General features: G+C 39.9%; 1 protein-coding gene and 1 long non-coding RNA gene across 9 annotated transcripts; both read right to left on the reverse strand.

The window, feature by feature from the left end:
- Nucleotides 1-11,210: 11,210 nt before the first annotated feature.
- CLEC14A (C-type lectin domain containing 14A) lies at nucleotides 11,211-46,529 on the reverse strand. Of its 6 annotated transcripts, XM_070504281.1 has the most exons (6): nucleotides 39,572-40,069; nucleotides 34,815-35,012; nucleotides 21,342-21,485; nucleotides 15,403-15,486; nucleotides 14,869-15,017; nucleotides 11,211-14,020 (listed from the first exon to the last, which is right to left on the reverse strand). In XM_070504281.1, the coding sequence occupies exon 6, from the start codon at nucleotides 13,127-13,129 to the stop codon at nucleotides 11,645-11,647; it is 1,485 nt and encodes a 494-aa protein (XP_070360382.1). In that variant the 5' UTR covers nucleotides 13,130-14,020; nucleotides 14,869-15,017; nucleotides 15,403-15,486; nucleotides 21,342-21,485; nucleotides 34,815-35,012; nucleotides 39,572-40,069; the 3' UTR covers nucleotides 11,211-11,644. The 6 variants fall into 6 exon arrangements, 5 of the variants coding, with proteins under 5 accessions (XP_070360382.1, XP_070360381.1, XP_070360380.1 ...); XM_070504280.1 differs by lacking the exon at nucleotides 34,815-35,012 and having other exon boundaries at nucleotides 39,572-40,002; XM_070504279.1 differs by lacking the exon at nucleotides 14,869-15,017 and having other exon boundaries at nucleotides 34,815-35,042; nucleotides 39,572-39,931.
- A 1,534-nt stretch (nucleotides 46,530-48,063) lies between these two features.
- LOC106833129 (uncharacterized) lies at nucleotides 48,064-55,428 on the reverse strand. 3 transcript variants are annotated; one of them, XR_001398561.3, is made up of 5 exons: nucleotides 55,292-55,428; nucleotides 54,657-54,784; nucleotides 53,468-53,519; nucleotides 49,497-49,690; nucleotides 48,064-48,475 (listed from the first exon to the last, which is right to left on the reverse strand). It is a non-coding gene; the product is annotated as an uncharacterized lncRNA (long non-coding RNA). The 3 variants fall into 3 exon arrangements; XR_011501572.1 differs by having other exon boundaries at nucleotides 48,179-48,475; nucleotides 53,468-53,648; XR_011501571.1 differs by having other exon boundaries at nucleotides 48,184-48,475; nucleotides 53,468-53,618.
- Between the last annotated feature and the right edge of the window lie 16,661 nt (nucleotides 55,429-72,089).

The raw sequence follows: 72,089 nt of genomic DNA on the forward strand, positions 1-72,089 counted from the left end.
GTGAGGATAAATAAAACAAGATAGTACACGTAAAAATATTTTGTCTATAAAAAGCTGTTATGTGGATATTATAGGCCCATAAAAAAGTGCTTCGTGGATATTACAACATAGAATAATATGGCATTATTTTGTTTTGTTCTTTTTAATTTATACTCGACGTTCTTACAAAAAGAATGTAAAGCAGTTTTTTTATGGTTTATCATTTTTAAGAGCTTTCTATATATGTTGACAGAGGGAGTAGTGGGAAGCAAAATGCTTTAAACCAAGCTCAGTGCATAGGTAATAATGGCATCTGCCAAACAGACACTCTTAACACTGTCGATGGACCCACAGTCACAGCCCCGCACAGTCAGAGCAGCTGGAGCTGGTCTAGGCAATAAACCACAATTACTGCCCTCTGTGATACTGTAGTGCCAGAAGAACTCACCTATTGAGGTGGGTCACTTAAAGGACATATTCCCACTGAAGGCTTTGTGAAAGACGCTCTCTGGCCTCTTTAAGCATCCATCCATCCAGCACCCGCTGGATGAAACTTTATGCCCCCAGTGCTGCCACTTGAAAGAGGAACAAATCTGGGAATTGGAAAGGGGTCACTTTTTCAAATAGTGAGTCTTACTATTGACTCCCGTCACATCCTCATATCACGTGATAAGTTAGCATGCTTGGCAAGAAGAATGAAAGCATGGTTAGCTTAGGGGCGGCGTTTGCCATCCTTGGGCACAATGAAATGCTTTTTTTTTTTTCCAGAGTTATGGACCATTAAATTTGTTTTCTGGTTCTCAGGACTCTTGAATTATGTTCACTAGTTCTCATAATGACATTAATAAGACTTCCTAAAATCCTGAATGGGTGTGGTCTGAGTGGTTTATGAATGTCATGATAAGGGCATTTCATAGCTTTTCTCCTCAGTCTGCCATAGTGCACCTGATGAGCGCTTACTCTGCTCCAGGTTACTGTAATAAGTCTCTACACTCATTTTCTCATAACGACTTTATCTGGCAGTTAACATTCTCGCTTTTACAGACAAAGCTAAAAGCGCGTAAATTTTTTTCTAAGAAAATAGCTAATAAAAAGTGTGCACAAGTAGAAATTTCTTTATTTCTCAGTAACAGAACTCAGTTCTTGAGCCTCATTCCTGCTGATGACAGAAAACTTAATCTTGCCACATCAAGGTAAGTTCAGTTCTTTCTGATTTTTCTTAGTGCTTCCTGGTTAACTGGCTACTCTAGGAATCCCTCCGTCTTACTTCTTCTCTTCTCCATAGGAATGATCTAAGTTCGAGGAAGTTTACTTATTGACCTGGCATTAGGGGATAGAAGCCTAGTTCCATTGTCCATGGCCACTAGATCTGTCCACCTGGTTTACAGTGGGACATACACTCTCCAGTGCTTTTGGCTGTCCAAATCTGCGGCTGTAAGGGACAAGTTCCCCTTTGAATTTTGTGTGTTGGGTTCATCCAGGTTATTTAATGTCATGATAACTCCAACCTAAGGTGTCACAAGATCCACAGGCCCACTCTCAGGCAAAAGAAATCTTAGCTTCTCTCTGACACCATTGTGCAAGGCCTCCCTCAGGTCCATCCACCTATATACCTCCCTTAGATGTTGCAGCTCTGCAATATCAGCGCCGTGTTTGACTGTGGTTTCTCAGAGAGGTTTTCAGTTTCCTGGCCCATGCCCTGAGAATAAGGCATCGATTCCCTTTATCCTCATTATCCTCTAATCTGTCCAGTTTCTGTCACATACCCCTCCCCTCCCCGCCAGGGCTCATGTTCAGTGTGAAGGTGAGCAAGTCCTAGTGCCCACTAGGGACACTCAGCTACGTTTACCTCTATTGCACTTCTGCATATTTTTTCTCTCTCTTGCTGGTAGAATTCTATCTTATTTTAGGAATTATTATACTTTCTAAATCTATCCACTGAAAAGGCCTAGAAACAATGACCAATTCTAAAGCAGTGGATAGAGCCCAGATTGTAGTCTTGAAATATCACCTTCTATTAAAAGAAACCAGGACTTGGAGAAATGGCTAATTCCAGCTCTGGGGCAGGAAAGATCCATAATGAACCTGGAAAATCTTGTAATACCAGATGGCAAGGAAATTATTAAAGGATACTAGGATCACGTCAAAAGGACTCAGGAGCCAAACTAGAAAGCTCCCATTGGCCAAAGAGAGGATAATTTGAGCTTCAATAAAGATATAAATGGCAATTAATTGAAATCCATCTAATATGTTTAATTCTATGAATTTATATTAATAGTAAAAAATATGATGATCATCTTTTGAAGAATATAAGGAAAAATTCTTATTTATAAGACTAGGTAAATATAAGGAAATAAGTATTTATCCTGCCTTTCCTATATGAAATGTATAATTCAATAACCAACTGATAAATGAGGAGAAGTGTTTCCTTATAAAATTTTCTAGGTAATTAATGAAAAAAAAATTTGAATAGCACCACTTTGTAACCCCAGTGAGTTAATCTATCTAAGCTTTGAGCATCAGTCACTGCTAACATTTAAAAAAAAAAGGAGAAAAAACAGACATTATGTGCTGTTCTTGCAAAACATACCGCTACATATCGTCTTGTCAAAGAGACAGTTAATAAGTCTGTTCAAGCCACTGAATCTAAGTACCAACTTTCAGGAAACAGGGGACAGAGAAAAATGCTAAGCTGTACCATGAGTTTGAAATCTGCAAAACTGAGGCTGTGGGAAGCTTGACAGGGCAAGCAAACACTCCAAATTCATCAACATACAACTTGTAAGACAAAGGATGGGATGGAAGGGGAGCATATCTATTGATTACAAGAGACTTGAAAATATTAAGTTAAAAAACACATGGTATGCACATCCAGTATGATCCACCCTGATGGAATACCACGCTGTGCAAAGGGAGGTAGGAAGATCACATGAACTAATCATATGGAGTGATTTTCAAGAGATATTTATAAGTGAAATAAGCAAAGTACAACAGAATATCCATAGGATGCCACCTTTCATGAAGAGAGAAGGCAAAATAGGAAAACACTCATGCAGCTCTCATAATTTTAGAATAATAGCATACAAACATAAATAAAAGCCATAAGGATGAGGGGGACCAAAAATGGGCTGCAAACAAGTTAACTGTGCTCCAAATGAGTAACATGAAAACAGCGAAGGGGTGGAGGGGAAGAATTACCTAAGGAACTTTGGATACAGTATGATCATTATACTCTAAGGCGAAAGTCTAGAAAGAATTGTACACAGCATTGTACTTTAAACAGTAGATTTTTTTTCACGAGGATATGGACTAGGAACTCTGAAACTACTTTCCATGAACTCTAAGATTGAATGAATAAGTATAACACACGCACACACACATAAATATACACACATGCCATGTTTTTTATTGTTGGAAAAAGGGGTTAGCAATAAGGAAAGGGGGGAAGAATGGAATTAATTCTGGGTATAAACTGAAGTTGTAAATATCAATATGAACTCATGGACTATATAGAAATGGATATAGATGTGTATATGTATTCACTGATATAAAATTTCCTAGCCCTGTCTGTTGAAAAGCCCTAAAAGCAAGGTCATTAAGCACATCTAGCACTCAGATATTGATTTTTAGATACTACTCTCTAATTAAAGCAATCTGGGCTCCTTGGAGAAATGGCTGATGCTAGATACAGCCGGGTCAGCGAATGTACAAGATGAGCCCATACCAAAAAGGAAGGGAGTGCTCAAAAAGTGATGTGGCTATTTCAGAAGGAGATAGGAGATAACCAGAAAGGACCGCCATTGGCCAAGTCTGGGACAATTTGGATAGTAAAATCAATGAGCAAATGAACAAATAGGTGAATGGTTAAATGAATAAATGAAGTTGAAGGAAAGCTCTTCCTTACATAGAAATCCAAATAATAAATGTTGCAGAAATGGTGAAAATAGAAAACCATCTTTAGTGGGAAAATCAAGGAAATTTGAATAAGATATGTATATTTGATAATAGGATTATACCAATGGTAATTTCCTGATTTTGATAATAGTACTGTAGTTATGTAAGATCTTTTTATATTTGTAAAATCTTGGTAAAGGGTATTCAGGAATTGTTCTATTTTTGTAACATTTTTGTCAGTTTGAAATGATTTCAAAATGGAAAAATTATAATTAAAAACATTAAAATAAAAAAAGGGGCCAGCCCGGTGGCATAGTGGTTAAGTTCGCACACTCAGCTTTGACAGCTCAGAGTTCATGGTTCAGATCCCAGGTGTGGACCTAGTACCTCTCATCAAGCCATGCTGTGGTGGCATCCCACATAAAGTAGAGGAAGATTGGTACAGATGTTAGCTCAGTGACAATCTTCCTCAAGCAAAAAGAGGAAAATTGGCAGCAGATGTTAGCTTAGGGCCAATCTTCCTCACACAGAAAAATTAAGAAATAAATAAATAAAAAGAAAGTATAAATTGTGTAATATTAAAATACAGTGTCGAGGGATGAACACTTGGGTAATACAACCATAAAAAAGCCAGAAAATGATTTCTACAAATATCCAGATGAGGCTACTTTGGGATTGAAGAAGTAGTTGTAATTGGGATGGGACACAAGGAAAGGCTCCTGGAGGGTCTTCTGAAGTTCTATTTCTTGTCCCTGGGGGGGTGATGCTTACAAGGATGTCCCCCTTATAATAATTCACTATGTGCTTGTTCTACGTGACTTTCTGTATCTGCAGTTTATTTTATGAAAATAAACAGGGGGCCAGTCCTGTGGCCGAGTGGTTAAGTTCACACATTCTGCTTCGGCGGCCCAGGGTTTCGCTGGTTTGGATCCTGGGCACAGACCTAGCACTGCTCATCAGGCCATGCTGAGGTGGCATCCCACATAGTACAACCAGCAAGAACTACAACTAGAATCTACAACTATGTACTGGGGGGCTTTGAGGAGAGGAAGAAGAAAAAAAAAAAAGAAAATTGGCAACAGATGTTAGCTTAGGTGCCAATCTTTAAAAAAAGCAAAAAAACAAACACACAAAAAAAAGACCGGAAAAAATATGCCTGGCTTTCAAGATTTTCTCTCTGATATGAATATCAAGAACCTATTTTGGAATTGAAAGACAACAATTTGACTCTTCACTCTTAGACTAAACAGCCTCTTTTGAGCATATAAATATCATTGGCTCAGTCAAGGGGGGAGGGGTCCTCCAGGGAAATAGGTAGAAAAGAGAAAATTTCTGTTAACTGCTTAGAATTTCTCCCACCCCAGAGCGCTTAACCACTACAATATGCTTTTCAATGAGGCACACGCCCTGTCACCTCTCCCACCACCATTTACATAGCTTTATATTTGTTCTTCCTCATCCTATTTTTAATGAGCTTAAGCAAAAAGTGTTTTAGAAGTGGAAGAACAAGACTATAGGGAAATAGTCAAGAGGACATGGCTACAACAAGGACAATTAATTCAGCACACCTCCCACACTTGCTGAAATAAAACTGTATTTCCACAGCTTGATTAAGCATCCGCTACACTCCAGACACTGCCAGATACTGGGAACAGAGAGAAGAGAACATTAAACTTTTGTCTTGAGTGTGTTGCATAGAATGGTTTGTAAACTTTGTTTATCATCAGAATCACCTGGGAGAGGTTAAAACCTATCTATAGAGAGAGATTCCACAGCCCAGCCTCCAAAGACTGATTTAGCAGGTCTAGAGTTAGGTTTTTAAATATATATTATATTATGTTATATTATATAATATAAATATAATCACTGCAGATGATTTCAATGATAAAGTAGATTCAGGAACCACCGGTGGAGTAAGTTGCCACTAAAGCAAGCCCATGGAAGCAAATTAATTGGTGTGATTTGAGGAGACAATGAGACTGTCACCACTGCTCCCGCTCCTCCTGTTGTCCTATTCCCTGTCTCCACTCCTCAGCCCGGAGGAAGCCTTGAAAAGCAGCAGAATTGCAAGCAGAGGAGCTATGAAAGCCATCCGCCGGGCAGTCACTGGAAGGGGCAGAACAGATTTGGAACTTTCAAAGAGCCAACGAGAATTATCACTGTGTACCTATCTGTAATTGTGTCCTCCAAAACATGTGTTTAAGTCCTAATTCCCAGTACCTGTGAATGTGACCTTATCTGGAAATAGGATCGTTGTGGTTGTAATTAAGTTAAAATGAGGTCACACTGAATTAGGGTGGGACTTAAAGCCAGTGACTGGTGTCCTTATAAGAAGAAAAAAATTTGAACACAGACACAAATAAGAGACACACAGAGGTAAGAAGGCCCCATGACAACAGAGGCAGAGATTGGAGTGACACAGCTGCAAGCCAAGAAATGCCAAGGATTGTATTAACCACCAGATGCCAGGAAGAGGGAATGAATGATTCTTTCCTAGAGGGATAAAGGCCCTGACAACACCTTGATTTCAGACTTCTAACCTCCAGAACTGCCAGAGAATGAATTTCAGTTGTTTTAAACTACCCAGTCTGTAGTAATTTGTTATAGCAGCCATAACAAACTAATACAGGTGGCAATGACACTGTGGCAAACCAGACTGTACAAAATTACAAAGGGAGATTTGGGGAAAGAGATGTCCATATGGGGCTTTGCAAAGCTCCAACATATTCCTGGGAATCTGGGAAGGCAGATGCACGTGTAAGGCTGTGCACTTGCCCAGGAAAGATCTAAAAAGGTCCTAATTTCTCCAACTCCGGGAGATGCTGAGGTGCTGTGAAAGCAAGAAGTGAAGCCTAAGGTAGAACTGTAAACTGCCTGAGCAGTGAAGGCCTGCTTCAACACACACAGAGTCCCTCCACAAAGGGTGGGAGATCTATTGCTCCAATCAATTATATAAACCTCTGTGTAATCAGCAGCTGACCACTAAGCCACCTGAGCAGAGTTGGAGTTTGTTCAGTGGTCACACATGACAGGGAAGACAGACTTGTCAGATATATCAAGCAAAAAGCAACCATAAGACAGCTGAAGTTGTGGTACTAATATCATGCAAAGTAGACTTCAAAACAAAATGATTACTAGAGATAAGGAGGGACATTTTATAGTGATGAAAGAGCCCATACATCAGGAGATATAATAATTGTAAATGTAGGGGTGGAAGACATTTCCTCTTCCCAAATGGGGGTTCGTCTGGCCGGAGAACGAATTAAATTCACATGAGACAGAATAGCAAGAGAAAATTAAACAAAGCTTTATGAGGAACCATGGCCCGGGGCCTTTCTTCCCGAAGGAAGAAAGGGCACCGAAGAAGTGGGGTGCACAGAGTGGTTATATACCCCCAAACGGGGTGTTTCACATGTGATTGACATGTCCCTCCCACAATAGTCACAAGATTGCCCTGTCGGCACAGCGCTTGATGGACACAGCAGGTAGTGGTCTGCTATCTCGGTGGGCGTAGCAGGAGGCAAGTCGATTGTCTGGAGCTGGGCGAGCGCAGCAATCAGTTCCTAGCCTAAGGAAAGATGCTTAATCCTTAAAGAAATGCCAACGTTGGGAGGGGGAGGGAAGTTAGTTACAGGAGGTTACCGAGAAACACAATAAAATGCATATTTTAAGTCCTTGCCTTTGGTATTGATTAAGAGTTTCTAGAGAGAAAAGGTAATCTCCTTTCTTCTTCCTGGTACAGAGAGGGAGGCACCTTTTACAGATAGAGATTTACCTTACAAATGTAAATGTGTCCTAACGAAGGGCAAGTTCCGTTCCTCAGAGCCTCCTTCCCTGTCCCAGTTTGTCAAAAGCAATCAGCCTCAAATAATCCTGATGCCAAAGAGACATATCTTGGGGTGGCCAATTTCAGGTCCCTACAAAACATATATGCACCTATCAACAGAACTCCAAAATACATTTTTAAAAACCTGGCAGAACTGAAGGTAGAAACAGATCATTCAACAATAAAAGTTAGAGACTTCAGCAGCCCTCTTCAATAATGTCTAGAACAACTAAGGAAAAGACTGAACTGAAATAAAAGACTTGAAAATCTCTATAAACAAACTAGCCTTAACAGACTTCTATTGCACACTCTACCTAATAACAGCAGAATACACAATCTTCCTAAGCACCTGTGAAACAACTCCAGGATAGAAGATATGCTAGGCTGCAGGAGAGACCATAAAACAAGACTCCATAAGTTTAAAAGAGTTGAAACCATACAAAGTATGTTCTCTAACCACAATTGAATCGAATTAAAAATTAAAAACAGAAGGAATTTAGGGAAGTTTGCAAATATGTGGAAATTAAGCAACACCCTCCTAAATTACCAATGTATTAAAAAAAATCACAAGGGAAATTAGAAAATACTGAGATGAATGAAAATGAAAATACAACACGCCCCAACTTATTGGATGCCACTAAAGCAGTCTTGGAGGGAAATTTATAGCTGTAAATGCCTATATTAAAAAAGCAAGATCACAAATCAATAATCTAACTTTCCACCCCAAACAATTAGAAAACCAGAGTACACCCAAAATAAGGATAAGGATGGAAACGATAAAGATTAGATGAGAAATAAATGACGCAGAGAATAGAAATGCAAAAGGGAAAAATTGATGAATCCAAAAGTTAGTTCTTTGAAAAGATCAACAAAATTGGCAGAACCTTTGGTTAGAGTGGCTCCATCCCCAAAAGAGGAAATACTTAAATGACTGAAATTAGAAATGAAAGAGAAGACATCACTACCAACCTTTTGGAAATGAAGAAGAATTATATGGGGATACTATGAATAATTGTACGCCAAAAAATTAGATAACCTAGAAGTAATCACTAAAGTATTTAGGGGTGGTGGGGCATTAGGCTGGCTATTTGCTCTTAAGCAATTCAGGAAAACAAAGTTATTTTTACTGTACTTGCAACTTCTGCATACATGAAATCGTTTCAGGAAAAGAAAAGAAAAAGAATGACACCATGTCAGGCTACTATTCACAGCAAGGCTTAATATTGTAAGAAAGAAGGAATCTCAAAGTTCGAACGATAATGGTTTACTTCTAACCAAGGGCAAAATTCATTAAAGTACCGGTTTCAACATGTGTGCGCACACATGCACAAATGTCTGAATTTGTGATTTCAGATGCAGAACAATTTCAGAATCATCTGGAAGGCGAAGGTGCGGCTGTTGGCACAGATGGCTGAAATGAAGCGGAGGTCATCGAAAGTAAGGAAGTCAAAGAGGTGGAATGCCCAGGCACTGGAAGAATCATCCATGAGGACTTTGAGACTGTGTAAAACGATGGCAGGTCTTAGGCTGGAGAGAAAGACATAAATTTGGTTCCAAGTCTTCCTTGTAAGGAAATGACTCCACAGGCAGCTATGAGATGAGTGTGGGGGTAGAAGCTTTTAGGTAAGAAAGGAATGAACATCAAAGAGGTTGGAGAAATAATGAAGAAGTGATAGTAGAGAAGTAGTACAGAGAAGGAATGCTGACTCTAGCCTTAGGTAGCTCTTAAGAGACCATCCTTAGCTGGCCTGATTCTGCCATGGCTTCAAAATTTTATGGAAGACTTCATAGCCAGAAATCAAAGGAAATTATATGAAGCTTGTTCTGAAATTGCTATCTGTCAGGAAATCAAATTTGAAAACAAACTGTTTTCTGTAATTCTTTCCTGATCTACTTAGAAGGGGAAATAATAGGGGATAATGTTAGAGTAATTAAGCTGACAGCTTATTCTTTACATAGGGCATTTGGACCCCAAGATTTGTAACGCCACCAGGGGCATGTTGCGTAACGAGTTAATGATGCATTCTCTGTTGTGTTGTAAGAATGATACAAGGGTGCCCTACTTTAAGACAAAGCATGTGTACACACACACACACACACACACAGATATAGATGATTCTCTCTATATATATAATTCTAGCTAAGGATAATTTACATTTCATTTCGGTTACAGATGAGGCTATTTTTCAAGTTACAAAAAAAGTACCATATATGCTATTCAAATAGTTACCTTCTTTACCGAGAGGTCATGTAGTAAAGAGGAAAGATAAACCAACACAACTGAGGTGAAATGAGACACACTGACAATTGGGGACATTGAGTAAACCATTTACTTACCTGATTTTAGTTTTACTTGTGAAATGATTTTATTTAAATTCCTTTGAATGTTGTTAACTCTAATAATTCATTTGTGATTTTATTTAAATGTAACTATTTAGACATATACTTAGTATATGAAGTAAGTTACCTATTACTTTATTCCTTTAATGTTGCAATACCATTCATATACCATATATATGTATTTTATACATTGCACACTCAAGAACATCAAAATGGTTCTATGAAAATATAGTGTAAATTTTCTCCTGTTTTCATTCTTCCTGGTTACTAAGCTTGTTTCTCTATCTTTCTCCATGCACCAACTCTCTCACACTTAAACTCCTAGCAGACTAATAAAAGTAGGATATTTTCTAGGGGTCTCAATTCCACTAGATAGTGATTATTATTATGTCATCTTTTTTTAGAGGAATGCTTCATTTAGATTACTTTCTAATACCCTGGGTCATAACAAGATATTTGTATTTACCACTTATTTCTTATGCTATTAATTCTTACGGAAAGCTGTTTACCATGCCTTTGTCCATGCAGACTATTGTTAAGTTGTAATCATTCCAAGATGGGCATGTACGGTCACTGCATGCACTTTTATTAACAGGAGAAGGAAATGGTTTGGAATTCAAGATTTTCCTTGGATTAAACAGTACACAAGACCTTAGCAACTTTGGAGGAAATCCAGTTACTTTTGCTTTAATGCACCCAGAAGATCTCAAATCAATATGTAGTATTAACGTTTTAATTGAAAATTAACATCGCCATAATTAGAAGTGAGGATCAGCATCCTGATGTTTCAGAGAGGTCTCTCTCGTTGGAGAGGTCATTGCACTGGGGAGCACAAATGTTGGAAGAGGAAAACAAATCATCGGTCCCCTTGAGCAAGGACGCACAGAAAACCCTTGAATTGATGGTCAACTATAACCTGCTTCTAGAGCCAGCAACTCTGGCAACACGACAGTTTTGGTTTACAACAGAACAGACAAGTAGCAGTGATTTTGAAAGCAGAGTATAAGGAACCAAGGAAAAAGTTAATAGTTCTTAAAGATCTACTCCTTATTACCAGATTTAAAGATCTCCCCCTCAATCTAAAAGCAGGATGCCCTCTTGTTGCTATTCCCAGCATGCCCCTCAGCTGTTCTTCCTAAATTACTCCTCCAAGAAACCAATGATATCCGAGTCTGGGTTTTGAACAATCCTTTATTTTTTGCCTGGGAATTTCAAACCGATATACTCCCAGTCTGAACAATCTGCACAGAAGGTTTCCTTCCCACTTTGGTAAAAAATAAAATTTTAAAAATCGTATTCAGTTTCCTATTTGCTTCCAGTGTCTTAAAAAGTTCAACCACTTTGCCAACTCCCCCACAATAAACACAAGAAAATACCTCTCCCCCGTGGGATCCCGGCCCTCAGTACCACCCTAAGGCACTTGCACCCCTTCCATCTTCAGGGAAGGCGTGGCTAGTTTAGATTTAGCTCCTCAGCCCAGTAGAGGGAATTTAGGGGAAGGGGAATTTCTGCAGTAATCGTCAGTCTCACAAATAAGTTCCTCTTTTCTCTTTTCTCTGAAAGTGAAAAACTCTGCTCACAAGAAGTGCTCCTCGTCCCTTTTCCCTACGTATCACTGGAGCCAAGAGAAGACTCCGTCAGCGAGGCGCGCTCCGCTCTGTCCCGCAGACCACGGTCCCCGACCTTCACCCCGTTGTCTGTGCAATGGGCAGAAGTGGAGCGCAGAGCAGCGGCCTCAGCATCACTCTCCACGCCCGGTGGGGCCAAACGGCCCTTTCTCGGCCGGGAGGAAGGGCTCTTGTGGAAGCAGAGTTTGAAAAGCCCCAGCATTGTCATGGTCAAGATCACCAACACTACCACCGCTATGCTCACAAGTAAGAAGACCACGGTGGAGGAGGAGTCGAAAGGCTGGGAAGGCTGGGGAATGGCAGAGGAAGAGGTGGAATTAAACTTGGGCATTACGCTTCCCGAAGAGGTTATGGCGGCCTTTGACTTGACTTGAGGGGACGTTTGAAGGGTAGATAGCGTGCTCTGTGCTCCCCACCGAGGAATCTCGGGAATAGATGTTGCTGAACCGCCTCGTCCAGGGGTATGGGGTACCTCTGCTGGGTTCTCATGGACCCTGGGTGACCACGTTCTCTTCGGCACGGGGCTAGCTGCAGTGGCCGGCGGGTGACTGGTGGGCACCTCGGTCCCCCCAGAGGCCGGCTGTCCTTCCCTACTGGTTACACAAGAGCGTCCGTCTTTCCCCAGCACGAAGCCCGGAGCACACTCGCAGGCGAAGCCTCCCGAGTCGTCGAGGCAGTTAGGAAGCTCCGCGCATTTGCCAGCACGGAGGTACCTCCCGGGGCAGGGACAGAGCACGGCCCCGGAGGGTATCCCGTCCCAGCGCGCGCCGACCTCGTCCGCGATGCAGGTGGCGGTGACCGAGAGCTGCCCGGGGCAGAGCGCACTCACCTTGGTGCCGGGGGGACTGAAGTCCAGCGCGGCGCTGTGCAGCTGGAAGGGCGCGCGGTAGCTCAAGTCAGAGGCGGCCCCGGGGCGCGGCGCGGGGCACAAGCCCTCAAACTGGTATTTGCACAGGTAGCCGTTGGCGCGCGTGTGGCATCGCATCTCCTTCCAGCCCGCGGGCTCGACTCCCCCGGCGGCCTGGAGTCCCGCGCAACTCCGAGCGGTGCAGGAGCGTTGGGGCTCCTCCACCCATGGCAGCGTGTCGCTTTCGGACTCGCCGACGTCGGGGGACAACCAGGAGAAACCTCGCAACGGCTTGCTCTCCAGGGTGCAGCGGGATCGCCCGCGCTCCAGCGCCACCCAGAAGAGAAGGTCTTTGGAGCCCCCTCCGGGCCCCGGGCCCGCGCGCAGGAGCGCGAGCACCGCGCGGAGTTCGGCGCCCCCGCGCACCGTGCTGAGCGCCCCGCCGCGCAGGCTGCAGGCCTCCTCGGCCGCCAGCCGCTTGATGGTGGCGTGGTGCAGGCTGTAGCAGGCCCCTGAGGCCACGCAGCCCGCGCGGTCAGCGGTGGGGTGCTCGCCGCGGCCCGGCCGGGGCCAGAACGCCTGCCAGAGGAGGCACAGGGCGAGCGCCGGCCTCATCCTGGAGTCCCGCGCGCAAGGCCGCTCCCAACTTGGATCTGTCCCGCCGAGGGCGCGAGCTGTCCCGAGAGCTCGGTCACCGCCCCTACAGCTGGCTCTCCCCCTCCCCGCCCCTCTCCAGCCCGGCCCCTCGACCTCCCGGAATCCCCACCAAGGTCCTGGCGGCAAACGGCTTCCTTAGGCCGCGACAGGAAGCGCGTCCGGCGCTCCGCCAGGCCCCTGCAGCCCGGATTGGTTCTGGGGTCAGGGACACGGCGGGCGCCGGGCCCGGGGAAGCAGTCGAAGGCCCTGCTCGGAGCAGGAGAGAAGGCAGAAAGTCGTCCCCGGGAAGAGTGCATCGTTTCCCCGCTTAGGGGGTTCCAGGACCTCGGATCCCCAAACACGCGGCGGGCGCACAGGGACCGGAGGATCGCGGAGGGGAGCTGGCCGCCGGCCCACACCGTCCTCGTGCAGTGGCCGGAGCGGGTCTGCCTCACGACGGGGCGGACGCCTCCGGCCTCCCAGCGGCCTGGGACTGCGGGGAACAGCTCCTGAGAACCGAAGCTTCTCCCTTCGCCCCAGGGGAGCACCGGTTCACAGGCCGAAGCCTCACTTCTCTCCTCTGTCAAAGGAGAGTCCAGCGTGCTAATTGCTAATCAAAGGACGCGGAGTTTCTTGTGGATGTCTTAAATGGAAAATCCTGCTTCTTCTTCAGCGCTTGCCTTAAAGGTTTATTTTTGGGGCCTCCCGGCACAGCGGTTAAGTTCTCGTGCTCTGCTTCCGCCTGGGCTTCAATGGTTCAGATCCCAGGCATGGACCTATGCACCAATCATCAAACCATGCAATGGCAGCATCCCACATGCAAAATAGAGGAAGACGGGCACAGATGTTAGCTCAGGGGACAATCTTCCTCTGCAAAAAAAAAATAAAAAGTTTATTTTTCGCTTCCATTTGTTTCTCTGAAATGGCCTGATTGGCTCATTCAGGAAAGGAAATGTATTTCTAGGCCTAAATGAAAAATAATGACTGTAGATCTTAACTGTTAGCTTGGTGGGTTTCCTTACCACTATATTGGTTCATAACTTCTTCTAGCTTATAGGTTATAGATAAATGAACTCATGGCCTTATTAATGTTTGAGAACTACCCCATGGGTGATTTTATCCTTGAACTATTTTAATATCATTTTCTCCTTTGATTAAGTGCCAATATTTGTAGCAGTAAGTTGTAAAAGTCTCCTTTAAGGGATACTAAGTTCAATATCCTTAGGAAATTAAAATATTTATTACATTATAATGCATATTGTATAAGGTAAAAAAAACACAACTTAAAAGATGGGTGAGCCTGTTTCTTCAGAGTGCCAACTGATGTTTGATGTTTTGTTTTAATAAAAACACTTCCACTCACTTGGAAGTGGGGAGAAATTAAAGATGAGTAAAGGAAGGAAAAGTTCGACACTGCCCTGTCTATGAAAGGATTTTCTTTTTAGCAACACATACAATTCCACATAATTTTAGGAAATAGATTATCTGTCTTAGCTCACAGCTGCCAAATATTGCAATCAGAAATACATGAAGAGTTTCACCTAAGTCCTCTTAACTGTGCCCGATGCTTTTGAATATCTGTAATCAGAATGAAGCTTGCCCTTCCATGAATAATGCACACCACAGTTGTAACTCATGGTGTTGTACCGGATGGGGCTGTTCAGGTTCAGGAGGGGGGCTGAGGAGGGAGGTTCCAAGACCACATCTCACACTCTCACCTCAGTTTTACCACTGCTGTCACTCTTCTTCTCCTCTTGGAGATTCCAAGTATCTTCACAAAGGACTGTGAACACCATGAGGCAGGGGCACACATACCTTGCTTTGGCTGACTGTGGAGTTTTGCAGCGGAATTTCTCTCCTACCCTTGCTGTTCCCCAATTTAAAGGACATTCATTAGTCCTTCATTTCAGATGTCCGAGAATCACCTTAAACATGACTTTGCATTTAAATTAACTTAATGTCTTATGAGAAAGAAACATGAAAATCTAGAAATCCAGTTGAAAGATTTTAAAAATACTTAATCACTTGGGCCAGCTCTGTGTAATCCTTTAAGGTGTAAAACCTTTGCAATATAATGACTGTGTGTTTGTAAATGTGCCCACGCAACACTGCTGTTTTAACCTTTTACAAACCTAAGTAGTCAATGGAAATCTCTTAGATATGTTTAAAATCAGTAGGGAATGAGGGGAGGTTTCTAGTGCAAGAAAAAATGAATGACTGGAAAGCTTGTAGTAAATATTTTATGACCTCACCCCTTGGCGTTTTGCCTGGAGAGGCAGGATATTAGAAGAGAACACAGTGGCCACAATGACGTCCTGTCACAGTCCTGGCCATGTCTGCAGTGATGGGAAAGAAGAGTCAGAAAAAAAATCAGCTTCAAGTAAGACATATATCATTTTGTAATTGCTTTGTGTTGATCTACATACACTAACATATTTTGAAGTGTATAGTATACTTGAAAAAACTAAAAACGATTAATTTTTCATTTTTAAACAGTATTAATTAAGAGCATAATAAGATACCATTTTACCTCCATTGGATTCCAAATATTTAAAATTCCTATAACACCAAGCGTGGATCCGCAGGCTCTTTTATATGTGATAGATGAGAGCAACAACTTTAGAAAAGCTTGCCATTTTTTTCCTAAAATCAAAGATTTATGTACTCTATACACTGGTCCTTCCGTGCACAGGTGTATATTCGAGAGAAACTCTTGCACATGTACAAGAAAAGATATGTAAAAGGAAGATGTTTATAGCAGTACTGTTCATATTAACAAAAAACAGAATGAACCAAATGGCCAGCAACAGAGAGTACATAAATAAACTACGGTACATTCACTCCCTGAATATAGTATAGCAAGTAAAATGAACGCAGTGTAGCCACAAGTAACACTATGAATTAATCTTATCAATACAACGTTAGGTGACAAATGTTCCAAAAGATTATACAGAGCCTGACATTCCTTTTGTAAAAACTTTTAAAAATTACTAAGTATATATTTGTGTACTTTTCAGGAAAAAAATGGTTACAATACAAGATAAAAGGAACAATAAGATTCTGAGTGATGGAACATATTAAGAACGTGTTTCTGGGTGACAGATCCTTTGGGTGGAAGGGAGAAGGCGGTTGGCCTGGTGGGCAGACAGGAGATTTGATGTGGCCTGTGGTTAGAGTCTCAGCTTTCTCTTTGGATAGTAGCTTTGTAGGTGATTATTTCAGTATTAAAAATAAATAATTAAATAATTAACAAAGTAAATAAGAGCTCTACACGTGGACATATGATGAGAGAATGACATGAACCAAAAATTACAATTAATCTGACTGAGCAGCTGAGTTCCAAAATGTAAAATAAAAATAAAATCAAGACGTTAGGGGGCCGGCCCGGTGGCGCAGCAGCTAAGTGCGCACGTTCAGCTTCTCAACGGCCCAGGGTTCGCCAGTTTGGATCCCAGGTGCAGACATGGTGCTGCTTGGCACGCCATGCTGTGGTAGGCATCCCACATGTAAAGTAGAGGAAGATGGGCACAGATGTTAGCTCAGGGCCAGTCTTCCTCAGCAAAAAGAGGAGGATTGGCAACAGATGTTAGCTGAGGGCTAATCTTCCTCAAAAAAAAAAAAAATGTTAGTTACATTTTCAAAAACCTTTGTCAATAAATTTTCCTTTGATCCATACGTTCTTTTGCAGGTAACACATTTAAATTTAAATTTAAACACTTTCTAAATTTAAGCCAATTATTAATCTGAAGAAGCATAATAAATAAAATACTTTCCCTATGTTTCTAGACTTTTCAGACAATCTGTGTATTCGTAAGAATCATGTAAGATATTAATTTGTTCATTTATTTATACAAGGGCATCCAAAGAACCATAGAGAACATATAAGGAAAGTGAGTTTAATCCAACATTTTCAATTGAAATATTAATTTAAAATATCAGAAACAAAGATGGAGAAAGACAAAATTTCACTAACCACATTCCAAGTGATCTCATAAATTTATAAAGTTGTTGATCTTCACTGAATAAATTCTATTATTGTTGAAAGAAATCATCTGGGTCTTAGCATATTTCTGAGTTCACTTAAGATACATGAAAATACTTCAGAGGAAATTGAATAGAAGGCAATATTCCATTAGGAGAACATAGCATTCAGAAACTGATCTAAGCTAGAGACTAAGAATTGTGAAGATTCATAGCCTTTTAGAACTATATCGGATCCTAACTAAATGATCAATGATGAATGTCTTTATACTTTTAACTGACAGCATTTTAAATTCTATTTCTCAAGTGTCCATGGGGCGCTTAATGAGTGATAAAATCTGGTAACTTTATTTGCTGAAAACACAACTTCTAAATTCTCATTATGTACAAGTCCTAATCAGGATATATGGTCTGACTCCTAATCCAACAGATCATATAGGCTCATAACCTAAAAAATTCATATACACCCGAAAAGATAAAGACTTCTTTCAGGTGGCGTTGTATTTAAGCCATCTGCACACGTTTACGTACAGTCAGTCACTTCAGAAATGTATGTCACAATTAGAGTCCTCTTCTGCTTTAGTGAACAGCATGACTAGGTACGGAAATAAGAAACTTTAAAAAACATTAAACTTTCAGCTCCGTCATACAAACTGCTCTCTAAACAGAGGCAGTGCTGACCATATTCCTGGGTACAAGGAAGGTAATAGAAAAAATTATTCTCTGCTGGCCATTATGGAATCTGCCCACTTCCCCGTTGCCAAGTCTATAGTCAAGAAATAATGAAGGAATGACTCACGCACGTAAAAGCCTTGTTACAATCCAAATGCCTAACAAGTTCTAAAGTATAAATGTTTATCCTGCTACTCAGGTATTTTTTCAAAATTGCCTACAGAGCTGGTTTATGAGCCACGCTTGAAAGTCAGTCTCGTTGAAGTCATAGTTACACACACACACACACACACACACACACCCCTCAAGTCCATAAATCTTGAAGTTCTTCAGGCCCTAGCCATGGCTCCTCTTTTCTTCCCACTGAATAGCCTTTCCCTCGTGTAATCTCATCTCGTCTCATCCCACGGTCTTGGATAGCATCTCTATGCCAGTGATGCCCAAACTTACCGCCACACTCCATTCTTTTTGACTGAGCTCTAAATTCATGTGTCCACCATCTACTTAATATTCCCACTTGGATGTCTCATAGGTATTTCAAATTCTCATTTCCTAGACAGAATTTTGGTTCTTCCCTCTTGAGCCAGCTTCTCATCTTGCCTTTGTCATTTTAGTAAACGGCACATCTATCTTCCAAGATGCTCACCTCCAGCTCCCTCACCTCTTGTACTGGTCAGGTTTTTTCAGGTGTAATTGACAGAAATCCAACTCAAACCAGCTACATGCAAAGGAATTATATGATTCATTTAATGGGAAAAATTCTGGGGTAGTTCCAATAGTCAAATGGAGTACTGCCAAACCACAGCAGCCAGGAGATTCTATCACACCAAGATATGTCTCAATCTCTTTCCCCTTCTCTTCTCTCCAAGGCTGCATCCTCTACTGTTTCCTTTGCCTTTCTCCAAATGACCTTGAACAAGACCACTGACAGTTCTCATGTCAGACCTTTATAACCTTCTACTAAAGAAGGAAAGTCTTCTCCTCTATCTCCATTAGGAAAATCCCAGGAAAGGATACTGATTGATCCAGCTTCAGTAATTTGCAAGTCCTTGGCTCAATCACTGTAGCCAAAAATATAGGACCCAGTGACCAGTGATTTCCTTGAGAGGGCAGAGTCTGTACCAGAAGGATATGTAAAGAATATTCAATTCTATGTCTACAGTATAATTTGAATAGATTCAATTTTATGTCTCCATTTTTGATCATCCTAGTCAACCCTATTATATGTCTTCTCACTGGTCTGCCTGCATCATTCTGATCCCCATGGAATCTACTCTTCAGAGTCATCAGGATGATCTTTAAGAATCTTAGTCTCATTATGCCTCTCTTCTGTGTAAATCCCTTTAATGGCTTTGGATTGCTCCTAAAATAAAGCTCAAAATCCTTACTGAGACCTACGAGGCCCTGGCTCCTATGCCCCTTTCCAATTTTACCTTCTTGTCCCTCTGGTGTGAGTTCAATTGCCAGCAACTCAGTGAGCTCTTTCAAGGTAATCCAATCTCCATTACCCCACCGAGCAACCCTATACCCCTAGTCTCTTCTTTGATATTTAGTCTATGGCTCTTTCTATGATATCAACCTATTGTTTTCTTCATAGCCATCATTACTCTCCAACATTACCTTGTTCATTTATTTGTTTTTTGCCTGTCTCCCACTCAATATAAGCTCCATAAAAAGAGTACTTGTCACAAATGTATAAATGAATGTATGAATGAATCTTCCACCATTCTCCCCCTTGTTCATTATGCTCCAGCGACAGTGACCTGTTCTCTCTTCCTCCAAAACACCTACAGAATTCTTACATGATTTCGCTTTACCTAAACCATTCCTGTCTGTCAGATTTTTTTAAATTACATTTTAGGAAATCGTGAAGTGTAATGTACATATAGAAAAGTGCCTCCAACAGTTACGTACAGTCTTCTAAACGACCCTGAAGCCATCATCCAAACCAAGAAACAGAATAGGGCCAGCTTATGGTTACAGCTTCTTTGGGAAATTTCCTTCCTGCTCTGCTCAACCTCAAGGCTACTTGTCTTGATTAGGAGAGGTTTACCCTCCTTTCTGGTTTACCCCGACATTGAGGATGTAGCTCAGCTGATTGGTAGGAGGGTTTCCTTGGGTGGGGCTGGGTTTAGACACTTGTTCCTCTCTCCCCTTGAGGTCCTGAAAACAAATTCAAGATCATCAGGATGGGTGGCAAATTTCCAAGGGCAAAAGTGCCTCAGTGCTCACCTTAGGGTTCTCTGTTCTTTCTTCCCCATAGATTTCAACCTGCTTGTGTGTGTGCATGTATGTGTGCATGCACATATATACATGCATGTGTACATGTGTTTGTATATTTCATCACTGTTCGTTGTCCTCTCCGAGAGGGTTGGTTTCTTAACTTGGGTTCCCTCAAAAGCATACTCTGAGACAAGGATTTGGGAGCAAGTAATTTATTTGGATGTGAGACCAGAGTCATTGGCAAGGAGTAGGATGTGATACAGGGAAGAGGGGAAAGTCAAAGTTATATAAGAATTACAGCTATGGGCATCTAGGGCCCAGTCCTGCTGGGAACCCTCTGACAGACTATAAAACCCAACTAAGTGTGTCCCACTGAGGAGCGGTAAAGCTGGGGTATTTATTTACACACTCCTGTCCCCCAAGCAAGAAGCTGCAGGGCGTTTGGTCTTAGGCTCTTCTAGCAATCTCTGGGCACAGGTCAAGCACACTCTGGTGTCTGAAGAACATCTTCAGGCAGGACACCAAAGGTGTGTGTAGCATTCACTAGAGTTGGTCTCAATAACTCAGCCAGCCATATTCCCACCATCCTTCAGCTGTTACCTTAAACGCCCCCTCTCCTAGCCCTGAGCTATAGATCGGGTTCCCTGCTTTATTTGATCTCATGGATTCTTGGACTTTATTCTTCATAGCACTTATCACAAATGTGAGTATATAGTTATTTGTGTGATTTAATGTCCGTGTCCTCTACCACCTTGCTACTCAAATGCCAGCAACATTGGCATTAAAAGGGAGTATATTAGAAATGCAGAATTACCACAGACACACTGAATCAGCATTTGCATACTAACGAGATCCCCAGGCGATTTGTATGCACATGAAAGTTTGAGAAGCTCTGCTCCACTAGACTGTGTTTTCTTGGGGGCAGTGGCTGTGTCTCTCTTCTTCACTATTTATCCTGGGTCTCTAGTGATGTAGCTGATATATAGTAAGCACTCAAGAAATAATAGTTCACTGAACACACACACACGCCAATGCACACCTGTGTAGGCATGCACACACATAGTACACACAAATATGATAAAGCACCAGTGATTTAGTAAAAATGCTGTATGTTAGTAATTGAACACATGGAATTTTCTAGCTTTTTGTCAAAAATCAGATTATCTTCCCATGGAGCCAGCAGTTCAGGGACCACTGGCTAGTGTGTCTCCTAGCAAATTGATCTGAAGTATGTGCTAGTTTAGAAACTATTGTTAAGACATTCTAATAACAACAAAGTAGGCAGCATTTTTATTTAGGTTTCTGGACAGCTCACCGTGGCGGCTGACCCAGCGCGAGTTTCATGCTGTGGTTCGGGCTTGGAGGATTTGTGTGGTAAGTGTGCTTGATCATCAGGGCATGCCTTGAGATGAAAGTGGGCCTTTTCCACTGTTGCCTGTAGAATTTCCACTTCACAAAGCTGGAAGAGGGAGGAAAAAAGTCACAACTACTTACATTCAAATGCTATTAGGATTATCTGTTATCAGTTTGTAAGAACTAGGGATAATCAGCAGTTATCTTAGCATTTACCTTGTAGGGGGCAGTGGGAACCCTGAAATTATTATTAGCCAGACTGAATATCTGGCCCATTTTAAGGCCTATGTATCTGATAAATTCACATCCCCCTGCACAAGAGACTTGATATTGGCTGTTCCAGAGACGTGATTTATGCTTACTATAATACAGCATTTCAAATACATTCAGAAGATTTTTGTTTGACCTTCAGATTTAGCATGAATTTAGCATGAATTTTTGTTTTAAAATAGCAGTGATTTAGGCAAATCTATTCAATACGATCGGACGCCATATATTTTCTTGGTACGCTACCTCTTCATTTTGTACTGAATTCACATAATAGGACATGATTTATTACAGTGGGGAGAGGGAAAGTGCTGCCTGCTACATTCCGGTTCTAGAACACACACCTCTGTCTGTGAAAAACTGAAGACCTTTAGTATTATATTTTTGCCAAATTACACCTTTTGTGAATGGTCTTACTGTGGGTTTGGCTTTACAATTATTGACAGATCGGAATAATTTCTAGCAATTTTCTTTCAATCCTTCATATTTAGCGTAGGAATTCACAATTTTCAATGTATTCGTGAACATGTCATTGTTTCATAATAACCGTTCCACACACTCTCTGATTGGCCCAGTGCTGACTGGAAGGCTGGCTGAGGGGTCCTCTGCGGAACTGCAGTTTTCCTGGTCTTCTATGTAACAGGGTCACCTGAGTCACAGGACATGGAGGTGGAGGGCAAGGAAGGAGTTGAGAAAGACATCGGCCATTACAACCTGGGGTGGTCTGGGGTGATGGCAGCCTTGCAGGAATGGTGTCTAAACGTGCCTTCAGGATGAAGTGGGGGAGACATGAGGACAGGTGGGCTGTGCCTTTTACGTGCTCTGGGTCTTCTGCCCAGTGGCGTGGAAACCCAGCAGAAGATCTCAGGGAAAAGGATGCGTAAATCCCTCTTCCCTCACGCCTGGAGCGCCCTGAGGACTAGGAAGCCTAGTGGAAGCTGATTTCAGCCCAGAGAAGGCGTCGCAGCACAGTGGGAAATCCTCTTTCCCTCTCTGTACTGAGAGAAGTCAGAAAAGCCTCTACTGCGTCCCCTTTGTTAAGTGATGGACACACATCCTCTGACTTTGCTACACCTAGAAATCTCAGCCCAGCAGTGAGGGCCCCCCTGCCCCCCGCGCCCCGTCCTTCTCTGACTTTCTCTTCATGTTGCAGGATAAGCTCTGCCTTATCCTTCTTTAAAGATGAAGGATAAACATTCAGGAATAAACAAGCATTCATTCATTCAGCATGTATTATTGGGCACCTCCCACGTTCTTGGCACTGAGACCCAAACTGGGAATACAGTGATAAATAAAATAGAAACATCTCCTTGCTTTAAAGGCATTTACGATCTAGTGAAAGACATAAGTAAATTAACAGATGGATAGTTACCAAGTGTGAGAAGTGCTATGAAGGAAAATAACAGGGAGTTATAAACTCGAATTACAGAGAGCATACACTTAGCCTCACTGGTCCTGGAAGGGTGAAGATGCATCATGCCAGCTGAGGCCCCAGGGTGAGCAGGTGGTGTGAGAGTAGAAACAGGATCAAATCCTGCTGCAGGAGACAGCGAGAGTGGTAGCTCAGAGCGGAGTCTGCGAGCCCCCGTGAACGTCGGAGCTCCCTTCTCAGGGGTGTTGGTTGGGGGAAACACTGCAGGCAGCACCTGCTTTTTGCTTTTATGCAAATTTCACCTGCAGTCAGTTGAGTCCTGTCAGAAGTCTGACCTACAGTCACAGAAGTTCATGGGTTTTCTAACACCAAAAGGACCCTGTCTTCAGACTGAAGTTCCATTGTCTCATGCCAAAATGACATAAATGGCCTACTTCCGGTTGAGATCTCTCCCCAAAGGAGAAACTGCAAATACCCTTGAATCTTTCTCTTCCTCTCTTCCATGAACAATTGGCCACTCTTTCCTGTGGTTCCACCCTAGACGTGTCTCTTGACTATATCCTTTGTGCTCTTTCTGCTCCCGCCACCTCTGCCCTAAGTCACATAGACTCTTGTACTGGCCTCCACACCGGCGTCTCGCCTCCACCCTGCAGCTCCCCCTGCCCCGCCCAGCACGCTCTGCCCTCCACACGCTCTGAGGTTATTGTAAAGCACACAGCCGCTGACGTCACCTTCCACTCCCCACCCTCCCCACTCTTCTTGCTCCCAAATTAAAAAACTCTGCATGGCTTCTTATTTCCCTCCCACAAAACTAAAGCCTTTGCTCTGTGAACACACTGCTTTGTATTATTTGCCTAGTTTTCTGGTGATAGTTCCGGCTTCCCAACTACATTTCTTAAGCCAGTAATACTTTGTAATGGGACGATATCTACACCCTCCAGAACAGCAACAGCAATAGAATAGCAATAAACAGGCTGTTTGATTAATTTCAACAGCTAATAAATTAAGTCCATGGGTGTCCTGCGTTATCGCTCGTGGCTGGTTGGAACCATGATTTGCCTTTTCATAATTAAAATAATAAACACCTGCTTTATTTGACTAATCAGAATATTTGGGTCCCTGTGGGCAATAGCTTTCTTCGTTTTGAGCCCTTGGTCTGTACACACTGGAGGTCGTTTTTGTGAGGGCAGCGTTAACCCCACACTAAATCATCCACTCATTACTTCAGATACTGCTCCCCGAGTTCACCGCACCCATGTGCTCTCCTTTCAAAGCAATTGGACAGAAAATAGTCTCAAGGTGTAAATCTTTTAGTTCTTTAAGTATAAAGCAGACAAGTTAAATACGATCACAGCTTTAAACTGTGTATGCTTTCAAAGGAACTCAAGTGGAGGTCTCTCTTATTAGTACTGGACACAAGGAGAAGAGTCTGGAAAACACAGGCTCCATGAGAAGAGATGAGAGGAGAATCCCTTTCTTTCCTCTTTCCACTAACGTGCTCTGAGGTCCTACTTCCAAGCCTGCAAAGCTGTTGGTGAATTTCCACGCTGTGTCCTGAATAGTCATCATGGGTATTTTGTATTAATACCTTCTAATAATTTCAAATATTCTGGTCTTAAACGAAGAAAGCCAAACATGAGAAAGGACTGAATTTGGCAACAACTGTCTCCACCTGAGACTCATGAGGATCGCAGTCCAGATGCTCCTGAGCTCATGCTTGGTTTGGTCCGGATTCCACCATCAGGGAATTCCCTCTGCTTTGTGGATGTCCAACTGCTTCTCAGGAAATGGCTTCAACTTCTTCCCATCCCAAACATGAGGAAGTAATATTTTTCCTTTGCATTATATTTAAATCTTCTCTCTTTAAACTGCTACTTAACTTGCTTAAGAGTATAATTACCAGGGAGTAGAATGCCTTAGATATGAGAAAAAGAAACAGTAAAATCCACTTGGAACAACTTTTAATAAGATATGTCTTTCCATTCCTTCCCAATTATAGTCAAACCACCCACTAATCTCCATTACTGGCAAGCCAGACTGTCCACCACAGGGAACTATCTCATTTTGCGTAGTTGCTCCATGTAGGGCCCCATGCTGCTTACTGTGATGTCCCTTTTCCTGATACATACCCAACACCTCCCTACCACCTACCTACACTGCGTCTCCAAGAGGAATTACTTCATTGATTTTGGGCTGTAATATTTACTCACTTTTAATAGAAAATGTCAGCATGGCAGGAAGGACTTGTCTGATATTTAGAATTTTGGGAACAATCCCTAAGCCATTTTCTCTGAATTAAAAAAGTGCATCTTCCTTTGAAAGTCAGAGTGCATCTTTTACTCAACGCAGAGTGAGGCTAAATCAGCATATTTATTCTTACATACCGTATTTATAATCTTATAGGGCCAGATTTTAAATGCCTTCTAATTTATATGCTCCTGCAAGTTGTCCTTGTCTCCTTTGTCCACCTTTATAAATAAGTCTTTATTGTGTTAAATGAAGCAAGCGAAATTTCCTAATAAAGTTAAAATGCAAAAAGGGGCCTATTGCTTTGGAAAAATGAAAATCACCTATTATATGGACTACTTTTTAATGGGACTGGATCAAAATTCCTAAATGTAGATATTTTTATTCTGAAAAGTTCTGACAAGATCATGATTCTAAATCTTTCTTAGCTTTACTTTTTTTCTTAAACTCATGGCATTATTATATCCATATATATTCTTGTTAAATGCTGTTTTGACTTTGGTTAACAGTCACCAGTATAGTAAAGGGCATTGTCAGAGATGGAGGAAGAGGGTGGGAGGAGGTCAGAGGTGGGGAAAGGTGGGAGAATGGAGGGAAGGTCGAAGGAGGGTTTCTGCTTGTTCATCTCTATCTCCCAACAGGGTGGAGAGATGGACTTGATGGACTGGGGCTTCCTCCTTTCCTCCATTGCCAGGCCTCCACGATTGGGGAGACTCAACCGTAACCACAGCTCTATTAAGGAATTACCAGGAGAAGGCTGGGGAGTCAGGCATGGAAAGGAATGGACATGGTTGCTATTGACACGTGCTATCCCACTGTTGGGGCCTGGACTAGGTTTTCCTTGACAATCCACCTAGAAAAGTATCCTAGAAATGTTTGGTATTGGCCACTGCCAGTATGCATATCATGTGTTACTACTTTATCTTAGATTGGAGGAATGAGGATGGATTCGGTGGGATTTCTACCTCTTGAAAAGAAGTAGAAATTCTCCATCCCTCTTCTTGTTTCAGAAACAGTTGAATAAATCATTTTTGCCTGGGGTATAAAATTAAAAGAGGAAAGTTTCTTTTTAGCAAAGAATATGCTACAGTTCATTTCATGTTCCTATTACAAAATAAGAAACAGTTTGACTAAACAAAATCTGGGACTGAAGTAGTTTATGACTGTGCTTTTTTTTTACCTCATGTTGACAGAAAGCTATTTTTAAAACACTTAAGAACCCGAATAGTGTTTTTGTCTGAATTAACAAATTGTTGTTCAAACGGTTAAAAAGGCATTTTTATTACATTTATGAAAGACTCAGGCAGACAGGAGACTTCACAAGTGAACAGGGAAATCAACACAAAGAATGTTACACGGACCGTTTATTTTCTAATAGTTGTATCTGAGAAATGAAATTTGACTGTCGAGTGTGGGTGGTGAGTGTTGCCATAGCAACCTGTTCCTTAGAGGAATCTGGAGGGTGATCATAGTGGCGAGGGTAAAAGTCAGGAAACAGACTTGTCGAGATGTATTTTGAGGCGATATGAGATCATGGATATTTTCATTCAAGGTGCGTGAAGGAGAGCAGCTCCCAGAGTCAACGATCTTAGGTGAGAGGTTCAACACGGGGCTTTGGTTTAAGCATTTGATCATTATGGGTTCTAGCAGCTTGGGTTCCCACAGTGACAGCTCTTGTATTACGCAGGTGCAGCAGCACCAGCCGAAGTGAGACAGAATGAAGCCTACTTTCTCATACATCATAATAACAACAGAAGCGTATGCCTATTTCCCCAGGTGTTCTCTGGAGTACTTTCTTGCAATCTTCATAAGAACCCTATGAGATAGGGAATCTTGTTCTCCCCATTTGACAGATGGGGCAGCTGAGGCTCTGGGAAGTTAAGTAACTTCCTTTTGGTTGATGTTGAAGATCATCTGGAATGGAGAGAGGATGGATCCTCGTAGCAAAACCCATGAGTGGAATAAACAATATATTACTTCTCCCCACTGGGAATTTTAAAAAGAAAAAGGGTATGGGGGAGTGGGGCCTTAAGTCAGGGAGTGTTGGCTTGAAGCTCTTCCAGCTCTTAAGACCTGTCGGCAGAACCCGCTGTACCAGTGTTGGGCAGAAAGAAGGTCTATGGTCAGGAGTTACAATGCCCTGAGTTCATGGTCACCCTCCAGGTGACCAAGACAAGCCATTTTAACCTCTGTGTGCTTTAGTTTCCTAATCTTTCAAAAATGATAAAAAATAGCCGGCCACTTTTGTGGCAGAGGTGTTGTAAAAATACAATGAGGCAATGAATGTGAAAATGGTTCATAAGCTCAACAGGACAAAATAAACATAAAGGGAGCATTATTAGGGTTAATGACCATCAGCATTATTTTCAGCTGTTCTCAGCCTGATAATGAGTGTGTATTTTTTACTTATCTAGGGAGGATATGAGACTGGAATCTGGTTTCGAAAGGCAAACAATTCTGGCTGGAAGGTTATTCAGATGGAGTACAGAGAAAGAAATCTGTTTAAAATGGCTTTAGGATTGGTAACTTTTTTTTAATATTTTATTTTTCCTTTTTCTTCCCAAAGCCCCCAGGTACATAGTTGTGTATTTTTAGTTGTGGATCCTTCTAGCTGTGGCATGTGGGACACCACCTCAGCATGGCGTGATGAGTGGTGCCACATCCGCATCCAGGACCCCAACTGGCGAAACCCTGGGCCCCCAAAGCGGAGCGCACAAACTTAACCACTTGCCACCAGCCGGCCCCAGGATTGGTAACTTTTATAAGAGCTGGCATGTATTGACAGTTTACCACTTGCCAGGCACTGTTCTAAGCACATTTTGCCTGTTTTAACTCATTTATTCTATATAATAGTCCTATGCACTAGGTACCATTTTTATTTTCCCAAAATTTATGGAGGAAGACACTGGGAAGGAAGGTGAAAAATAAGCTTCCTCAAGTTTGCAGAGGTAGTAAGTGACAACCCCAGGTCTCCGGGCCGCAGAGTCCGTGCCTGGACCTGCCGCACTGTGCTCCCTCCGCGGTACCTGTCATTCTTACATTAAAGATAAGTTGGAAGGGTAACACATCAGCAAGTGGGCGTGTAAATTCTTTCTATTTATTTGTTTCTTTTCAGTAAAAGGAAAAGAAGCTCTTTCTTCTAAAGTACCTGGGTGATATACATATTTAGCTATTGGGAGAACTAGGGAGCATTAACTCAATAAAATGCTGATTTTTTTTAATATCAGTTATTTCACCGAGGGATAGTTTTAGGAAAATAACAATAAGAGAGAAGCAGTTAACTTCTAGCCAAGATGTCAGGTTATGCCATCATCCATCCAGCTGCGTTCGGCAGCGGCTCTGGAGGCCAAATGCTGCCAGGAACAAAGGATGCCTATGTCAGTATGTCTGCTCTCCAGGAGCTTTCTGCCTGGATGTGGAGATAGGACGTGTATATGGTGGGGAAGGTAGGAAACAAGAAGTTCAAATAAGATGCTCGAAGCCTTCAGAGAGAGAATATCGGTACACCTGCGTGGGTGGGGTGGGGCAGGATTATGCCTTGGTTTTCCCATCCCTTTTTGTCTGTAAGTAACCTCATCTCCTCCATGATTATATTCCTTTAACTATCGTTCATATGTGTTACTAATTTACTGTCTCATGCATTCTACCTATGTCTCACAAGCTACTTGTTTACTCGTTATCCATACTTAGCATATGCTATGAATTATGCCTTCATGTCATAAGCTACCAATTTACTATCTATCCTTAACACTTCTTATGCATTTCATCCATCTCATTTGTTTCGTAGTTTGTAGAGCAGCATTGGATAGTCTCAAACAATATGGCAAATTCAGATTAGAAGATGTGATGTGACTCGACCTGTCTTCAGTGCTTATGTAAAGTTCATCTGGAAGCAAGAAAATGTAGAGATTCGAGAGAAGGGAGCTCAGGATAAAGCATAGGGGAATGCCCACTAAGAGCAAAAAGGGGAAGGAAGATAATCCAGGCAAAAAAAAAAAAAAAAACCTCAGGTAGGAAAGCCAAGATTTCTTTAAAAAGTATCATAGACGTCAAAGGAAGAGTTTCAAATTGAGGAGACGCAGAAACCGTGAGATTAGGGAATCAAACCAAAAGGGTCCCCCTGGAAACACTGACAGGAGAGAAGTCTTTCCCAGAAGATAAAATCTCAGCTGAAGCTGTGGCTGTATCCTGGCTCTCAGAGAACAATGACAACAAACAAGGAGTGTGTGAGTGAGGAGAGTGGACATGGGATGGCCAGACGTCTGTAACATGGGTGTTAAATGCGCAGGTGTTGACAGCCATTGGATCAGGCCCCAGCTGGTGGTCTGACTTTGGATAATTTATTTAACCTCTCAAGACCCAATTTCCTCAACTGTAAAATAGGATAATGATAGTATTTGTAGGGGTACAATAAAATGAGATAATGCATATAAGTAAGGACCTAATAAATTGAAGGTATTATTTTTGACTATCATTTTTAACAACTATTAGTGAAAAACATTAAGCATATGGGAGAATTTGTTCAGAACAAAATGAGGGCTCCTCCACAGGACTCAGCATCGAGGTTAACAGAGTGTAAGACGGGAGGCCGGAGGGAAAGATCTTGGGCTGAATGTGTGGAAAGGCAGTGGAGAGGGGCCGAGTGGCCACGTCCCAAGCTGGGTCTTACAGTTGGCTTCCCCTAGTTCCTTCCACCTCTCACCTGCTTTCATTCGTCTGTAGGCCTGGAGCTAGATGATTAAACTTAATACATTTATTCCTCTCATCAATAGCCACACTTTTGGGACAGTGTCAGAAATTCCTTTATATGTGATCCAGGTTCATGAGAACTCTCTCCTTTCATAAAAAAGGGAATAGTAAGGGGGACCCACAATCACTGAGCCTCATTTTATTACTGGGAGGTCTAGGAAAGGGTCTAGATGCAGTCCTTTTCAGGTAGTGTGGAATTTCTCATTAAGGAAAAACATTTGGAGAAATAAAATAATTCACAAAATCCTCTCGTTAATTATCATTTGAATAAAAATCTACTTCTAAAAATTATTCACAAGCTTATGCACAAAATTAAACTCATAAGTAGTTCATTTGTGGATGCTTAAAAAAAACTTAAGGTCATAGACCCACTGATTCCTTTGGAAGCCTAGAATGAAATTTAATCTTGACTTAAAATTCATCCCCATTCTCTCCCACCAGGTTTCTATCCACCATTACAATTCAATCTTGCTGATTTTGTCATGAGTGGTGGGGTGAGTGACAACAGGATGCCAAGGCAGATGCAGGTGGTGTGAAGGGAAAGGGACAGGCGTGTTTGAAATAAGCAAAAACACGCAGAGGACACAGTCATTGAAACACATTTGAATCAATGTAAGAAATTTGCATATTGTTACCAGACCCATTGTACAGGTCAAAGAACCTATTGTTATTGACACAGGAATGGCACTTCAACAAGGACATCTTGTTTTCTGGGATAAAAGTGACAAAGACACAACAAGTTATACCAACTGGAGAAAAAACTTCAATGCAATTATAAAGATGAGAACTTGATTCTTTTTAGAAGGATCATAGATGAGATCATTTAAAGATGAGTAAGTCCTTTCTAACTATATGCCCTGCTGTTTACGAAGGAGAAATGGTATAAATAGATCCCCATTTTCACCAATATGCAAACAATTTAATAATAGTCAAAGGATGATTGAACAGCCACAGAATGAAAACTCGTCCAGCAAACGTTTCCTTTATTCATTTTCAAGTATTTTCAGAATATTTATATTTGAAAGTATTTGGAAAAGTATAAACACAAGTTATGCCATGTAACTTAGAATATCTGATTAAATAAAGAAGATACATTAAAATTCTTTAATTTGTACCTTGCTTTTACAAAATGGAAGGTGGTATACTGTGCACTTGTGGAAAAAGAAGTACTTGGTGTAAACAATCAACAATTTTCTTTAGCCTATGGATGAAGAACAATATTTTTGGACATAATTTCAGTAGAATGAATTTTTTCCAAATGATAAATATGCAAATTACATTACTGTTGTTTCCCCTCTTGGAGTGGTGAATTTTCCAAATCAAATTTTTCCTTGCAGCATCATAGATACAGTTTAGCAAGGTGATATGAAGGGCAATGGCAATTATTGGATATTAAAATTCCTCTGGAAAATCTGCATAGCGTATGGAAACCACATCTTTTCCTCTTAAACTTATTTTCTATTTTTACCAAGTTACACGTGTATACGATTTAGCATCAAACAGTGTAACAGGTTTGTTACTAAAACAGCACCCCCTTGACTACCGCTCCCTATTTCCCACTCCTCACACCTTTGTGTTTTGATACTGGCCTACATCTTTAAATAATATGTTTATATTTTATCTTCTCGATGTTCCAATTTTACACCAAAGAAAAATGAGGGTTTAATTCTTTTTCGGTCACCACCCACTATATACATGCACACCTCCCAGACTCTCATCTGCCAGTATAGTTCTGTGGTTTTTTTTTTCAATTTCTTTTAGAATAGCTTTAGATTTACAGAAAAGTTTCAAGGATAGTACAGAGAGTTCAAGTGTCCCTTGCCCCCACTTTCCCATATTGCCGCATCTCCTCTTTATTCATTAAGTGCGCTGGTGTCCTCTCCTTTCCTTCTTGGAGAGGTCTCTCAGAGCCCCGCGCGCCCCGGGACAGACTGAGTCAGCTCTGAGTCAGCTGGAGCTCTGAAGTGGTGGGAAGCGCATTCACCTTTGTTTCTCTCTTGTGTTGTGTCCTTGATTCCTGGACCCTATGTCTTTCTCTCTCTCTTTGTCTCTCTCCTGTTTTTTAATTTTTAATTTTTTTGTTTATTGCCTCATTTTCATGGAGCACGTCCTCCAGGGAGACATTGCATGTCCGACAATGACTTTATTTTACCCTTGCATTTAGTGGGTATTTGTTGGGTCTGGAAATTTAGGAAGAAAATGATTTTCCTGCAGTATTGTGAGGCATTCTTCTATTTTTTCTACATTCAACTGTTGTCCTTGTGATGTCCAAGCCATTCTCCTTTTTTTTTTTTTAAAGATCGGCACCTGAGCTAACAACTGTTGCCAATCTTTTTTTTTTTTTTTTCTGCTTTATCTCCCCAAATCCCCCTGGTACATAGTTGTGTATCTTAGCTGCACATCCTTCTAGTTGTGGCATGTGGGACGCCACCTCAAGGTGGCCTAATGAGGGGGTACCATGTCCGCGCCCAGGATCCGAACAAGAGAAACCCTGGGCCACCACAGCGGAGCGCACGGACTCAACGGCCCCGCCACGAGGCCGGCCCCGCCATTCTCCTTCGTAATCCTTCTTATGAAACCTGTTTTTTCTTCCTTGATACTTTTAGAATCTTCTTTGTCCTCACATTTGTCTTCTAAAACCTCTGCTCTATTCTCTGAATATTACAGGAATCTTGTCTGCTCTTTTGGATTTGTGACCAATAAACCAAACAGTGTATTGAGAGCTCTGTGTGCGAGTATACGTGGTTTGTTTTCTAGGGTCTTTCTCTAACAGAACCTCCAGCGTAAGTCAGTATATGATGCTCTTTCCTCTTGCCTAGTTAGAGTCCTCAGAGAATGAGCTTCTCATCTCCTAGCTGGAGGACAGAAGCCCGGCTGCTCACCCCCATTTTAATATCCAGTCCTTCAGTCTGGAGACAGTATATTTTATATTTTGCAGAAATTAAAACTCCCAGGATGAGGAAGGCACTGTCATCCAGCTGCTCAGGGCAGGGGAGAAGACCTGGGAATCTAACTCCTTTTCAAAAAAGACTTTCAGTTATAGTTAAATTTTTAGTCCCAATCTTCCCTTAGAGGTTAGTGGTATCATTTGAATCTTTTGAGAATTCATCAGTATAAAATTAAGTTGCTTCTCAGATGCCTGCTGCCAGTTTAGGATTTAGCTTCCTTGTCCATCCGCTTTCCAGTTTCCAAAAACTTGTCACCATTGTGTTTTTTCCAATTATCTTTGTCCTTGTTATGCTATTTAAAAAATTCCTTTATTGTTGTGTTACTGGGATCTGAGCAAGGGACAAAAGCTAATACATACAGTCAACTCACCATTTTAACAGGTGTAACCCTGTCATTAACCCAATGAGAGCAAACGTATTAGAAAGGAAAAAAAATTCACATATCCAAAGCTATTTCCTCTCATTTGATGGGAAATCAGGGCAGAAATTAGAGTAAACGCAGAATGTTTAATGCTTTTAGATTTGCCTAAGACCTCTGACTGGACTTTCTAAATTCATAAACCTTCCCTAATTGTTTAAACTTCAATTTACTTGAGTGTTGGGAGTTATTGAAACACAGAGTTCACGAGAGAGGAAAGCCTCCCCGTCACGCTCCAAAACAACTCTCAGCGTTTACTGGAAAATATTTTTTCCTTAGGGAGAGAAGGTTAAGACTTCAGGAAGCTTATCTGGGTCCTCTCAGATCCAAACTGTTCCACACAATGGCTGGATAAACACGGTAGTGACTGATGACGACAAAGATTCTGATACGATACGAAGGAAAACACAAATCTTAGAACAAAGTAACTTTGGAAAGAATTAAGGATATCCTTGGGAAATACGCCTTTCACTACATAGTTAGGAGCACGATAACTTGTCAATCTAGGCATGTGCTGGCGGGAACTGCATAACTGCAACTCTTACTAGACAGCTGTTTCTTGAATAATCACTCTGGGATACTGTCTTGGAGTATCATATCCCTTTTAAAATAACTTGTATTCAAAATCATTAGAGTATATATGTTTATTTATGATAAAGGCCCAAATTTACGCTAGTCTTAAGTTAAGCAGTATCTGGATTGTTCCCTCAGATTCTTTATGTCAGAACAACGTGTGACAATGTGATGAACAAGATTAGCTTTCAGTTTTGACTTGGAGATTTTTCTGTGCAGAATTTTTTATGCTTTTATTCTCCTTGAAAAAATGGCAGCACAGCCCATCTTAAAAGAATTATGCTCTGCTCTAAATACTGGTCCCCGGGAAAATTTGATCTACAAATGGGAATTATAATAGAAGCAGCTTTTTAGAAGGACAATTACACAAGAATTGCCAAAGTGTTCATATCCTCTAATTTTCATTTCAAGGAACTTTTCCTTGCCTCAGTTGAGAACCCTTCTAAGTGCATCCTACAGGAGAGATTACACTCTCTGTTGTGGGACTCTTAGACCGTTAAACTCCTAAATGAGGCTGTGCCTCCCTTCACAATTCCTGAAGTGCGTTCCTGCTCTGTGACATTCTTCTACAGATGAAAAACAAAAAATTAAAAAGGGGAGAGACATTATAAAAAAAAAAAGGAAACCTGCTCAAGCATTTTATGAGGCTAACTCTTATGACGAACACTAGGTGGAGAGTTCTTTCTTAGAAACCATGAGCCAGAGAACTGGTTTGGGGGCAGAAGTCAGGAACCACTATGCCCTGGAAGATGACACTGATGCTAGAAAACTTTGAGTCTATTGTTTTGGATTCCACTCTGTGACTTCTGCTGCAAATGGCCCATGAAATATACTCATAAATCAGGATTTTGGGGGGCTTACTTTTTAATGGCAGAGAAGAAAAATCTTAAGCTGATATTGAGAAGATTGAGTATGGATGTAGAGACTCCAAATATGAAGCATACAGCTGCCAAATTTGAGGGTTTCTTCTACGAAAGGAAATCGTTAAAGGAAACATTCAGATGATTCCAGCCCCATCTGTTAAGTCATCTTAGTCGCTGAATCTTCCCAGTTGAGGCTCTAGACAGTCGAGAAGAGAGAGAAGCATTCCTGTGAACATGATCAAACCATTGCTTTAAGCCACTAAGTTTGGGATCATTTGTTACACAGTAGTAGTAACTAGAACAACTGCTTTAGTATTTTTTCCCTCTGGTAGCCTTATCATTGTATTCCAACAAAGAGGGTTGAAGGTGCATAGCCTAGGAAGTCATAAAACATCACTTCTGCTGCATTCTACTGGACCCTTATGAGTCAAAACCCTACCTATTTTCAAAGGAAGGAAACATAGACCTCATCTCTTGAAGGAAGGAGTGTCAAGAGCATATGGGATGGGAGATAGATTGTGGCTATATCTCTGGAAAATACAACCTGCCACCAGACTGGTTAAATAAACCATGGTACATCCAAATGTTGGAATATGAGAAACTGAAAAAAAATGCTTGAAAACTATTTAACAATAAAGGTTGTTCATGCTGCAATTATGAGTAAATTAACACAGACACACATAATAGAACTTATAAAGTAGAGTAAGAGAAGAATATGATGCAATGCTATTAATCATTAAATATGAACAAATAAAGTGAATACATTTCTGCAAAAGTATAAAATGCCAAAATGAGCATGAGAATAAATATAAAAGTTGAATAGATTAGTACTTATTAAAGGCATTGAAATAATATACAAAGTCTTTGCCAACTCCTAAAAAGGAAAAAAAGAAGACAGAAATAGATATGTTTGATCAAGAAAGTTTTACAGGTGATTTCCATCAAATATTCAAGGAATAGACAATCCCTATATTTTATAAGTTGTTTTAGATAATCAAAGAAAAACAAAAAGGAAAGCTGCTCAAGCATTTTATGAGGCCAGTATAACCTTGACTTCCAAACCAGATAAGGATAGTACAAAAATTTAAAAATCCATGTCTATTTCACTTATTAACATGCATGGAGAATTCTAAATAAATTATTCACTAGCTTTTGACAGAATATTAAAAATAACACAAGACAGGGGCATGCCCATTGATGTGGCAGTTAAGTTCACACATTCCGCTTCAGCAGCCTAGGGTTTGCCAGTTCGAATCAAGCCATGCTGTGGTAGGCATCCCACATATAAAGCAGAGGACGATGGGCGTGGATGTTAGCTCAGGGCTGGTCTTCCTCAGCAAAAAAGAGGAGGATTGGCAGCAGACATCAGCTCAGAGCTAATCTTCCTCAAAAATAATAGTAATAATAATAAACCAAGGCAATTACTAAGGGTTATCTCAGGAATGCTAGAATGGTTCAACATCAGAAAAATTTATCAGTGTCAGTTACCAAATGTAAATCAATGTAGAAAACAATGCAGAAAAGACATTTGATAAAATTTAATACTTAATTGAGACTGAAAGAAAAAAATCCCAGAAACAAAGAATTGAAGGAAACTTCTTTAATTCAACAAAACCTCTAAACCAAAGCCTACAGCAAATTTTACAACAAATGACAAAAAATTAGACACATTTCCTTTAAGTTTGGGAACCAGACAAGGGTGCCCGCTCTCTCCACAAAGCTTTAACATAGTATAGCTGGACATCCAAGTCAAATCAGTATAAAAGGGAAAGGACAATTGAAGGAAAATGATAAAACCATTGTTATTTGCAAATATATGATCATCCACATTGAAAACCAACGAAGTCAACAGGCAAATTATTAGTTAGTAAGAGTTTAGTGAGTTTACTGAATAAAATATTAACTTATAAAAATCTATCATATTCTTCTCTATCAACAACAACCAACAGCAAATTAAAATAGAAAATAAAGGACTATGCACAATAGCAACAAAAACTATAAAGATTTTAGAAAATAACATAAAGAATAAAAGACTTTTTGGAAAACATTTTAAAATTTTATTAAAGAATATAAAAAACAAATTGTGAATAAGTGGAGAGGCAAATTATGCTTAGGAATGAGACAACTTAGCATTTTAAAGATAAGTCTACAATTTCAATATTATTTTAACTAAAATTTCATAAGAATTGTTGGGGAAGTTTGAAAACAATTATAAAATATATTTATAAGAGCAAACAGTGATGAGTAATGAAAAATTTTTAAATGAAGAGGAAAATAGAATTTACTACATAGTTGTGAAAACAAAAATAATGTGTTACTGGCTCAGAATAAGCAAATAAAATAGAAAAATAAGTAAAAGAAGTGCCATGATTTACAGAGTACCATTAACTCTGTGTGCCTGAAATACAAGCAAATAACAGAGAAAAAGACAATACACAGTATACAAAATATCTTGTACATGTTGATACCAAAGGAAAAGAGGTGAAAAAAGATTAGGGAAAGTACTTAGTTTTCATTTTTAAAAAATCTTTTCGTTTTTTTAATTGGAAAGAATGACAAAAGTGTTAATAGAGATTATCGTTAGGTGTTGGAATTATGGGTTTTTAAATTTTATTCTTTTCTGTTTCCCAAATGTTTGTAGACTAAACACATATAATTATTATATTAAATAGTGTCCATTTAAAAAAAAGGGAAGTGGTATTTGAACAGAGTCTCTGAAGATGGCCGGGAGCTTGCTAAACAGATACTAGCGGGCCAAGTGGTCCAGATGAGGTGAACACAGGTGCAAGGGCATAACTGGGTGAAAGGCTGTGGCATTTCAGGGAACTGCTATATAATTTAGGATGGCTGGAACGTAGGATGCACATCTGGACAAGTGGTGGAGATGAGGCTGAAGAAGCCTATAAAGTTCAGATTAAGAACACCTTCTGTTTCATACTAAGAAGTTTGAAAACATAGGAAGGTATCAAACGCTTTGAATAAGGAGAACGGCAGGCAGTGTTCCACATTGTCAGCAGTTTTGAGAATGGATTGGAAAGGTTGTATGAGGGAAGATAGGAGGCTATCGCAGGTGGAGGGTTTCATGTGGTAGCCAAGGGAACAGAAGAAGTCAAAAGGATGCTTCTGAGATTCTGAGTGCTAGTACATGCTGATTCCATTAACCAAGATAGAGAATACAAGAGTATGGACGAGGCTCTGCCAGAGCCTGAGAGTCTATGTGTAAAAATCACACTTTACGAATGAGATTAATTAGATGTATGCTAAATGTAACTTTTTCTGAAACAGAGTTGGGAAGAACAGACAAAGGCAAGCCATACTCGCATTTATATAACGGCTATGGGATAGTTGAACTCCCTCTGTCAATCTGAAACATGATACCTTTGGAAGACAATTTGTCAGAGTAGAGGTGGTGGTGTGTGTTCAGCACTGTTCATTAATAAGAAAGACAGAATATGGAGACATCAACCAGATTGGGTTCATGGTACGCTGGAAGGCTGAAGCCAGGACCTGAACTATGATAAATTCACCAAGTTCTACCCTGGGAGACCGCTAGGCAGCCCAGCCGCTGGTTTCCTCTCTCCATCTGAGATGTATGGGAGACATCTAAATGGAGTTGTCTGAAAGTCACTTGGAATTGGAATGACTCTGGGGTAAAGAAGGAGGGCTTGGACTTATGGACCACCTAGGTATTAGATTCCGCTTTAGGAGTGAGGGAGGGCCCCCAGGAAGAGCATGTAAAGCGAGAAGAAAAGCAGGTTAGCAGTCGAACTTGCACAACATCAACATAAGGGGAGGCGGCAAGGCACAGCGATCGGCAGACTTTCCTTTTTAGGAATATTTACTTATCAGGAAGTCAATAATCCAGGCAAGGATTTGAAGTTTAAGTGTTTAAGATTTAAGTGAGGATGGTGGCAGCAAAAAGAAAGGAAAAGACAAAACGACGGAGAGAGACTGTGAAAAAACAACAAAGTTTTAAACTGATAAAACAGAATTTCCAGGAGGAGGATGGCAACAAAGTTGTAGCTAAGATTTTGAACTGAGAGAACGAGCCAACAATCTAAATGACACAGCAGAAGAATTTTGGTACGCTACCATACGGTACCATACAATACGCCAACGAAAGTCTTAAATTCTTACAGTACCATAAGATTTTATGAAAAAGATTTAATGTTGGTGGAAGAGCAAGAATTTGTTTTGGGGGCATATCAAATAGATATTGACAGGACAAAAGGTGAGGTTTTGAGCAGCCATCTTATTTTTGTTTCCAGGTATTTATTCATGCTTCGACCCTTCCAGGTAGTTAGAATGCACCACTAGAGGAGTCTGGTTTGAGGCTAGAGAGAAAGATTCCGGGAGCGTTCACCTGGCAGCCTCATCTGATACAATGTGAGTAAAAGAAGTTTCTGCCGGGACAAAGTGAAGTGGAGCGTACGAGAGAAGGGCAAAAAGCTATGAGCAGGGCTGTGGGGCATGTTTGGAGGCTGAAGTCAGAGAAATCTGAGGAGAACAGGTATAGCACAGGCTCCTGGAAAACCAAGAGAAGAGTTTCAGAAAGAAAAGATGGGGAGAGTTCCAGGGTCTGGTCCTACATATAAGGAATTTAAAAGTTACCACTTCATCTTAATGAGTAAAAAGCTGAACAAACTGAAAAATCAATGATTCTTCTTGTATCTCTCAGAGACGTGAGGTCACAGGGTAACCCACTGCCTGCAAAATTGCGGAGACAGACACACAGATACAGAAGTTCACACTCACCTGATCAGAGACCTCAGTGGAGACCAGCGCTGGGCTAGGAAAATCTCGACTGCCGCTGATGAATGGCTAGAGGCTCAGTGTGGACAAGCCTGAGAGAGAAAAATCTAGGCAGACCCAGCCATTGGGGGACCCTCATACTTTCTGCGAGTTTTACTCCAGGAACTCTACCATGTTCTCATAATGAAGAGCAGAGAAAAATCCCCTTATGCCTCCCCAGGAGGAGGGGAAAATTAATCATTTTGAATATGCTAGAACACTGTCTGTTTCAACAAGGTCTGCCTTTAAGAAAACTATTTAATCAGAGCTTAACCTGCTGGGGTTTATCAGAGCTGAACTGACCTGAGGAAAAGGAAATACCCAACTCCAGCCTCCCTAACCTTCCACACAGGAGGAAGGACATCCCGAACAACAGCTGCCTCTAGTCATCCTGTCCCACCTAGAGAAGTGGAAAACAAAACTGAGAATCACTTGTCAAGTTCACAGTCCAACGGCACAGTCTCACTAAAAGACTGGGACCTGGTCGTAGGACTACAGGATGCTTCCTCGCCCCCGTGTCCTTGCCACATTACTACAGGCCTGTTTACGGCAGTTTCTTTTACACAGTGCATCCTGTCCCCTTTTCAACAAAAAATCACAAGGCATGCTAAAAGATAAGAAGCACAGTCTGAAGAGACAGAGCAAGCATCAGAACCAGCCCCAGTCATGGCGTGTATGTTGGAATTATCAGACCAGGAATTTAAGTCAACGATGGCTGATACTTAAGGACTCTAATGGAAAAGTAGGCAACATGCAAGCACAGATGGGTAAGATAAGCAAAGAGATGGAAATTCTAATAAAAGAATGAAAAACAAATAATAGGGATCAAAAGCATTGTAACAGAAATGAAGAATGCCTTTGAGAGGCTCATTAGTAGAATGGACATGGCTGAGGAAAGAATCTCTGAGCTTAAGGAAATGTCAATAGAAACTTCAGAAACTGAAAAACAAAGAGAAAACAGATTAAAAAAAGAAAATGCAACTTGCAAGGACTGGGAGATCACTACAAAGGTTGGAACATACACGGAACGGGACTACCAGAGAAGTTATACAGAGCAGAGGAGAGGGAGGAAGGGAAGGAAGCCAGGAGTGACCACCAGGCTTAGTAGCACGACCTCGTGAAGGTGTGTGTAGCCTGATTAAAATGCAGGAAAGCTAAGCTCTGAAACCCATTGCAAAACAAATAGTGCTGTTCCTGTAATCCAAAGGGTTAGTGTTGTAGAAAAATTACAATGCTCAGAACTTTTCTCCACCTTCAGTTGATAAAATGCAAACTTCACTCAGTGACCCGAAGAACGCAGAGTACTGGTGCGTAGCCACATAGCAAATCTTGAAGAATGATTAGGCATTGTAAAATGGCTTGATAAAAAACTTCTCAAACTGCTCTGTTGTTCAAAATCCTTAACTGGGTCTTGAAATTCGGTTTTATTTTCCTTGTATTTGAGGCTGAATTTTATCTTCAGGAAATAACCTGGAAGGCCATTCTTATTCATTTCCTGCTTTGATATATCAAGTTTCAATCAGGAAAATGAAAAAGGAGGAAAAGAATGAAGTATGAAGTCAAATAAAAGACAGGACTAAAATAACTCTCCTAAAACGAAAACAAAATATGCTAAAATCAGTTAGAATGGGCTGAAAAATTAGGCAAGGAGAAAAATCAAAGCAAGAGTTTCATTACTACATTCTTTAAAGATGCAAAGTGTTTCCCAGGCTTTGGCTATGAAAATGGGCAGGCATTAATGCTTTCTGGTTAAAACCCTAAGAATAATGTCTTTTTATAATAAGGCCTTGTCACAATATTGCCATAGTATGGTTTTCTTTTTCCCACTTGACATTAAATATGAAGCTTATTTTTATATCAAATAAGAAATGCTATTAAGAAAAGAATGTTAGAAGCAGTGTTGTACATCTGAACTCAGAGACTACTATTGCATGTGAAACATTGATTTGGGTGACTTCTTTGATAAACAAGATTGTTTTGTTGATACTGAATAAGACGGCAAAGCAGATAGGACACAGAGAAGAAATGAGCATTTCTTGCATATAACAGAAGGGCACACTGCTGAATAAATTAAATACAACTTGAAAAAAATGAAGATACCAGTGCTTTAAAAGCCTGAAGCTAAAAGGCGTAAGTGAAAAGGACCAACCGAACAGAGTCATGTGGACTGGATTGCAATTCACGTTCTCTACGCTAACTCCCCATTTTCTTCCGACTTCAAGAGGGGTCACAGTGTCAAAGTCCTGCAATTTGTGCCATTAAGGGTAGTTGACTGCTTAGGAGAAAACATTCCTTTCCTCAGGGAACTGCCATCATCTATCCTTCAGGAAGAGTCCATCGTAGATTTTTTGTTTTTTAATAACATATTACATGTGATTTGTATTTATAAATAAAAATCAAGAGGATCGGCTTATTACTAAGTTTTCTCCTACTACTAGTGCCTGATAGGAAACGAAAACAGAAACAGTACCATTCCCTTCACAGAAAGAAAGTATGATACTTCTGTTTCATAATTCAAACTGATTGCTACCAAAAAGATTGCTCCCTCAATGCAAGCATATCTCCAGTTTTGCCTCAGTCGCTATCAGATAATCTTTCAATGTTTGGGGAAATGTCCACTTTCAGTAAATGTCTTTTTTTTCCTCCCACACAGGATGCGAGAATCAAAGTTGTCCTCAGTGGCTTCTCTCAACTCTTCTGGACCCCATGAGAGAAATCTCTGAAGCTTGCTAGTCCCCCACCGCACCGTGTAAACTCACTGAAAACCCTAAGTGATGGAGTAAACGGCTTCCTGTGGCTTACTGACTCAAATGCGACAGTACTCAAATCCTTTCCTTTGCCAAAGTTAATAACCCAACACAATCATCAATGCTGAAAATTTCATGAAAATATTAAAAGTATCTCATGTATTATAAATGTTTTCTTTCTACATTCAGCTCAACTTCTCTGGTGCTAATTATCCCCAGAATATTTCTGAATTTGTTTGTTAATTCCCTCTTGAGAGCAGTGGACTATAACTGCATTTCAACTGCCTAGAATATTCTATGTATATGGCTCTGACTGCATGTATACAATTCTTCCATCACTGCTGATTGTGCTCTTCTTATGATCAGTTCAATAGAAGGAGACTTCAAAATATCTGGACGCCATTCATGTACAGAATTTGAAGCGTGTTTTTCATGAGGAAGCTTTAAGGGTTTTTTGGAATTTTTACGTCTCCCTCTATCACATTGAGAAAATTGGGTTCAGGGAAATTTGTACTATTTTTCACATGCTTTTAGCAATGTCTGAGAAAATGCTGTTCAGTACCCCAAATGCCTGCAAGACAGAAGGATTTCACTTTTCATCCATTGGCAGGTACGCTACCTCTCCTGGGTTTCACTCATTCACCAAATATTTATTGAAAGTCACCGATTTCTTAGGCATTGTTTCAGCTTGCAGGAATAGGAACAAATTAAACAACATTTCAGTCCTTACATTCTAGAAGGGAAGATAGACAATAAACAAATAAATCAACATGCTACACAGTATCTGGTAACGATGACCGCTATGAAAACAAACACAGTCAGCAACTAGAGTGGCCATGAAAGGGCTGTGTCACATGGATGGTCAGGAAAGTTCTTGAAGAGGGTGGCATTTCAACAGAGATACCAGTTTGTGCTTCATTTGACTTGTGGTTCCTTGTGGAAGGATTCATTAAATTCTACAGCTCTTATTTGTCTCGCGGATATTCTTGAGGTTTCCTGCTAAGGGTACTGTAGTGAACATAAGCCCTATATCTAAACAGGGGCCTATCAGACTACTTAGAAGACTTTCTTTCTCTTACTGAGACCCTATCAAATTTGTGGCACCCTAGGTGACCTGTGAGATCAACATTAGGTTCCACGACGGCAATTAAATATAATAGCATATGGTGATGATGATGATGATGATGATATATAATAAAAGGCACCCTTAAGATAGATTTTTAAGCCTCAGTACACAATCTGTTCTTACTTTAGATACTTCACTAGGCCCTAGAACTCCACATATTTTTCTACTATTGTTTTTATAAAACTAAAATATTGATCATTTCTTCAGAGTTTGTCATATGTTGATTATAAAGGAACATGGACCACTGCTCAGTAAGAGCCTATGACACGTATGATGGATCATTTTAAGGCTGAGTCATTTTAAGTACAACCTTATTGCTTTTTAATGAATAGATCTTCTCTGCTTGTTCCTTTGAAAGGAGCGTTTAGATTGAAGTGTTCCTAGACAGGGTAACGACAGCTTCAGTTGCCAGGTGTCATCGAGAGGCCAGCTGTGCTCTTACATTGCCAAGTTTTCTGCAAAGACTTTGGTAAAGTAACAGGGCAAATCCTAATTTATAAAAATGTCGGGGGGCAAAAGATAAATATACTATAAATGCTGTAATAACACTTTATCTTTTACCTCTTGTCCCTCTTTATGTTGGTTGTATTCAGTTAGATTGATTGTCGATTTGGTGATTTTCTGAACATGATTATTGATTCGGCATCTTGACTTTTTGTTTTACCTTTTCCCATGACTGCTCATGATATTTACATAACTTCAACTAATCAATAGGAGCTTTTCCCCTTTTAATTATGGTGATTCTATTGAAGAATTAATTATTCTCTTTCATGGAAACAATAAAATTAAATCTAAATTTGGTCATCCATTCTTTGTTATTTTATAAAAGAAAGCTTGGTAAGATTAACTGCTCATTAAAGTTAATTCTACTCTCTCTTTTGTTATTAAATGACCTTTTTATTCATTCACCTTTAAGAAAATAAACTAAGTGCTACTAGTCCAAATAAGACAAGACCCCAAATATTTTTACTGTGAAAATTTGGCATATGTATCAAATAGAAAAATGATCCTCAAAAGAATATTTTCTAGCATAACTTTGGGCAAAAGATAGTTGACATTATTTATTAATCCTAATGGAATAGTCACTTGGTTGAGAACTTGGGTGAGTATGACTACACAGTCTTTTTCAAGAAAACTTCAGCTGAAAAATCTGGAATGATGAGGTTAGAGTTTATAAGCCTCAGCCATTCACCATGGAAATCTACACATTGTCTTTACTTTGTGAAGATAACTTATTTAACCCTTTTAATCATGCCAGAAACTACACTTTATTAAGCTTTACTATAGGTAAACAAATTGAATTCAATCTGGAATTTAAATAAAAAATATCACAGTCGTAGAGTAATAGAATCCTGAAAACTCTGAGTTTAAAAAATTAAATTACATGAAATAACCAACTAGCTAATGCTATCTCCCCTAAAAATGATTACTAAGTGGTTGTCTTCCAGCCTTGATTGAACACATGCAACAGGCAACTCACTACTTTGCTTCTATCTTTCTATCTTTCTTAGAAAATGGCAATAAGGGGCCAGCCCTGTGGCATAATGGTTAAGTCTGTGCACTCCACTTTGGCAGCCCAGGGCTTGCAGGTTTGGATCCCAGGCACCGACCTACTCATTACTCATCAAGCCATGCTGTGGTGGTGTCTCACATACAAAATAGAAGAAAATTGGCACAGATGTTAGCTCAGGGCCAATTTTCCTCACCCCCTAAAAAAAAATTGTAAAAAAAATCAAACCTGCTGTTCATCCTCATTTTATCCTTTGGGGTTTAAATGGAACCATCTTATCAGATAGAACATATCAACAGCCCACTCTTTGAAGACAGCAGTGAACATTGTGGAGCCAAACGAGGCTGCTGTGTCCTTCATTCTAGAATCTAGAAACCATTTCTATTAATGTGGTCTAGGATAACATTAGCCTTTGTGGGTAGACATCATAAACTTGACACAAAGTGAACTCAGTCAGTTCTAACAACGTTGCTGCCAAGTTGTGTATCCTAATTATAACGATTTAGAATCTAATTCTGCCTTCTTTTCAGTTTTTAGTTTAATCTTCTCGTCTTCTCAAAATCATGTCCCATATGTCAGTGTATTGAGTATACGATTATAATTTGGTCCAAATTATTGACAAACATGTTGAAAAGAAGAGATATAAAGAGTTGGGCATTTGATGCACCCCTAGAAACTTCTAGATTTATGTTAAACCTTCAATCAGTGTCATTTGGTACAGTCACTTCACCAGTTTGTAATCTACCTAATTATAGTAGAGTTTAGCTATTTCTTCACTTTGGCAAGAAATCTATCATTGAGATGACTTTTATATATTAGCTGATATCCAGATACCTAGTCTGTTATAGATGATTGTTCTTTGAACTTAGGAATACCATCAAAGAAAGAAATAGGATTGTTCACGTTTTATTTCCTTTTTCTCCTCCTTCTGCAATCCATTCAATCACCAGGTACAGCAGATTTCCTTCTAACATTGATTTAATCTTTTCCCTTTCCATGTTCCTGCTAGCACCTTTGTCCAAGTGTATTTCACCTCAATTTCTTGCCTCCTAACCAGAGGTGGATCCATGTTTGAGGAGATCTGAAGTTTATACAATTCTCAGGGTCCTCTTTAATAAAAATAATACAGAATTACAAAAATAAAATTATGTGTTCTGAAAGTGCCCTGTGCGAGGGAGGAAGCCTGAGGCTCAGCTTCACAGGAAAGCTACCTCTGGGCTCACTGACTGATCAGCGTTTGGAGTAAAGTGTTGACAAGACGGACAAGGGTCCTGCTCCAGTGGCCTTTACATTCTAATGTCAGGAGATATTTCTGTGCGTTAAGACCAGCAGCACATCCAGTCTTCGGGTGCTAATTAATACGAGCATAATGTTGGCACAACAAATGGGAAGTTAGCCCTTAAAACAGATTGTGATTGACAGCTCATTTCCTTCCTTGTTTCCTTCCTTCCTTCCCTGTTTCCTTTCTTCCTCCTTCTCTCCTTCCTTGTTTCCTTCCCTCCCTCATTCCTTCCTCCTTCTTTCCATCTTCCTTCCTTCCTTCTTTCTTCCTCTTTCCTTCCTTCTTGCCCTCCTTGCCTCCTTCTTTCTTCCTTCTTCCTTCCTTCCCTCTTTCCCTTCTTCCTTCCTTCTTTTCTTTTGTTTTTCTTTCTTACTGTTTTTGTTTTTTTGCCTCCAATTCAGATCCCTCTGCATCCTGACCCACACCCCAAACAGAGCTACCTTTCCCAACTTGACTTGATTTCTGCCTTAATGTTTTAAATTAAGGCATCTACCCCTGGGGAGCTATTTTCCAAACTTCGTGTTCCTCATCTCCTGTCTCAGTGGGCCCCCTCCTCAGGGCCGCGAGCACCATGGGAGGAGCCGGCAGTAGAACGAGAGGCTGAGGAAAGCAGGGTCTGGAGCTTCACAATCTGTGCTCTTTACAGCAGCCTACCTCCTTGTTGGGGATGTTGGAGACACTCTGGGACCATATTTGTGTTTTGCTGTTTTATAAAAGCCGATACTCATTATGATAACAAGTATTTGAACATCAGTTTATTACCTTAAATTGTTGACATGTGCTGTATACCAAACTCTTTCTGCATGTGCACTTTTAGACTGTGAAATTATGTTCTAAATAACACTATTATATTATCTCTTAAAATGCAAGCCAGTGAAAATGAGCCACATCAGGAATCACAAGGAATTTAAATCACAAGCTTTTAAAATGCTGATTTCTAGGTCCTGTCCCACGATGTGGTAGAGAGAGGAGCAAAGCCCTTCAGGGAAAAAGACAAGGCGAGTGGTTCTCAAATTTTAGCAAGCACCAGAATCATCTGGAAGGCTGTTTAAAACAGATGGCTGGGCCTCAACCCAAGAGTTTCAGATTCAGTCTGTTTGGGGGGAAACCTGAGAATTTGCATTTCTAACAAGGTCCCGAGTGATTCTGACGCCGCTGGTCCAGAGACTATGCTGTGAGGAGAGTTGGACTAGGCCTCCCACGGCGGCTGACTCACTCCAGCTTCACTAAGAACACCATTCAAACCAACACCTCAGCAAAATCACAAATCTCCATGAGTCACCAATTTAACAATCGTTGTACACGGGCAATTTTCAATCCATAAATGTGAAGAGTCTGCTGAGCTTCATCTGCCTTTTTACAGTTGAGTGCTACACTGAAGCTTAACCTTCGTCTCTTTTATAAGGGACACATATTTCTTTTTTTTTTTTTTGAGGAAGATTAGCCCTGAGCTAACTACTGCCAGTCCTCCTCCTTTTGCTGATGAAGACTGGCCCTGAGCTAACATCCGTGCCCATCTTCCTCTACTTTATATGTGGGATGCCTACCACAGCATGGCGTGCCAAGCAGTGCCATGTCCGCACCCGGGATCCGAACCGGCGAACCCTGGGCCACCGAGAAGCGGAACGTGTGAACTTAACCGCTGTGCCACCGGGCCGGCCCCAAGGGGCACATATTTCTTTTATCCAAGTACCTGGACAAGGCTGTGATTTAAATGGTGAAAACTCAATGACAATGAACCCAATGCAAATATCAAGCTTTTATGTAAATTTCCAAGTCATATCTGCTTCTACACATTAGAACTAAAATAGTCATTTATTTTAAATCTATCACAGTGTAGTGAAGACTGTGTATTATCAAATTTTGCTAGGTTATTTGCATGAACAAACAAAGGCAAAGTCTCAATGACTTACACTAATAAAGATTTATTTCTTGTTCATGTTACGAGTCATCTGTGGATCAGCTGCAGCTCCTCTCTATCTATCTTCTCATTCCAGGAGCCAGGCTGAAAGGATCAGTTCCTGTGGGGGTGTGACTTTGGCATTGCAGAGGGAGGGAGAAATGGCTGAAGGACACTAGGGTTCTCAAAGCTTCTGCTTGGTTACAGTATACTCTACTTCTGTGTACATTCCACTGGGCAAGTAGTCACATGGTCCAGACTGGTGTCACTGTGTCATATGACCACATATGGGGATGTATAATCCTGCAGGTTGGGCATCAAATAATTGGAAAATAAAGTACAATATTACATACTAGAAACTAAGCTTTTCATTTAGCTCTAAATAGTCCAGAGAGTATGCCCAGGAATTTCAGTGAAATAAGAGATCTCTTTGAAATAAGACTCCTAAACAAAGAACAAATATTATCTGCCCACTCTGTCTTAGAAAAAAGACAAGGCCAAATGATAGACAAACTGAAAAGAGAAGAGCATTACAAGAGTCCTTTTCAGTCTGCCCCTGAAAATAGAACCCATGGCCAAACTCTTTGGTTTCCCATCTGCAATGCAGAATTAGAAAATATCCCGTAACCCTTTAGGGATAATGTAAGAACTCATTAATTTCCAGAGAGGTTAGCAATTTCCCCCAAGGCATTTTCAAGGTTCTGTGTTCCCTCAGAAAAAAAAAGTGTCAAAAGTCTAAATTTATTTTTAGTTGCTATTAAATTCATGACATTGTACTTATCCTGGAAAGAATATCTGAAAACTTCATTTCTGACCTTGTTAAAGTGATTTTAAAGTGCTTTAACCATTTTTTTTTTTACTTTGATAGATTATGTATGTTCTACTATTAAATGAGTAGGGCCAAGGGCACTTGGTAATAAAATTAACCTTGATCTCCTTTCTAAACTTAGAATTATCTTATGTACTAATTAATACATATATAATTAATACTTGGCATAACACGTTTTACTCCTCTGGCATAGTTTTCTATTAGCCTATTTTCCATATATACTTAAAAGAAATGTATACTTACTGAAATTTTTGTTCTCTAAGGAAGAAATTCTAATTACTCTTTTACTATAGGCAGCAGCTGAGATAGCAAGACTCCAGCTGCTTTTGTACCAAATCGCTCAGAGGTGTCTAATGTGGTGTCAGTGGCTTCCTGGACCTTTCCCCGGTGGCTTGTGTGAAGATAATGCAGAGTATGATGCTATTGAATTTTCAAATTTGGTAATTCCCAAATACCAAGAACTATGACATAAAACAGAGGGTGCTATTTGCTTACCAGCTGCCACACTAAACAGGACAACTTGTAATTTCCATGACTACTAGAAGCCAACAGTAATGGAAGGGTGCCCGGATGAATCCAAGAGACAATTCAGAACAGCTCTCTGGGGTCTCAGACAAGAACCGTGGCAACAGTTGCCGATGTGAAAGGAGTTGGTCAGAAGTGGAGCATTCCTTAGAGGGGTGTGGTGCCTGATGAGCAAGAGAAAACAGTGATGAAACATGGCTGCCATTCACCGCACCTAGATGCACCTTTTTCTTGTCTCTTAAATTAGGTTTTGACCACCTTATTATTAAGGCACACAGACTTTCAGAGATCTTTTCCATGTCCTGTCTCATTCTCTCCTCGCAGCCTTTCCAGTCCTATCCACTTTGAAGATAAGGAAATCGCATTTCAGAGAATTTAAGTAATTTCTCCAAAGTCCCACATCTCGTTAACAGAAGAACTGGAACTTGAATCCAGGTCCTCCATTTCGTATTCTGATTCCCTTTACCGTAAAGCAAGGCTGCCTACCACTGATGTTTTTAAAAAATAATCAAATTGCTTTACAACCAATTTAGTTCCCTCCTTAACATTTCTGAGAGCACTGAATTGATTATTTTAAATCTTGTGTTCTTTATCACATAGAAGGTATTTGTATGTGTATTACATACCCACCTATTGGACGTGTTAACAATAGCCCAATCTTGCTGCTAGGCGTAGGATCTGCTTGTCAGAGCAGGTTTGGTAAATTTCCAGAGTTACAGAAAGTGTTTCTTACATGCATCTTTAGGCTTGAATTTGCCAAAAGGTTCTACCAGACATCTGAATCACATCCCCCACAGCTGAGACACCAAACTAGAGCACAGATGATGTATCTGGGAGGGGGCTCCAGGGAGCTTTCTGGGGTGTGGTTAAGTATCTATGTCCTGATTTGGTTAAACAAGTATATACGTATACAAAATGTTGACAAACTTGGCATTTACTATTTGCTTACTTACCGAATGTAAGTTTTACTTCAATACAAACAAACAAATACAAGAAAAACGGAGCACTCGTGGAGAGTCGGGGGAATGGAGATGGAGCGCTCCCTGTCCCTCAGCTCTCATCTCTACTCCACCTGTACGTCTCAGTGGCTCTACCTCCAAAACACATCCCGAATCCAACCACTTCTCTCCATCTCCACCACTTCCTTCCTGGTTCAACCCAATGATACTTCTCATCTGGGATATTCCAGTGCCTTCCTGACTGTCTTTCTGCTTCCACTCCTGCCCCACCTCACTCAGTTTGTTCTTGGCACAGGGGTCAAAGCCAGATATTTTAGGACAGATCGTGTCACTCCAGCTGGAAGCCCCCCAGGGCTGTTATCTTAGAATATAATACAACCAAGCTCCATGTGACCAGGCCTTTGTCTGACTCCCCAAGATCTTTCCACATTATTCCACCTGCTGTGCTCTAGATACCCTGTCCTTTCTTTTCCTCAAACATGCCAAACTCATTCTCCATCTAGGGTTCTGGAATGAGCTATTCTCACTCTGGCTGCAATGCTTTACCCTGAGATTTCTTGGACTCTTTCTTATCACACAAATCTCTGTCTAAATGTCACCTCCTCAGCCACCTTTCACATTCCAATAAAGGGAAGCTGACAATAAGTAAACAAAGAAATTAATTAAATAATAAAAATATCAGCATTAATAAGAGCTACGCAGAGAACAGAAGTAGCATGACATGATAGTGTGACTAGGAAGGCCTCTGCAAAGACCTGCTCAGTGACCCCTCCTGCCCTCATGACGATCAGAGCCCCCACTATGGGACATGGAGAAAGCATTGCAGTCTTAGATATAATATTGTCTCTTTCCAAAATGGCACTTTCTTTTTTTTTAAAGATTTTCTTTTTTCCTTTTTCTCCCCAAAGCCCCCCGTGCATAGTTGTATATTCTTCGTTGTGGGTCCTTCTAGTTGTGGCATGTGGGACGCTGCCTCAGCGTGGTTTGATGAGCAGTGCCATGTCCGCGCCCAGGATTCCAACCAACAAAACACTGGGCTGCCTGCAGCGGAGCGCACCAACTTAACCACTCAGCCATGGGGCCAGCCCCAAAATGGCACCTTTTCTGAGCTTCCCTGAAGGAGTTTGCTAGGTAACCCAAATTACCTTGAAGGAAGTTTCATTAACCACAGCTTGTACTTGTTCACAGAGTCTGAGAGACTACACTCCATTTTAAATTGCTATAGGATTCTGTTAGACAAATCGCAAACCATTACATCAACCCAAAGACAGTAAAAAACACACAGACAATTCCTTCCTCCTTTTCTCCATCTGTGGAGTGAAGTTAATGAGACGTTGCAACGTACCACAAAACCATCTTCGTAAAATGGGTTTGGATATAAATAGAAAGAATGGATCTGTTTCGTCCTAAATATGTGTCATCTTTATGTACTTTGAATCATCATAGGGTTCACAGATGGTCTGAGAACGTTCTGTGGGTTTACAATGATTCTGACAAACAAACAAAAGCATCTAGCGTTGGCTAGGTCTAAAAACCTGGGCACCAAAATTCAGGACACGGCCCTTAACACAAATCTCAGAGTCATCTTGAATTGTTTATAACAAGTTGAGATATTTTAAAACAAATCTAAACTTATGGAGAGAAAAATGACATCTTTGAGAAAAGTATATCGTGGAACTCAAAAGGAACAGCACATAGGCACAGAAGGTCGTAATTCTTAGGGTCAGTTTTCTCTATCAGGTTGCATCTTAATGGATAGGAGCAGCCATTCAAAAGGAGGATATTTTAAGGAAATTTCCCATCACTGCCAAACAGTACCGGTGCTAATTTCATAAAGACAAAAGGTATCTGATGAACAACTCCTTTCTTTGCTGCTTAATATTATAATAGATTTTAAAATTTAACGTGGATTGTCACTTACTATCTCTCTTGTAATATTCTAACCAACAGGAAAAAAATTAAGTTGTATCAGGCTTCTTCTTTTCTTCTTGTTTGGTAAGACTGTCAAGACTCTTCCAACGATGATTCACTTTCTGGTCTTTGTAGTTCCACTCAGGGCTTACTTACATAATAAAGAATAATATTTTTATTACACTATTGAGGATTTTAGTACAAAATAAGGTGATCACTATTAAAAGTGTCAAACTTTTAAAAAGGGAACTCTACAGTCTTGCAAGTCGTCAGATATCTTCAAATTCTAAAGATCAAAAAGCAATTGAAAAGCTGATTTTCAAATGAGTCGCATTTGCAGAAAAAAATGGAAGAATTACTGGAAAGATTGAGGCATTTTTTAATAACAGAAAATTGCATTGCTAAATTTCTCTTTTTTAAAGCATCTTAAAATATTTCACAAAATCCTTTTCATCAAATGTGTGTCTTCTCTCAGGAAAGAGAATATACACCTGGGATGAGATTTCAGCATTATTCAAAAATGGAAAAAGAACTAATATTTAAATTTTATAAATTATGCTAGGATTAGGTTAATACTCACACTAGAATATTGCTGTGAAAATCAGAATATCAACCGTTAGATTAATGTCATTTTACCACTGACTTTAAGGATATATTTTGTCATGTTTTGACTTAGAAAGTATCTATTTAAATCCTTCATTTTTACAATACTCATCATAGCAATGATAAATGATGATTAAATTAAGCTCTACCTGGAACACAGCCATTTTTCCTATATTCTATTAAACATAATCTGCATCTTATGTAGTTTTTAATATGCCAGGCACTATGCCAAATATACTACATGTCTCAATTACTACAATGGCCCTGGGAAGGAACCAGAAGCTGGATGACGTGAAGTAGTTTGCCTGTTTTGTTCACTGATAACATCTAGTACTTAGAACTGTGTGTCACATAGTAAGGGTTCAATAAATATTTGTTGAACTGAATGACTTTTACGCATGAGGCAAGTGAAAGTGCTACATACATAAAACAAAAGTCATATTCTTGTTTGGCTAACTTCTTTCTTACCTTCCACCTCTGTGGCACCATATGGCTGACTTTCCAGGAAAAACAATTTCTTCTGGGTGGAGAAAACAATCAATAATTCTGCATAAGTTTTGAGTTTTCTTCTGTGGGTTTACAATAGCCGGGCCTCCAAGCTCCAGGTCAGAGAACAGCACTGACAACAGATGATAAATGATCCTAATGCCTAGGGGGGAAGCAACACTCAAAGTGCAGTTTTAGAAGGCTCTGAACATGGGAAATTGATATCTTCTGCCTCTCATTTGCAGGGGCCCTGGGCTGCACTCTGAGCATCTGATGGAGCTCCTGACTCCGGGTGGCAGTGGTAACATCAGGAGTCAGACCCCTGAGGTGCTCAGGAGCTTCTGTTTTTAAACATCTTATTGAACTACAGAGCTTCGGCCTATTGAGGTTGGCTCCAAAGGATCAGAAAAGATGACTGAGTGGTGCTCTTGAGTGACTGTGTAGCCAGATTAACTCACGGGTCACCAAGCCACCTTTATACCTGTCACTAGAGTTAAGATATTGCTCTATCCACAATCAAGGACAGAGAGAGACTGAGCAAGTCTATAGAACCCAAGTTGGAATAGGTGTGGTCACGAGGCCAGGGAGGTCCATGCATAAACCTAACTTGGGATTTGCAGGCCATTGGACAACATCATTTAAGAGATCTCTTAAAATGAAGTGCAGGGGCCAGCCTGGTAGTGCAGCGGTTAATTTCGCACATTCTCGGCAGCCCAGGGTTCGCCGGTTCGGATCCTGGGTGCGGACATGGCACTGCTTGGCACGCCATGCTGTGGTAGGTGTCCCACATATAAAGTAGAGGAAGATGGGCATGGATGTTAGCTCAGGGCCAGGCTTCCTCAGCAAAAAGAGGAGGACTGGCAGTAGTTAGCTCAGGGCTAATCTCCCCCCCCCCCCCCAAAAAAAAAGGCAAGTGCATGTTGTATTAGGGAGGCCAAAAAAAGGTAACATGGGTGATTCCAGAAAGTGAGGCCCCAAAGATCGTGGCAACCCAAGCTTCTCTTTACAGCCCTTTTTCCAAGCCCCCCAGAGGCATCGAATGCCCTTTCTTTAGTGCAGGGACCACATATTTCTGAAGCATATTCTAAAAGCCCAGTGCTTGAATTCTGACAGAATGAATATCGGCGAACTTAGGGAAGACAACTGAATTTGTGAAATGCCTTATTATTACCAGCTGCTTCCTGCAAGTGCCATTCCACACACTAGGGCTCCTTTCGGCTTAAAGTTTCTTCTGTGACCCCCAGTTCTGAATGTGCTCCTTCCTCTCTTCTTAGATCTCCAGCCAGGAATTTGAACACACTGAGAAAAACAAAAGAAATTTCCAGGGGAGTGTAGATACAAAGGTTATCAATTGAAAAAGTTCTCCCTAAAGGTGGTATTTAATACAAATGTTAAAATCTGGTATTACTTTACCTTGGGTGACTGAGAAAGGCAGAAAGCTTCAATTGTTAAAAAGACTTAAAAAATATAATTCAAAAAAGTCTTGGATAAAAATTCAAGCAGCTGTCTAATATCTTGTAACTGTTTAATATGATTTATTGTGAGTTCTTTAGCTTCCTGTTAGAATGTTGATTAGTCAACGCATACGTATGCGCGCATGCACACACACACAATTATATCATTAGTATTCCTGCAGGTCACTTATCACATCCACGTGCTGCTTCTCTAACCTCTTGATCCCTTCTCAATGCTGGTGACAAGTAGCAATTGCTACTGACACAAAGCAAAAGAGAAACTACAAAAATTATTACACGATCTTGGGATCAATCAATAATCTGAAAAACATGCTGGAAAAGAAATCATTACCTTTTTAGAGCTTTAACAACAGGCTCTGACTCAGACGATTCTGCCTTGACTTTCTGACTTGAACCTGAGTCTAGGTTAAGTAACCACCGCTTCCTCATTCGTAAATGGGCTGTCTTGGTACCACCCGTTACTTCCCCTAGAGGGATTTCCTCAGAAGTCACTAGACTGCTATTAAAACAAAGTTAAGTTTCAAAAGTTTCAGGAGGAGTCCCATGTAATTATTACAAGCATCATTCTAAATCATATTGCGCTTGTTGCATGAAATACGAGAAGCAAAACAGACATTTTCTTTAAAATTACTATTTTTTTTATTTTTAAAATTTTTTCTGACTTGCGAAAGTGGAAAAGCATTTCTACATCCAATAGATAATGTAATATTTTGTAAGTGGTGAACATGTACAGCTGATTAAAAATACCTGTTTTGAGATTAACAGCCGAAGAAGAGTTATTATTAAGCAGAAGTTACTCTTAAATAGAAGAGTTACTATTAAATAGGGCTTTCTAATGAAAATAGGTCTTTATAAATAAGCTATTCGAGGTGCATTGCAGTTCTAGAGACTTAAACTGCTTCTGGCACATCGTAAGGGCTCAGTATATATTTGTACTACTGAATGAATTTTACTGATGGGGAAAGTGCTATGTATGGTAGCGAAAAGTAGTTTCTCGTTAGACTAAATGCTTACTTTTCATCCATACCGCACTGAATAGTGGGACGTTCCAGAAAAAGGAAAATTATCTATTGAACTGTTACAGTTCTTTTATTTACTCCTAAAACAGTGCGATGATATGACTGTATATAAGCAAGCCACTAACTACAGTCTCAAATATGATGTATTATTCCTTCAAACTAAAAGCGTTATTTGAAATTTTTAAAAGTAGAGGTGACTAGAAAGTCCAAATATAGGTGAAACTGAAATACAAGTTTCAAAATCCAGCATGTCCACTGCAGGGGATTGGAATTGGCCACCTGAAGATATGTCTCTTTGGCATGAGGATTATTTTGGGCTGGTTACTTTTAAAAACTGCAGACATGAGAGAAACTCTGAAAAGCAGAAGTTACCTTTGTAAGAGACATTTACATTTGTAAAGGAAATCTCCATCTGTAAAGGTGTTCCCCTCTCTGTACCAGGAAGAATGGGGAGGACCTTATCTCTAGAGACTCTTATCAATGCAGAAGGCAAGGACTTAAATTTGTATAATAACCTTACTCTTGTTTGCTGTGCTTTTCTGGTGATCTCCCACCACTGTATCCTCCCACCCCCGACATCCTCCTTTGCCTTTAGCTGAAAAGGGTATTTAAGATGAGAACCTCTGCCATTTTGGTGAGTTACTTGGTTTTTCTGGGTCTCTCCCATGTGTACATGTTATAAAGCTTTGTTTAATTTTCTCCTGTTATTCTGTCTCATCTGAATTTAGTTCATTGTCTGACCAGAAGGACCCAGAGTGGGTAGAGGAAATGTCTTCCTCCCCTACAGTTTGGAGACTTGGACAGGATAAAATTTAACTGGCTGCACACTGCTCACTCCTGGACTGCTGCAGTCGAGAGATCCTGGACCCCTGACAAGAGCTGGCAAGAGGTAAGAGTTCTTACCATGTCAGTCTCCCGTATCTCTGCCTGCATGGTCCAATGAAAGCAAGAGTGGTGAGTTTTTTTGCTTTTCTTAATTTAGATTAGCAGGAGAAAATTTTGGTGAGGCTAGCTTCTTGGACTCAGTGACTCTAGGATTTGGTTGAGTACTCATTGGTTGTAGATCCTTTTCCTCCCAGAGATATTTTTCCTTGTCTCTGTCTTTTTTGGTTGTTTGTCATAAGACACAGGCATCTGTATAAGCCTGTTGTCTGGGAATATGTGCATAGGTGGAAGCTGTTGCTAAGGGCATCTTGGAAGCCAAAAAGCCTGCAAATTTGGTGGGTGTGGGTCGAGCAGTTAAGAGCCGTTAGGGTGCTCACCACCTCAAGAAGTCTCCTGTGAAAGGATGAGTTGGTCATGGAATGCGGTGGATGACACAGTTCCCCCACCAACTTCAAGAAAATGTCCATGCAATGACAAGGCACTCTGTAAAGCACACACGACCCCCAACCCCATGGCACCTCCCTCTTAGGTATTATTCTGGCTCCAAGAAACCCGAGGCTTAGCTAAAGCTGTTAATGTGCGTATTAGATGAGGTTTTTCTTTCGTCTTGTTCTACATCTTGAGAGCTTGGCTTTGTGACCTTTCTGGTCTCCGCCATCCAGAGGATACATGTACCGGCACGCATCTTCGTGGCCAGTTGAGTAGACTGGAGTCCCAGGACACACTCTCTTCATCTGGATGTGTCAGCTCTCAGGGGATTTTGTCATAAGGGGGTCCCAATTGCTTTCATAAGGGGTCTTTGTCATCTCAACCTTCATCGCTTGCTGTGCGATGAAGGTCTTTACTTTCTTAGACTATTTTTGAGAGTGAACTTTCTGGATTTCTTTTGGGGACGCCTCTTGCGTCCGTGGTTAAGCTTATTGGTATGAGTCCCTATTAAGATCCTACTCATCAATGTGACCAGACAATGGATCATTTAAATTGGGAAAACTTCTAAATTGGGGGGAAAAAGTTTGTGAGAGCACTCATCATAACTTTTTATTGGTACCTATGAAAAGGCCAAATTAAAAAGGAAATACAAAAAAAAAAAAGACTAGCCTTAAGACGCTGACTCAGATTACAATTGAATTGAGCAAATATAAAAGTGTAAGTGTTAATAAGATTATAAAGGTTGGACTATTTGAGCTGATTTCCTATAAAGAGGTTATATCGACTTTGCCTGAGTATGTTTTAAAATGTCTGGCTGGGAATACTTCCTCTATCCAATATTATAAAGCCAAGACCTATTGATAAAATCCTAATGGAAGCTATCATTAGAGGTATAAGAGTTGATGGAACTCAGATAAAATTTGTAGAAAATTGGTATATTTATGGGCTTTATGTAAAGTGATTGTATCTCTTTTTGTCTGATTATATCGTGCCAATAGACGTTGTCTCACTGGGGAATGTTTCCCTGCCTGATTGTAAGGCTTTTAAAGGTGTGATACATTTTCCTGAAAGTTTTAGAACATATAAATCTTTGATTCACCTCTTAAGTTAAAAACTTCCCTGGTATAAAGAAGCAATTGGAAGGGAGCAGCTGGAGGGGCGAGTCAGCCTCTTTTTTTGTCATTCAGGCTGTAATCCAGTTCTTTGGGGAATTGGAAGCAACCATCTTTGTCTTGAAAATCTCTGCAAGGCCTGAGGTGTGGCTCTGGAGGGCAGTTCAAAGTTCACCTGTCTTTCCGCCAATCCCAAAGCCTCCCCTGTTCCTCCCAAAATACTCCTAGATATTGAGACAAAAGATTAAGACATTAGAAACAGGTAAGGCAAATATGTCCCTGAAACTCCACCTTGAAGAAAACTTGACTTATTTCTCTGCCTTTATGATGTAAATTTTCTGCTCCCATCTTCTCTAGGACCTGAGAGCCATTCTTTGAAAAGCAAGTGTTTCTCAGAAACTAGCATGTTCTGTACTGCACCTGATTCATAACAAACATTTAACCTCTCTGTCAGTCTATCTGTGTGTTCACGTGTGTCCATATGTATGTTATATATGTGATATTCTACCCCCGGATGGTATGGCCAAAATCAAGAGCTCTGTTTAATTGACTTAAAGTAAGCTCTTACGTCTTTCAAGTTAACGTGCTATGAAACAATCTTTGGTGAATGAAAACTTGTTTAGGTTTGTTAGTTTCATTAAAATAGACATGTCCTTAGAGTTATCAGCATTGGATATGATGCAGACACACAGCCTGGGTTTACTAGTCAAATAAGCTCATGTTGTCTGTTACAAATTCACCAGCAAAATAATAGTTTTAAATGATAACTAATTTTGTCTAATGTCTCATGAAGTTTCCGTGGGTAATCTAAACATAATTGTTGGGAACAAATGATTTAGATATAAATGAAATAAGAATTTATAGATAAAATTTTAGCAATAATGATCGTTTATGGTATGTTATTTAAAATAACTTCCAAAATCTCTTTCATAACTTGAAACTTTGAAGTTTTGCTGGGTTAATTTAAATGATAAAATTCATTGAGTACCTAGATCATTTCCAAATAAGATAAGCTATTAGACATTAATTATTAAATGTAAGTTTATCTACTTTTAGCTTCTTATTGCAGAAAGGTTAAATGTGTTTGGGTCTATTAGTAAACATGCTTTGTGTTTTATTACCATGAAGTGGTGTGTTTCTAGAAAGTATGAAAAATGTTTAGAATGCTGGTGTAAAAGACAGTTCGTAATTGCTTACCTTTTTGGTTTTTACTAGGGTCTGTAAGGGTTAAAAATTCTAATTAATATATGTAATTAAAGCTACTGGAAATTAATAAGGCAAACATCTTTGTATTCAAGGAAAATAAAATGTATGTTTTTGGTAAAGAAGGTATAAATAATGGAAGTATTTTTGTTGGTCAAGAAAGATAAATTTGTCATAAGTATTAGAAGAAAAAAAAAAGGAAGCATGGGGCAAATTCTAAATGTAAAAAGAAAGTTATAGAAGATTTGTGAAAGAGAAATTCTGAAAGAAGTTTTGTACCTAGTCAAGTTGGCTAAGATTAAAGTAAATCCAATTAAGTAAATGAGTTTTAATGGAAAAAAAAATGAGCTGGCGCAAAAATTAAAATTTGGTTTTCTCTCAAAGGATAATTTTCTTGAACTTTTGGCCTGCTCTAAGTCTACCTAAAAGACTAAAAACCTATGTTTTGCTAAAATAATTTCCTATGTTCTGAAAGAAAGAGATCTCTCTCTTAGGATTTTTTGACTGTTTTAACTGCCCTTGACTGTTTCTGTTGTCACTTTGAATAGATACCTAAGCATTGTTTCACAGTGAGCATTGTTTCCTACTTGAACAAGTGTTTTAAAACCTTTTGATATTTTTGACAAGCCCTGTCCCCCCAAAATATTCAAGTCCTGAATAAAGGCTTTCTTTTAACCTGGAAGAAGGAGGAGAATTTCTCTAAGGATTTTCAGAGGGCCCCTGAGATTTCTCAAAAAAATTTGATCTCTCTTCCTATAAGGAGGAAAATACTAAACTAAGTAAGCTTATTTGGTATGTTAAATTACATGGGAAGCATTGTCAGATAAGTGATGATAAACTTTCTTAGTTGGTATTATGTGGATAAACATTATTGATACAAATGTTTTGAAATTACATAACATTCCTAAAATTCTGATCTGTCCTGGTTGTCAGCCATAATTCTAGTTATTATCTTGAAGTGTTTTATGTCACAGAAATAGCTGTTTCTTTGTCAATTGCCCTTTTTAGTCTTTTGTCATTTGCAGATAGTTGCTGTTTTACTCTGAAGCTTTCGCAAATACGTTTCATCTTCAGAGAGATTCAAGGAAAGGACTTTGACATTTACTCTGGAAAGCAGGTTTCTGATAAACTTTCTGATTGTAAAACCGAATTGGGTAAGAAATTACAGAAATCAAACTGAGAAACTGATGACCTCATAAATCTGCTAGTAGAAGATTAAGATCAAGAATCGATTATACAGGACTATGTGGACTGATGAGGATAGTTATAATTTTTGATGACTTTTGTATGAAATATTAATTTTTTGATGCTTTATTTTCTCAGGTTTAAGGAAGTCTTTTTCTCTTTTCTCTTATGCTAACTATGACTTACAGCAATTTGGTGAAATTATACCTTTGTGAGTAGAACTAAAACATTTATCTTTTTCTCCCTACCTGATCGTTCCAGAATTTGGAAACTCTTAGTAAGTATTGTTATTTTCATGGCAATATAGTTATTTGCATAAGTTCAATAAGAATCTGTTCTCCTTATAACAGGACATAATTGGAAACATTGGTTATCTTACCAAAGCTTTGACTGGAATGTCATATTTGAGAGAAACAGGCATAAACTCAGATATGACCAGACAGCTTTTGAGAAACAAGGATTGGACTTTATGGAATAAAGCCACTTGGAAATATTGGCCTGGTACCTTGTTTCCTAGCAACCCCAGGTAAGCAAGGAAGGTCACTTATCTGGCAGGTGCCTGGAACATTGAAGTATTTTGGGGAACCTCAAGAGAAGAGAGGAATTCACCCAAATCTAAGGTATTGCAGGCAAGGCCTGATGGCAAATCAGTGCTTGGCTTTCCTGGCCTTGAGAGGCCTTTACAGTTCAATCTGAGATTCCTTATAAAAAGTTCCAGCAAAGCAGATTTAAAAGAGCCTGTATGATCAATGGCTATTCTTGCTGTACTTATGTAAATAATTGGGCCAAGTTTATTGAAACTCAACTTATTTTGCAAACCAATTAGTCTTAATTTGGCTCTCTTTGGTAAAAATGAGGGTGATTTTAGAGAGAAAAGTTATGTTTCAGTAAAAAACTAGAATACAAGTTTGTGGATATTAGATCCTAGTTCTGTTAATTGTTTTTGAGGTTTTTTTGTACCTGTGAACTGGACTGGATCCTGAATTCATCTCCTGAAATATCTGGCTACAAATCTCCAAACTAACATTTTCAATTTTTTCCCTCATTTTCATTTGGAATCACTGAGAACTGAACCTGCACTTTTTCCTGAAGCCTTGCAAACTGAAGCTGAACAATGATATAAACTTAAGAGAGATACATGTCTGTTGCTGTGTAAGCTGCAAGCCATTCAGAAAGATGCTTGAACGACTGACAACATCATCAGAGACATCTCGAGCTGCAAAAGATGCTTCAACACTGACATCTAGAAATCTTGACTGGCTACCCCCTGGGCTCAGGAGCTGGTTTATAATTTGCTCTAACCGTTAGCCTTGTTTTTAACTTTTTACTTCCATGGAAATACTTCTTGTTAAATAGCTGATTGCTTGCTTCCATAATATAGGCCTAACTTTGGGAACCAACCTGCATCAGTACCTTCTAAAATAATTTAACTGGACTGACCTATTATCAGGACTAAAATATGTGTTCAGTGAGATGAAACAATCTACCACTCAGCTTCTGGACTATGAAACTTCTTAAAGTTTCAAAGGACTCTGAAACTTAAAAGTTTCAAAGGCAGTACTGTGGGGGACAGGAATTGGCCGCCCAAGGATATGTTTCTTTGGCATGAGGATTATTTCGGGCTGGTTACTTTTAAAAACTGCAGATATGAGAGAAACTCTGAAAAGTAAAATTACTTACCCTTTGTTAAGAGACATTTACATTTGTAAAGGAAATCTCCATCTGTAAAGGTGTCTCCTTCTCTGTACTAGGAAGAAGGGGGGGGGTGACCTTATCTCTAGAAACTCTTATCAATGTGGAGGGCAAGGACTCAAGTCTGCATAATAATCTTACTCTTGTTTACTGTGCTTTTCTGGTAATCTCCCACAACTGACTCTCCCCACACCCAACATCCTCCTTTGCCTTTAGTTGAGGAGGGGATTTAAGATGAGAACCTCTACCATTTTGGTGAGTTACTCAGTTTTCCTGAGCCTCTCCCATGTATACATGTTATAAGGCTTTGTTTAATTTTCTCCTTTTATTCTGTCTCATGTGAATTTAGTTTGCTGTCCAGCCAGAAGGACTCGGAGTGGGTAGAGGAAATGTCTTCCTCCCCTGCACCACTAAGGAAATCTGTTGAATGTCTGACAGTGAGTGAGGCATCTCCTATTTTTACTGCTTCTTAAGTAGTAAAGTAAAAGCTTGAGTCAAGTAGTGGATCTAAGATCATATTGATCCCAAAACCAAAGTAACCTTCAAGCTAAAATTTTAAATGACATCCTGCTACCTAATTTATTTCGACAGATTTTTCTCATCACTAGTATATAAGAATGGTATTTACACACATTCAATCCTTTTCTGTCTGTTTAGCAACATTCTTTACATTTTAGTATTGGATGGATGATTTTTTTTTTTTGCCATAAAAACCAATAGGATTACACCATAACAAGGATAATTCAGATACAATTAATCACTTCCAAATTAGGAAAAAAATTTTTATCCTCCTTTCATTATTATTATCTTTGGCCGCTTCATTACTTATTTGCTGTCTTATTTCGGGAAAAGAGAAAAACAGAGAAAGGAGGTAAAATTAAGATAGATAGTTATGACTAATTGCTTAAAAGTGATGAAAGAAGGGAAGATTGGAACTAGTCTTGGAGCAAGAACTCTTGAGGAATTTTAAGTAATTTTTTTTTTTTTGAGGAAGATTAGCCCTGAGCTAACTGCTGCCAATCCTCCTCTTTTTGCTGAGGAAGACTGGCCCTGAGCTAACATCTGTGCCCATCTTCCTCTACTTTATATGTGGGACGCCTACCACAGCATGGCATGCCAAGCGGTGCCGAGTCCGCACCCGGGATCTAAACCGGTGAACCCCAGGCCGCTGAGAAGTGGAACATGCAAACTTAAAGTGCTGCGCCACCAGGTCGGCCCCGAGGAATTTTAATTTTAGCCAAAGGTAATAAATTATGTGAATGCTCTGACATATTAGTCCCTTGCATCATATTGATCTTAGCTGAGAGTCTCTCTCTCTGCTCATCCAAAGAGATGACTTGGTCCAGGTTTGAAGATAATGGAGGTGGCGAAAGAGGGCTGACATTGGAGCTTCTTACAATGACAATTTATGTTTAAAAATAAATTTTGCAGGGGCTGGCCCCGTGGCCGAGTGGTTAAGTTCGCGCGCTGCGCTGCAGGCGGCCCAGTGTTTCGTTGGTTCGAATCCTGGGCGCGGACATGGCACTGCTCATCAGACCACGCTGAGGCGGCGTCCCACATACCACAACTAGAAGAACCCACAACTAAGAATATACAACTATGTACCGGGGGCTTTGGGGAGAAAAAGGAAAAAATAAAAAAATCTTTAAAAAAAAAAAAAATAAATAAATAAATAAATAAATTTTGCAGTTACAATTTCCCAACATTTGAATTTTCTTGTTCAGTTTCAGTTTTATATTACTTGTTTTAAACAAGAAACACTATCCTTTTTTGTATTGAAAATGTGTGCAAATGTGAACTTAATATAATACTCAGAATTGTTGTCCATTTGGCTTCATACCTGCTTGTGTGTAAACATTTTCTCATTTTAGTTATATTATACCCTGGTTGCAATCAAGGAACAGCTGCACTGTGGTTCAACTTTCCGGTTAGAGTGTGGAATATGTGAGACTTACTAAAAGGACATTATCCTGAAAGATGATTGCAAGTACTGAACATAGATGAGTCCATAAAATTTAATAAACTGCTGGGGTGCAAGGCAAGTGAAGTGGAAAACTCTCAGAATTATACTGACTTAAGTAGATTTCTGATTTGTATACGAAGTTGATCATTTGCCATTGATTTTCAAATCATTGGTTATACAGTCTGATAGGCATAAATAATAGATATGTCTTGGTTTGTTTCAGATATTAAAATTCTATCTCAAAATCCTTCATAGAGTATAAAACACACTGAGATGTTGATATCCTTGTGTGCAGACATATTTTATGATATATGTATGAATGTGTGTATTTAAGCCTGAGACTCTTAACAATTTACTGGTCAGTTAATGTCATGAGTTAAAATTAAATGATGTTGCTAATGAGTTTGATGTCATGGGTAGAAATCTTACGAGATAGAATTCCCATTGAGTTATATACAATTTTTTCTATGTTTTACAATTGCGTGCTTTAGCTCGACTATTTCCAAAAGGTCTCCCTGATCACAAAGAATGGCATAGGAAAGTGAAAATAATTTTCAGTCATGTAAGTACAAGTAATCAGCATGTTACCTAGCACACAGTGTTACATAAATATTAGCTATTATTATTACTACTACTGCACAATGGAAGGCCAGTTTCTACTAATAGTAATCAATACCAATTTCATAAATGGTCACACACAATGAAAGTGAATGGCTACAATTTTATAGGTGTGACAGATCTTGATAGGTAAATACACATGTTCATTTCCACTAAAAAATTGAACTCTTTTTTGATATCTATAGGAAATGATCCTACTGGATAATGCCATCTAGAAGTGATATATTTTATGGATTGTTTTCTTAAAGAGATATTTGTAATAACAGAGAGGAAAGAACAGACTTTCCTATTTTCAGATTCCTAGTAGATGTGCCCAACATCTATCAAGGGATGATGGTACTGTGGATGCAAATCACACAGTGGTCAGTATGCATTTCTGCTGCAGAAGTTATTGTGACTGCAGCTATATCTATAATTTTAAATATTAAAATCTTAATAGAGAACTAAGCTTCAATTAGTGTAAAGTCTATTAGACAATTAATCGAAGCGTGTGTCTTTTCAAAAAAAGAAGTAAACACCATACCAGTGCATGAACATCTTCTGGCAGGGCAGATAACACAGCTCACGTCATCCTTTCACTACAGTGAATGTAGAACAATGAGTGAGGGGGCTTTCAGATCAATAGATTTGTGCACCTCAGAAGTTGGAAAGACCTTGTAGCTAAGCACTGTGAAATATGAGCTTGTAACAGTCACCCAAAAAGAGACACCGTCCAAATTTTAATGTGGTGATTGTCATGAGAGTGATGGCCTCCAGAGCCGACCTTGAGCAACATCAAATTTTATGGCAATTCCCTATAAAATCTGCATAAAACATGACTTATTGCTGTTTTGATTACCTCCCTTCCATCACTTCTCAGTCTGTTTATCCGGTGGTACTAACCCCGAAGAACTACTTCACTAATTTCACCAAAATTAAGAAATGGTAAGCAAGTTTTGGTATTTTTTATACAAATCCATATTCTATTCCTTATCTATGTGGGAGACTTGTCTTAGATGAATGTCAGAATGGTAAATCCACCATTAAAATAGTATTTAAGTGAGAGGAAATGTGCTTAACAGGTTAGCTTTAAAATAGAAGAAACTTCTGAGATTTCCATATTAAAAAGGTAAAAATATGTCATTATGTTATGATGTAAGCAGATACCCTAATAAAAAGGAAAATACTTTATTTTCAGGAAAATTCTTTTGAAATAGAGTTAAAACGGTATCACCTAAAATTGGCAGCAAAAGTGCACAAATGGTAACAGTGTGAAAAGTAAATAGTATAAACTAAACACATTTTATAGGATACAAAGTGTGTCATCTTAGTACGGAGCACTCTATTCACACCAGCATTAACTGTCTCCCTGACAGTGGATGGAATTCATTGAAAGACTAATAAGTCTCAGCATAAAATGTCAAGGAAAAACAGGACCTTGCTTTGGATAACTATGTGGTCTCTAAGTAAATTGACCAGGAAGATGGAACAGCCCATTAAGAGTGATGGAAACAGTAGCCAGTTCTGTGGAATGATGAGATTTAACTCGTCAGTATTCGGCTTTAAACCCACTTAAAACATGGGGTTGGATCACATGGTGTTTTAAATTGCATGATTCAGACATTATGTTAACCAGGGCACCCTGACCTTCTGTCTCTACACACGTAAGTCTGAGAAACTAAATCTATTCTAGGTAATGCCTGACGTAGTGCATTTGGTATTTTATTCATTACAGGAATACTTGGGAAAGCAGTTTGTCAGTCTACAATACTGTAAAGTGCTACTTAATTGGGCCCCAAATAAGCTCACCCAATTGCACCCTATAACATGAAGGGAAAAGGAAAATCCAAAGATCAACTTTTCTCTCCTGTGGGCGATGTTTGGGCGATTGATCTACTCGAGCTCTCGAACAATGAGCCTATTTCTGAGCTCTAGTTTCATCTGTTGAACCTATAAGGACTTCTTTAAGTAGATGTTCTGAAATGCACGGCTGATTTACTTCCATACCTGCTGGGAATCAATGGGTTGCATCCACTTAATGTCAGGTTGAATGAAAAGCATCTACGCCTGGAGAAGTCACTGGAACAGCATCTCCCGTTAGATAAGAAATTTTATTATGGGTATTCATTTGGCTTTGATATAAGTGAAGGAGGAATACTGTACATCGCAAATGAGTTCCGAGTACAGACAGAGCAGCCAGAACATCGCAAAATGAAGGTCAGGTCATGTCAGCCCTTAACTTAAAACCTTCCATTTCTAAATGCAATGTGGCATCCTCAATTCGATCAGAATCTAGGGAACAGGAAAAGGACCTTAGTGGAAAAACTGATAAATCCCAATAAAGTCTATAGTTTAGTTAGTAGTACTGTATCAGTGTCAATTTCTTAGTTTTGAAAAATGCACTATGGTCATATAAGATATTAACGTTAGGGGAAACTAGGTAAAAGATATACAGGATCTCTAAATCATCTGGGCAATTTTTCCGTGTATTTACAATTATTTGAAAATGAAAATTTTATTTAAACAAAATCTCCTTTTGCTTCCTGTGTCACTCCCAATAAAAGCCAAAGGCTTTACAATGGCCCATGAGGACCTGCATGTTCCGGCACCCGGGTACTTCTCTGATGGCAACTCCTATTCCCTGTGCTCGCTCCTCCCAGCCATCAGGCATGTCTCATGCCAGGGCCTTTGCTGCAACTTCTCTCCTTGAAGCATTCTCCCTCCAGATATCCAGGAGGCCTGCTCTCTCACATCCTTCCGGGCTTTACATAAAGACCTCCTCTGCAAGGCCAGCCCTGGCCTTGTCTGTTTTCCCTGCTAGAAAGCAAACTCCAAGGGCAGACATTTTTCTATGTTTTTGATTTATTAGTTTATCTACTGTGCCTAGAACAGTGCTTGATGTATAGTGGGTATCTGAAAAATGTTTGTTGAATGAATGAATGCACAAATTAAAGACAGAAAGAGATAATGGAAGATAAACAGACATACCAAATAATGGCTGGAGAGCACTAGGTTCTTAAAATACATTTATAATCACTTAACGTCATGGAATCATATAATTTCTAAATATGGATTCTTCTTTTCATTGTTCCATCATCCACTATGTTATTTCTGTAATGATTTATATCTTAGTGCTAATAAAATTGGAAGCAGAGGTTATAACTTGATTTCTAGATCTTGGACAGAGTTGCCTGTGAAAATTTATTTTTGGACTCTCATATTAACTAATTGATATCACAGTTATTTTGCAAGGATGTTCTATTTCATCCCTACCAGTATATTAAGAAAACACATTTTCAACATTTTTTGTAAACTTTCACTTATTCCTGTCATCCTTATTAGGGCTTCCTCCCTTCGTCTCCTTCTAACCATGTCGACCATTACTCATGGCTTCTGTTTGTAGGTCATGTGACTTGACAGGCAAAGGTTTATTTAAATTTCCAGTTCAGGCAAACATTTCAATGTAGATTGCACAATGAAATCCCGGAAGTAAAAGAGTACTAAGTATACATTTGTCCCCTGCACACACACACACACACACACATTATGTAGACCTAAGCACACTGACATCCTTAACTTCCCTATTTCCAAGGCTATTATTGTGAATACGAAAACTCTAGTTATGTATTTCAACATCAGAAGGACAATTGTTGTTTAAATAAAGATAAATGTTGATAAATAAAGATACATGTTTGTAAATTTTATTCAGATTCAATATAAGCAAACATTATAAGTGTGTCATAATGGTGATGTGGGCTACACTTTGCCAAACTAGAGTAAGGAGTTCTGTCACACCCCAGTCCTCCCTTCTCCACCCTCAAAAGGATCAACAAGTAAATGTCCGAATGCAAATGCTCTAGTATTCCATAAGAAATATCTATAATCTCATGTGCTATAAGAAAAAATATATATTTCTTTTACTTTCCTTCCTTATCACTGTCCCTGGGCAGTGTGGCTTACCAGATTGTCTATTTATTTCTGAAAGCTCACAAGTTGTGATGCTGACACTCTCATAGGCACTGTCTCTGCAAAGAGTTATTTTAGAAATCCTGGCCCCAAGGCTGACAGTGGGACATTGTAGCTTACGTCCCTGTAATATCACAGTGTCAACTGAGACCTTCAGGGGCCTATGAAACCCCTGCTCCCCACCCCTAATTTTCCACTCTTCTACTTTATTTCATGATTTTCTTTTTTTTACATTTCCTCAGCAGTCCCTCACGGAGCTGTGATGTGTGCATGTTCTCCACTCTCTAGGATGTGAGTCATCCCGGCCAGGAAGCTTGGAACACATTTAGGACTGCCAGATGTTTTCTTAGATTGTTCTACCCCATCTTGGACTTCCTTTCCTTCCCAACAATGTTTTTCTACACTTTTTGGTGCCAATATTATTCATGATAGAGAAGAAAAATCAGGGTGCTAACTAAAAAGACATTTCAGAAATAAAAAACATCGAGTTTTAGAGACAAATTATGTGTGAAGGGTTAGGGAAGTATGGAGCTGGGGACAATTTCCAGGACTTTGGATGGTGTATCAGTCAGAATTGTCCAGAGAAACAGAATCAATCAATAGGAGATAGGTAGATAGACAGATTTACTATAAGGAATTGGCTTTCATGATTATGGCGGCTGAGAAGTTCCCAGATGTGCAGCTGGCAAGCAGGAGAGCTGGTGGTATCAGCTGATGGTTTCAGTCAGATTCGGAAGGCCTGAGAACCAGGAGAGCAGATAGTCCCAGCCCAAGTCCAAAGGCAGGAGAAGACCCAAAGCCCAGCTCAAAGACAGGCAGAGAGCGAATTCCCCCTTGCTCCGCCTTTTTGTTCTATTCAGGCCTTCAACAGAATGGCCCCTAACTGGGTGAGGGCTTCAGCTGGACGAGGACCGCTCCCATCGCAGTGGGCTTTACACCATCTGCTAACCATCTGCTAACTCAGACGCTAATCTCATCCAAAAACACCCTCACAGACACACCAGAATAATGTTTAACCAAATACCTAGGCACCCCAAAGTCCAGTCAAGTTGACACACAAAATTAACCATCACAGGTGGTCAGGTGAATTATCATGTTTTCATTAGATTTGATGTAAGCAGAAGTTCGAAATGTGCATGCGTGGCTGGGTTTGCCCTCTTGTACTTTTGCCACCACCATGAAACAATCTATCCCAGCCAGCCGATTACTCAAAGAAGGACAGAGAATTATGGAGCAGACCTGGAGGCAACCTGCCTTTGGAACTATTCCCAGTTTAATTTTGTCTAGATAACCTGACCTTCAGCCAACTTGCAGACATGATAGTAGAATAAATCATTGTACTATACGCCACTGAGTTTTGGGGTGGTTTACACAGCAAAAACTGACCAATGCAGAGTTCTTGAGGAGAAACAATATGTAAGGGATCAGTTAAGGAAAAGGAAACAGAGGCAGAAAAAAGACTAAGAAGAATAAATCAGATGTAGAAGGGAAATAATGAGGGAATAGTGTTGAGGAAACCAGGATTGAGGGAAATTTCAAGGGAGAAATGGTCACATTCCACAAAGAGCTCACCCTTGTGAATGCAAAGCAAAAATAAACCACTGGCTTTGTAAATTAGGAGTACATTTTTCGTTGACTTTTGCCAAAGCAGCAGTCAGTTTGGTAGAAGCAGAAATACTATTTCAGTTGGTTTAAAAATAAGTGGGAAGAGAGAAAGTAGAGGCAGGGCCTGTAGACCACCCTTGAGCATGGCAACGAAGCGGAGGAAGGTGGAGTCCAAGAATAACACACAGACCACCAGAGCAAAATCTGAGAGGAGTTTGTTTTCTTGCCAAGCAGAGGGGAATGGAGTCCCCTCAGGAAGAGGGCCTCCACAAGCTGACAGAGGAAGGACTTGATACCACAGAGGGAGTTTGTTCCACATGAGGAAGAATTCTAGGCATTAAATTCTAGTTTGCTAAGGAGAGGGTTGTAAACTGTCTCTTGGAATTGATCATCAGTCTGCTTCATGTCACAAAAGTATGACAAGGTCTTTAAGAGTCCTAGCAATGCCCTGTTAGGCCTGGGGCTGTGTGCTGGGTGTTTTCGTCTGCGCGATACCTCTTCCTCAAACACAGCAGGTGACGCTGAGTGGAAATGAGGTGGAGGGGGAGAAACTGAAGGCGGAAGATTTCACTCCTGCTGACTTCTGCTTTCTCTGAGACATTGAGGGTGGATCATCTGCTAAGAGTGAGGGGACAGTGGATGTGTCCCTTCTGTGATCACCTTCTTGTTCCAAATACAATTTTAAGAACATCGTTCTACCCACAGCAACATGTACACGTCTCAATTCATTTTATACTTTAAACTCCCTCCTTGCTTAATCTAAAATTCATGAATATACATGGGAGGATAAATTGTTACACATTTGGAAGGCAACATGGCAATTGGTATCAAAAATGTTAAATATTCATACACCTTGATTTAGTAATCCCACTTCTATGAATTTATGAAAATTAGAAAACAATACACAAAATTGTAATTGAAGAATTGTTTTATATTAGTGAAAAAATGGATGAAGCCTAAATATACACCAATAGAGATTTTTAAAGGTAAATTGCATTATGAACACACACACACAAAAATTCTATGCAGAAATAAAGTTACAATATAGACTTATACTTATGTCTACAACGATGTTGGTGAATGAAGAAAAGTCACAGATTAGTAGTTTGCTACTATAATGTGATTCCATTTATGTAAAATTGTTTACACTGTAGTGTGTGTGTGTATATGTGTGTGTGTGACCAAAATGTTAACAGAACTTATTTATTGGTTGAAGGATATGGGGTAGTTTTTCCTTTCTTCTTTTTTATTTGTTGTATGGTTTGAATTTTTCAGGTTAAGCACTTATCACAGGTGTGATATAAATGAGCCAAAGATGACCTCTAGGTATCAGAGAGGTTGTTCATTTCTTCACTGCAGCTTGAGACTCATTAGCTCAAAAGCCCACCAGCATCAATCTCAAATTTTGACACATCCAGCTGTTTTTAAAAAAAGCCCAAGCAAGTACATTTTTAGCCATTTAAAGCCTTTCTG

Source organism: Equus asinus, chromosome 2, assembly GCF_041296235.1.
Source record: "Equus asinus isolate D_3611 breed Donkey chromosome 2, EquAss-T2T_v2, whole genome shotgun sequence".
NCBI lineage: Eukaryota > Metazoa > Chordata > Mammalia > Perissodactyla > Equidae > Equus > Equus asinus.

Bases quoted from the DNA above. Each gene is read 5' to 3' on its own strand.
- CLEC14A (XM_070504281.1), bottom strand. From the start codon at position 13,129: ATGAGGCCGGCGCTCGCCCTGTGCCTCCTCTGGCAGGCGTTCTGGCCC.